Below are 71,335 nucleotides of genomic sequence, written 5' to 3'. Positions count from 1 at the left end.
CGATACAGAGCGGAATCTTTGATTATGTGATAGGTATTTGAAAGAAACATACCTTGCAGCCAATTCTTATTAAATTACATGTCTACTGTTCATGAGGGTATTGGCTTGCTGTAAAGAATGGTGTTTTATTATGAAACTCAAGATAATGATCTTTTATTGCGTCGGTACAGAGACAGTCATTCACTTCTTGTGCATCTGAGCTTGAAACGCTCATGTAATGTAGAATACAAACTGAAGAACAGATCAGTTTCAAGCCTTGCACAACACTGGATTTTCCCACAGCTTCTGCTGCGCTGTGTACAGATGTTGGTTGACATCACACAGTCTGTGGATATAGGCTAATCCACGGTTTAGTGTGTTTCAGAAAGAGAAGGAGGCCTGTTGACCCCAATTTATGCTTGTAGGCTAATGTACCATGTGGACACATCCCTTGTCCAGTGTTTATCCAGGAAGAGACGTGGTGTGAGCTGCCTGCAGACAGGCAGGGGTTTTCGACTGGTGTGAGCGGGATCTCTTACATGGGGAAACCCAGACCGCGGGAGGCTTGCTGGCTGATTTAATCTGCAGTGGTCAAATAAAGAGCTTTAGAAGACAGACCACTAAAATGTCCATTCAAGCCATTCTGCCTCCCCTATAATCCACTGTAGAGACCGAACGCTCCAAATCCTGATCCGGAGACCAGGCCTCTCAGACAGACTGTGCTCCACAGAGTGCCGCATCTGCACAACTGACCAGAGTCCAGCATCTGGACAACTGACCAGAGTCCAGCATCTGGAAAACTGACCAGAGTCCAGCATCTGAAACATGGTTTTCCCACGTTTCCTTTTGGTATGAAAATGTTATGATACTGATACCACAGATCCAGTAGGAGGGAGGTTGAACCAGTATTTTCTAGTGAAATAACAATAGTAACCCCCCCCACCGTATTAATGTGAATGCTTTGAAGTATTTGTGGGACAAACTGGTTCTCCTTTCTCTGTGGGACAGGCAGAAATACAGTTGGGAAACACCAAGGTTTATTCTGTGTTCAGATCTCACTTTTACACGGACTAGGACTGCAGATGAAAATTAGCTTAGGTCTACTAGCTAACTCTGGTCCATTTACATTGATGTGAAAACTGATATGTTGATTAATGTGCATTGTCCCTTCTTTTAAATAAAATAAACAAACAAACCAACAAAGTGAAACGGCTGGACACGCGTTCCCTCTCCTCTCCTCCGTTTCTTCCCCCTCTCGCTCGCTCGTCAGGCTCATTCTGATGAGTGGAACCCCGTTATCAGTGCCTCTGGGATTGACCTGAAAATGGACCTAGCTGTCCCGTCACCCAAGCTCCCCTCTGCTGCTCCGGGCTAGCTGTGCTACTGAAACATTGATTCCACCGTCACACCTACGCCCAGAGAATGGAGTCAAATTGCACCGTGTAAATTGATGATTATTTGCTGTCTCGCTCAATTGAATGAATAATTGTCAGCCTATTATTGTCCTACCTCATTTAACACATTCTAAATTGAGTCAAAATGCGTAAAAGTGGCAATTGAGGTATTTAATCGAAAATCTATGTTGGTTATATTATACATGACTAGACTCTACAGCCTGGGAGTGGGGATGGTTTTGGGCCAGAGCTAGAGAAGGATATGTGTTGAGCTCTATCTATTAAACACCATCAGAACAGAGGAGTGTCTAGCTCCACCCTGCAGCCAAAGAGAAGAAGGGGCCTTTCTTTACCCTCCCATCAAGCTAGATCTCACTCCTATTCAAATACCACCTGATGTTGTGCCCCCATGCAAATACCTGTCATCACCAGTCCTTACCAGCCCCCCCCAGCCCTCCCCCCTCCACCTCCTGCAGCCATGCAAATCAGCCAGGTTCAGCATGTGGACGCTGCTGGGCCCCTGAGAGGGAGGCCTCTCTCTGCCTCCTGGGACTTCCAGCAGGGCTGTGGCCCGTTAGGCTCATGGTTAAAACATGGGGCGTCTTCAAAGGGGCCTTTCTGTCATCCGGGTGGGTTGACAGCCTTGGAGATGCTTGTGATTTGGTGGCTGAAGACACAAACACGCCCTGACATTTGGTCAGCTGCCTGCTGGTGTGATTTATACCTGGATCACCGCAGAGACGGTATCTGACCACCAGAACACGACCCCCCCCCCCCCTTATAGAAATGGTTTTGTCAGAGAATTGAAGGCTTTGTATTAATTCTGGGTAAAGTTAGTACAGTAGCTAACGATGACTCATGCGTGAGAGTGAGATGAGAGGGCGGAGAGTAGAAGGCAGTAGATTATTGGTCACATTAATCTGTGTAGACTGTACATTAAGACCAATATGCTCTTTATTTGTTTTCACTAATCACCATTCTCCTCCCTTGCAGAGGCTAAAAGAGAGACACTCTGGAACGACTGGTCAGCTGCCCTGCCCTGTTCCAACAGCACTAGATAGATAGATAGAACTTTATAAATCCCAAGTGGGGAAATTCATCTGTCTGTCTGTCTGTCTAGTACTGTCTAGTAGCTATCAGGCAGCCATCGTTACTGTATACTGTTACTGCTGGTGGCACTCGTTCTTATTGAAGCTTTTACCGATGATCACTGGGATGAATTCACTTATGCTAGACAAATGTACTTACTGAAAGTTCCTTTAGATAAAAGTGTCTGCTAACTGAATAAATGTAAAAAACGTCAAATGTACAAACGTCAAATGTACAATCAAGTTTCGATCGCAGTTGGAATATTCCGGCTGTCCCAGCAGAGTTTATCACCCAAACACGTTCTCTTTCAGATCAGTTAAGGAGCATTCGATAACAGCACGGTTCCTCTTCCGTAATAAGAAGGAGAACCCCTGTGTTCCCTGCAGTGAGGGGTGGCGTGTTCACACACAACGCAGGCTCTTCCCCAGACAGCTAAATATAGGCCTGGGTGGATGGGTGTGAGGACAGGCGTGAGCCCGAGGGTGGGGGCAGCAGGAGGGGGGGGCAGTAGAGGCTTCTGTCCTGTCCCCAACCCCACCTCCTCATCCACAGAGATGCTGGAGAGGGGCTGTCAGGCTGCCGCCGACATGGACATCACATCACATTACATTACATTTACATTACAGTCATTTAGCAGACGCTTTTATCCAAAGCGACTAACAATAATTGCAGTTAATGTAAGAAAAGCCAATGAACTACTACTTGCCAGAAACAGAGATCACAAGTGCATCTCCTTTCTAAAACAAGTGACTAAGAGCAGAATCTAGTGCTGATGGCAAAGTGCAAGAATAGCAATCTAAAATACAATAGGTGCTTAAGAGGGAGGATCGTTGTAGTACTTTGTGAAGAGATGAGTTTTGAGCCTGCAACGAAAGATGAGCAGTGACTCTGCTGTCCTGACATCAGTGGGCAGTTCGTTCCACCACTGCGGGGCCAGGACAGAGAAGAGCCGTGACCGTGTCGATCGACCGCAGGGGCCTCGGAGTGACGGGGCAACCAGTCGCCCCGAGGTAGCAGAGTGTAGCGGTTGGGAGGGGTGTAGGGTTTGACCATGTCCTGGAGGCTGTCATGTTGTCCGCGTGCTTTCCATTTCCATAGCCTTGCACTGTTGTTGTACGAATGTATGAACACAGGGATTCTAGTGGCAGTACAGGCCAGGCTATGGGGCTGTGAGCAGGAGAGCAGTGCCCTCAGCTTCTACCCCCTATCCTAACCCTAGTAAGTAAACATTAGTAGTAAAAACTGAATTTCTATAGCGCTCCTCACAGCGCGAGTACACAGAGTGCTTCACAGTGGAGATAAAAATACAAATCACACATCCAGAATACAGATATATAATACAAATACACATATAAAATACAGCAGCTCCTACTATAACAAAAATCATGACAACAGAGAAAAACAAAATCAGTAGTTGAGCTACAGATGGCCAAATGCCTGCCTGAACAGATGAGTCTTCAACTGTCTCTTAAAAGAGTTCTCAGACGTCGAGGGTTTCTGTGGAGGCTGTCCTAGCCCGGCGCTAGCAGGGACACGTCTCTCTGTGGAGGATGTCCTAGCCCAGCGCTAGCAGGGACACGTCTCTCTGTGGAGGCTGTCCTAGCCCGGCGCTAGCAGGGGCACGTTTCTCTCGGATTTAGCAGGGGCACTGCTCTCAACACCCCTCTCACCCCTGTCACAGCTCTCTTAGCAGGGGCACGTCTCTCTCGGTAGCACAGCTCTCTTAGCAGGGGCACGTCTCTCTCGGTAGCACAGCTCTCTTAGCAGGGGCATGTCTCTCTCGGTAGTACAGCTCTCTCCGCCTCCCTCAGCAGCTACCAACGATGCCAACATGGCCGCCCTGCCGGGCCCCGGAGCGGCGGTTGGGTGGCCATTACAACCTTCAGTGCATTCGTTGCAGTGTTTAGGGGGAGAGCAAGGCTGGTGGGCAGACGGAGCCTTGTCCAGTTTGAAGTCTGAGGTTTGGGTGGAGAGACAGAAAGAGAGAGAGAGAGGTTGAGGTTCTCCCTTCTGTCCTCCTCGTCCGTTGCTCCTCACATCCTCCTCCAGGTGTTCAGGTCAGCTAGTCCTGTGTTCAGGTCAGTTAGTCCTGTGGCATGAGATGCCCAGCCACCAGCAGGGTCCCATAGCCAGCAGAGCTAGCTGCTTGTGGTTAAGACGTGAAGTACTTGTGGCTGGTGTGCTTTAGCTGTGACTTTGGCTGTGATGGTAGTGGGGGTGGTGGTGGGGGGGGCGAGGGGGGAACTTGTGGCTGTTGTGTGCTCGCTGAGGCTTTGGCGGTGTTACCCAGGCTGTAGTTTAGGAGGCTGTGAGGGGGCTGGTGTTGCCTCGTGAGACCATCTGATCTCGTGAGCTCTTCTCTGCGCAGATCAGTCTGGACTTCCCCCATTCTCTGCCCCCCTGTAGAACATAACCCCTGGGCGGTTCCAGTGGCAAAACTGCCTCCCGAAGCAATGAGCAGTAACGTTAACGTTGGTAGAATAAACACAGCCGTAAGTGCAGTATTGCAGAAATAACCTCAATAATAACTATTAAACAATAACAAGAGTAGGCACTAGCAGAGTTTCTCAGAGGAAAATACGTCTTCGCCGTTTTTCCGACTGTATTTGTTTTTGTTACGTTGATTCGCTGAAGGTCTGTCAAGGCAAGTACTGGCGCCTACAATGATTGTTGGAGATAGGGGGATAAGGCCAGACTGATCTGCGGAGTGAAACAGAACGTGAGCTGGCTAGATCAGGATGATCTTACGAGGCTAGGGCTGGTGTCCGCTGACAGAGCATGCCCTCGTGGCTCGTACAGCACGCCAGCTCCAAACAGCCCCGACTACTGAACGTCACCACAGAGGGAGATGAACGTTGTCTCAGAGAGGATATTTATAGGATTCATTACATAAATGTGATGGCCGCCGCCGCCGCTAGCTTGTGGACACGATCAATCAGGAACCTCAGAAGCGCAGCTGCAGGACGTCCTGTCAGCTCCTCTCCACAGCTGACCCTCGACGGCCTGGGGGTCTCAGCTAGGACTACTGACCCTCATAAGCCTGGTGGTCTCAGCTAGGACTACTGACCCTCGACGGCCTGGGGGTCTCAGCTAGGACTACTGACCCTCGACGGCCTGGGGGTCTCAGCTAAGACTACTGACCCTCATAAGCCTGGTGGTCTCAGCTAGGACTACTGACCCTCGACGGCCTGGGGGTCTCAGCTAGGACTACTGACCCTCATAAGCCTGGTGGTCTCAGCTAGGACTACTGACCCTCGACGGCCTGGGGGTCTCAGCTAGGACTACTGACCCTCATAAGCCTGCTGGTCTCGGCTAGGACCACTGACCCTCATAAGCCTGGTGGTATCAGGTAGGACTACTGACCCTCATAAGCCTGGTGGTCTCAGCTAGGACTTCTCTGCTGGCGCCTGCTCCTCAGGTCTGAGGTGAACTCTCCAGGCCGACCTTCTGACCTCACGGGTACCGGTGTCAACATGATGGCACACCAGCAGGAGGGGGGCTGTGAGGGAAGCTCCTCTCTCCAGGAACGTCGTATTCGGGAGCGGGAGAGGGATACAGTGTAGCTGGAGTAGGCCTACAGTATACCATCCTGTAGCACATTGATGTGTGGAGAGACATCAGTCAGTCTCAAGGTCATATTTTTCACTTTTTATTCTGTCCACGCTTCTGAAGAGAGTAGTGTCATCTCACAGAGCCGAGGTGGACGTTGTCTGGTGACCAGCTTTCTCTCAAAGGTACAGTAAGGCCTGTTCCTTGATGTGTGGCTTCTATTACCATAGACTGTAAAAAAAAAAAAATATATATATATATATAGGACCTGGGGGGGGGTCTTTATTCAACCACACAGTGACACACACGTTGCACACATTGTGAGAGGCGACACGGCACACACATACACACACACACACACACGCAATTTTCAGGTGTCGCCGGTGGAAATTGTTCCCTGTATTCCTCCCATCCAAGCTGTCCTCCTCCAGGGGGCCAAGTCCAAGTGCTCAGTCCAGGTCCTGGTCAGGGACCAGACTGAAGTGCATCTGTTCTTCTGCATGTTTTTTGGGTTATAGCATATTGGGTTTTTTGGGAGGAAACCCTTGTGAACATGGGGAGAACATGCAAAGTCGGCACAGAAAGGCCCGGAGACAGTAGTAGGTACAGCGCACGGTGGGGTTCAGTGCCTTGCTCAAGGACACTCAGGCACGACGCCAGGAGCTGTCATTGAACCGGGGATCTTGCAATCCCCAGCTGGCCGCTCTACCTCCAGAGCTACGTGTCCGGCTTTAATCTGGGGTCTGTGTGAGACAGACTAAAGCCCTCTCATCTCTAGGCCTCGGTGCCTCTAAATACGTGTCCGCATGGTGCTGCAGTTAAATGTTAATTCGTACCATTTTTAAATAATAGATGTGGTCTTTCCTAGCTTTTGAAATTCAACCTGTAACCGGTTCTAATTACTTTCTAGTGAATCTAGGTGATGATGGAGAGGGGTACAGTGTAGCTGGAGCATGTGGTGTGTAGGGCTGGGTATCGAGTCGAATTTCAAGAATCGATTTGATTCCAATTCACAAGGTTTGGAATCGATTATTACGATTCGATTCAATATCGATTCGGTTAGTGTTACTAAAACTTTTTTTTTTGCTGTAACCTTAATTACATGACTGCCAAGTTATGCAACACATCAATACTAGGGCTGGGTATCGATACTGATTTCCAAAAATGGATGAATGAATGAATCAGAGAATGAATGAATGAACTATTCATTCCTTCATTTATTCATTCATTCATTAAATAAAAGATCGATTTTGGGATTCATGAATTGATTCTGAATCATTTGATTCAGAATCGATGAATCGATTTTTTAAACCCAGCCCTAGTTTGTGTGTGTGTGTGGTAACACACTGATGTATGAGATGTCATCAGTCAGTCTGAAGGTCAGCGAGGCTCCTAGCGCCACACCCAGTCATATATCAGGTACGGGGGAGGACACTGCCTGGTCCAGCCTCTCTGTGACAGGAATGCATGGAGAATGGGTGTGTACACTACGTATACAATACATTATATATGTTTAAATAGTATCACTTTTTATTCCGTGCCGCCTTCTGAAGAGAGTAGTGTCATCTCATGGAGCCAAGGTTGACTAGCTATCTCTCAAAGGTACGCACTTGGTCCTGTTCGTTGGTGTGTGGTTCCTATTACCATAGACTAGTGCCCAACTTTCATCTGGGAGCTATGGAGACCGAGCCCCCTCATCTCTAGGCCTCAATGCCTCAAAATAAGCGTCGGCATGGCTCTGTTGTTAAATATAAGCTAAACATAGACACTCGTGGCAGCTTTTTAATTTTCACATTTGTGCCGTGAAAACCTGGAGACCTAGTAGCACACACTTTGGTTTATTTATAATAGTGCATTAACATGCACAGCATATCAGAACAGTAATGTTTATAATAGTGCACATGCACAGCATATCAGAACAGTAATGCCACTTGCATTTTCTGTGTCTCGTGATGATGTCGGCTTAAAGAGAAATCATCTGTCGCACCAGGTCTCAGAATAGAAGACACACTTACAGGCTATTTATTCCTGTTTGCAAGAGCCACATTTAGACTACTGTGCTTTTCCATTAGTCATGGATATGGATTATTGCTGTATGTGACGTCACATCAGATATATTTGATGCATGTGAATGAATTGTAAACAAACACCTTAATTCCCCTTTAATGGTACTGTTTCATAGAATATTACTTTGTATTACTGTTGAATTTAGCCATTTATCAAGACATCCATAACAATATAAAAACAACGTGACCATCACTCAAGTAGCCTATTCTGTATTATGTCACAGTGTAACGTTAAGTATTTCCATAGGTTTGTGGTGGAGGAGAGGCTCCTTATATAGTCCTCCATTTGAGTAAATACTCTCACAGGACAGCCATATTCCTCTCCAACCAGGAATCGACATTACACGGGTTGTCACGACAACCAACCGTGATTCAGAGTGCCTTGGATAGGCCTCCACCTCAGGCAAGAAGCACTAGCCTTGAGATCTGAGCAGATGCTGAGCCAGTCAGCCAATCATAGGTGAGCTTGGCTAAAAAGATGACATCATAGGTAAATTAGGGCAAGTGGTCCGAGCGTTTGGTTTGTCATCTCCGCCCGCCCAGGAAACGGAGGATAGCACAGAGGATGGCATCCATTACTGGTTGATGAGTCTGCAGTGTGTTCTGGAAAACATCTTGGTCCACCATGGCAGCGGTTCACAACCGGATTGGTAGGCTTCTACCCTCTCTGGATACAAGCTGCTCATTAAAACTAATAACAGATGTGGTCTTTTCTAGCTTTTGAAATTCAACCCGTTATTGGTTCTAATTACTTTCTAGTGAGCCTAGGTGATGATGTACACATGGCTTTCTCTGTAGCCTTGTTTGCCTGTTTTGATAATGACAGAACATCCATGTTTTGTAGGTATAAATGCAAGTGTACCTAGCTATATTCCTTTTTCTTTCATCTGTCCTTTATCTCTGAAAGTTTGTCCTGAAACTCAGAAGACGGAAGGAATAAACAACAAAATAACCAAATGAGAGAGATGCCAGTGAGACTAGACTGGTAGAAATGTCAAGAGAGTGGAGTCGGTATAAATATAATCCACCCTCCCTCCTCTGCTTGTAGCTCAGCAGGTTTGGTCTGTCAAACAAAAGACCAACCCTGTCTGTCTCTCTGCCTTCTCCTCCCCCAGAGCTGCTGGCTTCATTAACATGCAGCCTCTCCACCAATGGGCTGCGCAGGGTGGATGACATCATGGGCTAGGGAACAGTGAGCAGCATCCAGCCTGCCGAGCGAGCCCGAGTTTGGGGTCAGGAACCGGTCTGACAAGGGAATGGCAATCCTGCCCGCAAACTGTCAGTAGGTCTGCACATTTGAGGATGAACCTACCACAACGCTGGATCCAAAGGCGACACACCGAGAAAGAGAATGTCAGGACATATTTCAGGTAATCCCCTTTCTGTGTTTGTAATCGGGGAGGTGGATGGGAGAGGGAGAGGGAGAGAGAGATGGAGGGAGGGAGGGAGGGAGGCGGGGTGGGGGTTGTGTATGGGGAGGGGGGGGGGTGCTTTGTAGCCTTTTTTTTTCCTTCCCCTCTGCATTCTACCCTTCTGAAGGGAGGAGGAGGAGGAGGCAGCAGCTGTTTTGATCGGCGTTCTCTGGGAAATGGATGCCCGTATCAGTGGATGATGGGCTGAAGATGCAGTAGTAGCTGGCCAGCTTAACACCCCCCTCACCCTCCCCTAGATCTGACGGACCCCTCGCATGTTTCAAAGAAAGCATCTTTGTTGATGCTCGGCTGGAATCGCCGGGGTCTGTGAGAGCCACCTCGATGTGTGTGTGTGTGTGTGTGTGTGTGTGTGGCAGCTCTGTAGGATAGCAGCAGCTGCAGTGGCCGCGCGATAACAAAAAGAGGCAACTCTATATTTGGGTTGGCGTAGAGGCGGCCGGCGGATGGGTCTGAGCTGTAGAGGCTCTGGATGGGTCTGAGCTGTAAAGGCTCTGGATGGGTCTGAGAGGTAGATGCTCTGGATGGGGAGTGACGGATGGTTTCGTGCGCAGGGACGGCCCTTTGTTACCTTGCCGCTGTCTCCCCATAGAAGATTTTTTAGGGAGGGTTTAGATCAGGCGATTGATTCCACTCCCCCCACCACCCTCTCCCTGAGCACACACACAAACACACGCACGCGCGCGCGCACACACACACACACACACGGAGCAGAGACGTGGGGTCTGTCTCCTGGCTTCAGCGTGGATCTGTTTAGCCTAGCTCTCCGATGGCGGCTAGCCGGCTGTAGCCACGGAGATCTACAGCCTCTGGTCACCTGACTGCGATGGGGGCGGGAGTGAGGGGGAGGGGGGGGGGGGCTGCAGCGTAGAGTCTCTCGGCCCCGGCCTCCGTCCATCCTGGGAACGGGGGGGAGGGGGGGGGTCGGCCAGCGGAGGTGGCGTCCCATTCTTTACGCAGCGGCGTCAGGGTCAGCTAGGAGCAGGGTGACCTCCTCCTTGAAGCACAGCCGCCTGCGTGTTCCGTGTGTGAAGCAGGGCCTCATGGGAAGGCTGCCGTCCAGGCTGGCGTGTCGGGGAGGGGGACGCTGGGGAGTCGCGGAGGGGGGACGAGGGGGAGGGCGGGTTGGGGGAGGGGGTAGGTACGGGGCCCGGGGAGGGGGGTTGGGGGAGGGGGTAGGTATGGGCTGTTGTGTTGCAGACATACAGGAGGAGTACGTTTGTTCAGTGTCCATCCATCTATCCCCCAACACCTGCTCAGGCTGCCTCTGCTATCAGCCTAGGCCTGTGGTTGGTTCTCTGTCTCTCTGCATTCAGCAGACCTTAACAACACACCAACCATTTATGATGTAAAGAAGAGCCCTTATCCTTGTGTGTGTGTGTGTGTGTGTGTGTGTGTGTGTGTGTGTGTGTGTGTGTGTGTGTGTGTGTGTGTGTGTGTGTATGACTTGATAATGTAAGTATGTGATCACAATTCATCGGTCCTAAGGTTGATGCTGTGTGGTAGACAGACAGACAGACAGACAGGCAGACAGACAGACAGACAGACAGACAGACAGACAGACACGGACAGACAGTTTTGGTGGGTAGCAGAGGGTAGACAGGAAGTGATAGGTCTTCGGAGGGGAAATGTTTGTGTGTAGTGTTTGGTGAGACAGGGGCCGATCAAAGCAGAGAGGCAGCGTCTGACTGATGGGTCTGTGTTGGTAGTCTGGACGAGCGGCCAGTCACATGATCTCCCCTCAGATCGTTTCTTTCTGCTACTCACCCACAGCCCAACTCAAGGTGTGGGTTCCCTCACAAACAGCCCAACTCAAGGTGTGGGTTCCCTCACACACAGCCCACACATTACCATCTGCCTACCATCAACAGCAGAGCTAATTTAGAGAACTCAAAAAAGAGCTTTCCTGAACCCCTTCATTACAACAATTGACTGCATTTATTTAAGTTAAAGTTACATCAAAAACCACAGGAAAAATTCCAGAAATTCCAGAAATGCAGTATATACACATAAAACAATCGAGGATAAATAAAATCAACTACTTATTTCTATTGTTGTCCTCTTATGTGTGGGCAGCGTGGGCAGAAAATGGCTACAGTAGTTTACAACACATCTACACACACATTTCAGTAATAAAATCACTTGAATACAATCACAGTACTCATCAAATCAAGGAACTCTCAACTTTATTTTCCATAATTATCTGACTTCCATCTATGCCCCAAAACCCTATACCTATAAATATCCAAATCAGCTGCACTGGCTCTGGTGCATATTGAATGAATATCATTGTGTTTGTGAAGTAACTGGCCAGATACTGTAGCTTTGGGGCTTCATTGTTGATGGATTTGTGTACTAGTTACTGTGTAATTTGCTCCATTCTTTTTTTCCACTGTTAGCCAGCCAAGATCTTTGAAGTGCTGGGTCTCTAGATGGGGGTGTGGGGGGAGTTTTAGCACAGTTCTCACAAGCTTATTTTGGAGCTGGTCAGGAGAGCTTTTGGGGTACTACTGAACCACGAGGTACAAGCATAGTCAAAATGACACTGTCATCATTATATCGACCTGTGCTACATCATCATTTTATCACTATCTAAAGTGAAGTAAAGCCAGGAATTTGATCCTTTGGTTATTTATTTTTTCTATTGTAGTAAGAGCCATGCATACCTGCCCAAAACACACCCCAGATATCTGACAGACTTTGTTGCTGTTACTATTGAGCCATTTACTCCAATTGTAAAGCCTGGTGAGTTCTTGAGCTTCAGTCTAGAACCAAACAAAATTGATTCAGCATTCCTTAGGTGTAGAGACAATTTGTTGTTAGCAAGCCACTTACTAATATTGGCAATCTCTGTGCTAAGCATGTCTTTGACCACGGACTTGTTATGGGACACAAGTAACGCTGAATTGCCCACATAGAGGGCAATTAATATACTGCAAAAATGGAGGAGGCGCAAAACACTTCCTTGGGGGACTCCACAACTGATTATAATGGCTTTGGACAGTACCATTTACAGTACATCCACCATTTGGTGTCTTCCTGGTAAATGGTAAATGGATGGATGGTAAATGCTGTCTTCCTGTCAAATAGTATCTAATGCATGCTAAGAACTTGCAAGGAACAAATTTATAGATGTCTTAGTAGTCTGGTTAAGGTCAATGGGTTCTGTTTCTAGACATTTTATCACAACAAAACCATAACCACAACAAAATAATTTAAACATGGGTGTCATTCAACATGTCTTTCCTTAGTGTGTGTGCATGCGCGCATTCATGTGCGTTTACGTGTGTTTGTGTGCACACGTCAGTGTGTGTGTGTGTGTCTGAGGGGCGAATTCACTAAAGGATTGCGCAGCTTTTCCTGACGCAAAGCCTGTGCAAATAGGTCAAAAATTATGTTTGCTATTCACAAAGCCCTCGCAAAGGGTGAAATACGGTGTTAACTGCGTTGCGTTCGTCATTGCGTTGCTCTGCGCCGGTGTTATTAGCTCATATTTAAATTAGGTAATATGGGCGGAGAATGTTCCCCTTTCTATGCAAATGAACATTATTGCAAAACCCGCCCAATTCACAAAGATCGGCGCAAATTGCCTCACGCAGTTAAAGTGAAATTAATACCGTTTTCAGAAACGTGGTGGTATTTAAGCGCAAGGGGTGTGTCGCGGCCAGCCTTTCCACTGATCATGGCAGCAGTGATTGTTGCGAGGCGAATTCGGCATCGCAATGCCAGGCATGTTGTTCGTGAGAGAATATTTAGAAGAAGGTCACTTTTTGATTTAACACTAGAACCACCGCGGTAGCTGTTTGGACACCAGAGCGCGCAGCTCTTCAGCCAACTGGAGGATGAAGTCGCGTCTGGGGAGGCTCAGTTGACTATGCGTCTCTCCACCCGTCCCCAGCGAGTCCAAGCTCCCCCAATGAATAATACTTATAATAGCCTACATAGCACGAAACTGTGCGTATAATAGTCTATACGCGAAACTGCGCATTCCCTATAGCTGTTCATTGAACGGCTGGGGGCCGATATAGGTATAAATAAATAAAAACATAGCCTACACAATATTTTTTTATTTGAATGGTCTTGAAAATATTTTGCTTTTGTATCATAGGTGACGGCAGGTATCATCTTCAGCCATGGATGATGACTCCCGTGCGTAATCCTTCCAACGTTGGAGAGGCGGCACTGGGCTCACATCAGGACGCGCGGTGTGATTGAGTGCACATTTGGAATCCTGAAAAGCCGTTTAGATGCCTAGATCGTACCGGTGGGGCAATGTTATAGGCCTACACTCCCCCAAAAGTATGCCAGATCATCGTGCTGCAACTTGCATAACATAAAATGACAATTTTTCCTTTGTTCGTCTTTTCAAATCATTCCACCTCCGTTTGCAGTCTTCCGCGTTTACACACACAAATGGCACTGACTGATTGGGAAATTAAACCCCAAATATGATTTTTTGCTGCAGTCGTGATATTTTTTGCGGAAAGCTGACATGTTTTTGAACCTCGTCCGTGAGGCCTTCAAGTTCGCTGTCTGAAAATCGTATCTTTCTTTTTATGTCTGCCATCGTCCAATGATATGCATACGAGTTGTATGCGCTGCATGCGCTGTATTCATAGTCATTTCCTATATCAGCAGCAAATTGCACTCAGCCGCAAACACCGAATGGGCGTGTTTGCGCTGGGATATTATTAGCGCAATGTCTTTAGTGAATAGGTTTTTAAAACGGAGCACATAGCGGGCGCAACTGACGCGCAATATTATGGTGCAATTAGCGGGCGCAATTTGCTTTAGTGAATTCGCCCCTGAGAGTTTGTGCATGTGTGTGTGTTGAAGGTGGGGGCTGTCATTATTGAGGGGGTAGCAGCGTGGTGCTGTGGAGACTTATCCCCACAGGAGGCTATGAGCGAGGGGGCAGAGAGGAGATGGATTGAAGGCCGGACTGAGGAGCAGCACACTGCCTGTCTCTGTTACGACCTGGACCAGGACTCACTGGACATCAGCGCCCCCCCCCCCTGCCCCACTAAACACCAGGGCCAGTGTGGCGGCTGGACAGAGGCCTCCTCTCTCTCCCAGCTCCATGTGTTGATGGGTCTCCTCAGACCTCCAGGCTTGACTGACCAAATCTACCACATGCTCCTCATGTGATCTGGGACAGCACTAATTCAGTCCCCCCGTCCGGTGAACACAGAGAGGACATGATTTGGATTAACCGATCAACAGAGGGGGTCGGGATAGAAGGGTCAGCTAAAATGACTGTAATGTCAGTATTACTACTAATGTCTGTCTTTCCACTTCAGTGTGATACAAGTACATGGACCAGGGAGGTGTTGGCGTGCCTAGACAGCGAGCGCTCCGGCGCTGCTTGCCTACGTTTACGGTGGTCCGGCCGGCCGGGTCCGTTTGTGTTCAGCGGAGCTGTGTTTCCCTCCCTCTGGTCGTGCTCTGTAACCCAACACACAGGAGTTCTCTTACCTCACCTCAGCCAACGGCTAACAAAAGCTCCCGGAGACACAACACCTAGTCTGCAGCCTGTCAGCTGGGCCGAAACATGATAGCACATACAAATAGGCCTCCGTCTGTTCAGGGCGAACACACGGACTAACGGGGTGTATTCTGGTACTGGCTGGGTACTAGTATGAAGAGACTGTGGCGCTGGCGGGGTTCTGGTAGGCTATGTGCTGTCAGGACTAAGGTACAGTGTGCAGTGTTGGGTGGTGTTGGGGCTATGGTCTACAGTGTTAGGTGCTCTCAGGACTCCAGTCTGCAGTGTTAGGTGGTGTTGGAGCTATGGTCTACAGTGTTAGGTGACGTTGGGGCTGCAGTCTACAGTGTTAGGTGCTCTCAGGACTCCAGTCTGCAGTGTTAGGTGGTGTTGGGGCTATGGTCTACAGTGTTAGGTGGTGTTGGGGCTACAGTGTACAGTTTTAGGTGCTCTCAGGACTCCAGTCTGCAGTGTTAGGTGGTGTTGGGGCTATGGTCTGTGTACAGTGGATTAGCATTGGAGGATTGGGAGCCATCTGGCTATTGTGCCTCCGTGAGGGGAGGGGAGGGGAGAAGAGGGAGGGAGGGAGAGAGAGAGAGAGAGAGAGAGAGTAACACATTCACACACTGACACATTGACACAACTCCCCCTTAATCGTTCAGCCCACTGTCTGTTGCTGTTGGTGGGGGGTGTTGGGGGGGGGTCTTGTGAAGTTGTAACGCATGCACGTGTGTGTCGACTATGTGTTGTCACATTTGGGCGCCATGCTAAATTGTACCGTATATACAGGTACTTCTGGTTTAGGACTGGTTTAAGACTGGTTGAGCTAGGGTCAGCCACCAGTCACCAGTATCAAACCACAGCACTGCCCTCACCTCCACAGGAAGAACGTAGCTAGGCTGGTCCAGGGCAATGGAAGGCTTGGCTCCATTAGGACCTGCAACTCCAAGGCTTTGTTTTCATCTTTAAAACCTACCAAGCTTTCCCCACTACGGCATTATGGGTAGGACTTATGACATTGAGATGTTTACAGAGAAGACGCAGAGCTGGCCAATGACAGTAAGGGGTTAATGAAGGATCGGCCTCCATCTGTTCCAGCCCTGGTGTCTGGGTCTGCCCACCATGGTGGACTGCCGTGGCTTATAGAGGGTTGAGTCCCGTTAGCCTCAGGCCCACTATGAAAGACCTACTTTCATCCATGGTCATGTGATTATAATACTAACATTACCACTAATAGTAGAAAAGCAGGAAACGAGCTTCATACAGTTACACACAACGACATGTATGTGAGCACACATGCACATGCACACACACACACACACACACACACACACACACACACACACACACACACACACATTCACTCTGTGTTGATTGTAGACCCTAAAAAAGGGCAGCTGTACTACCAGGATAGATGCTTCAGGGCCGTTGGGGACAGACAAAGCCCTCCTCTGAGTTGAGTCTATTCCTGGACGAGCAGGGAGCGCTCCAGCTTTCTTACTTAATCATCCCCTCCAAATGAAGCAGGGATCGTGGATATGGAGATGACACTCCCTACAGTAACAGCTGTGTGTGTTGGAATACCACTATCACGAGTGTACTTGTGCTCAGTATTGCTCATTGCAAAAGCTTACAGGCCTACTGCACATCTACACCAACATCTTACCAGCTGAGATAAAAGTACTCATATCCACTGTACTCTACTTGCTGATTTTAAATCAAATCCAATCAAACTTTATTTGTATAGCGAATTTTCGTACACAGATGCAACACAATGCGCTTTACAGAGAGCAATGGGGGGGGGGGGGGGGCATAGGTCCTTCCTTCCACCCCTACTGTACATATTCCAGAGGGAAGGAAAAAAAACAACAAATTTTACATCAGTGATATGATTGGAGAATTTTGATTGATTTTGTTGATCAGCTAAGATCAACAAGGCGGTTGCTTGAGATTCGTAGTAAATCACCTTGGGCTTCAGTGGCATTCGAGAGCACTCAGAGCAAGAGTTGACCCCCACCTCCACCCCCCCCCCCCCCCCCCCCCCCCCTCTCACACACACTCATGTCAAACCTGTCAACTGTTCTGAGGCACCGTTCTGCTGTGGGTTCTCTCACTCATGAACTTCTCAAAGGCTGTATGCAAACTGGACCAGCTCCACTGTAGAGGAGGGACTTGGGTCACGGGGAGGACGGGTTTGACCAGAGAGGTGGTTCTTCTGAGAACAAAGACATGCTAATAGATACTAGATGGTACCGAATCAAAAGTGAAGGATCCGTTACACTATCTTTCATCTTATTTAATATCTTGGGAAATTCCAGGCAGCGCGAGTTCGTCATGGGAACTCCACTGTTCCAAGAACATACTAAACTAGAAATGGTGGTCAGAGAGCACAGACCTCCGCCCCTGGATGCATTTCGTGGCTCTGTGCCACGGCCTGGCCGTGTTTGAGCAGCTTGTGACCCGCCTCGTGATTCGGATCTGCTCCAAAATTGAATGACCTCTAAGTTGGCCCATGCTACACCCCTCCACCAAGTTTCATGAAAATCAGTGTGGTAGTTTTTGCGTAAACCTAGTCTAAAAAAGGAATGGAGGTGAATGGCCAGCTGTGTTTGGGTGACTCGTGGACCTGCCTCACGTGATTCAGATACTCTCCAAAATGTAATGACCTCTAAGTTGGTCCATGCTACACCCCTCCACCGAGTTTCATGAAAATTGTTTGGTCGGGTACTTTTTGCATAATCCTGCTAACAAGCAAACAAACAAACCAAGAAATGGCTCGTGGACCCGCCCCGTGATTCAGATCCGCTCCAAAATGTAATAGGTTCTAAGATGGTCCAGGCTACACCCTTCCACAGAGTTTCATGAAAATCGGTGCAGTAGTTTTTGCGTAATCCTGTTAACAGATCGATAACATTACCTCTTGCCCTGCTCTGTCGCTAGGGAGGATGTAACAACCTCCAAGAACGCCAACAACAGTTTACGCTTGTGAAGTTCACTGAAGTACGATGCTACATGGTCACAGTCCACTCAAGATCCTTAGTTAACCAGTCTGAGAAACATTTACCCAGAAGAGATTAAACTAGTCCAAATGAATGAGTGGCAGTACGTATGTCAAACGCTGAACCCTACATACACTTCTGAAAATAACTATCTTGTGACCTGTTGTCTATTAGCTGTGTGGCTGTCAATGGGAGCCCTTGTTGGTGGCTCTACCAAGGACTCTCTCTTCTTTCTTCCCTCTCTCTCTCTCTCTGTCTCTGTTGAGGTAAAAAGAAGATATAATAATCTTTTCATTCCTTCCATGACATCTGCTGTTCGCCTCAGAGGAGGCCTTGTTCCTTGTTGACCTTGAAAGGGAAATCACATGAGAGGTGAGCGTTTGGGCTGTATAGAGATGACATCTGCTGTGATCAGGGCCTATGTGGGGGAAGGGGGTAGATTCTGCTCTCAGTTGGGTAGGGTGGTCTGCTGTGCGTGTGTGTGTGTGTGTGTGTGTGTGTGTGGGGGGGGGGGGGGGGGGGTCCAAAGCTTTCTGGCGTGAGTCAGTGTGTGTGTGAAGGTCTGCCATCCTCTTCTGTGCTTTAACAGTCGAGAGAGAGAGAGGTATCCATTTGGATTTCTCCATAGAGTACAACTGGATAAATCCAGCTAAGAAGCTACTTATGAGGAAAATCCAGGACTGAGGCCAGACCCAGAGGCCAGACCCAGACCCAGACCTAGACCAGACCAGACCAAACCAGGCCAGACCAGACCCAGACCCAGACCCAGACCCAGACCTAGACCAGACCAGACCAGACCAGACCAGACCAGACCAGACCTAGACCTAGACCAAACCAGACCAGACCAGACCTAGACCAGACCTAGACCAGACCAGACCAGACCAGACCAAACCAGACCAGACCAGACCAGACCAGACCAGACCAGACCTAGACCTAGACCAAACCAGACTAGACCAGACCCAGACCAGACGCAGACCCAGACCAGACCCAGATCAGGTCAGATCAGACCAGACCCAGAACAGACCAGACCAGGCCCAGTCGTGATCAGGGAAGGAAGGCCCTCCCCCATCACAGCACCACAGGCTCCAGATCACTTCCCTCTCACAGCCATTTCAATCCAGCATTAATGTTTGATCAGTGCCAAAGAGCAGAGAAAACGGCTGCTCTTCATGGATATATTAATAGTTTATGGAATGTGAAAGCATCTCCAGTATTATTCATGTTGGTTGGGCGATGCTCTGGCATGAGGCTGGGGTCTTTGGGCAGGCTGACAGGGGTCTTTGGGCAGGATGCTGGGGTCTTTGGGCAGGCTGACGGGGGTCTTTGACAAGTGTTCATTCCTCTGTCAAGACGTCATGTCGTAGCCCAGCCAAGCAAGCTGAGGAGGGGCAATTTCTGATATCTTAGCGTGCTATGCTATAGGTATCTCAATTCCTCATCCCGCATCTACTTTTCTGCCTGTTTTCACAGCTTGTGGTCTTACTGTAAATGGGTGACATGGTATCGTTTTAGAGGCGTTGCTGCATATTCAGAGCAGCGTTCAAAAGAACAAAGTGCTATTTCTTGATGAATGGAGGAGAGAAGCTGTCTGACTGATGCTGTTTTCCTTCCCTGCTGAAATACTTCACTACCATGAGACCTTTCTGTCTCTTATCTAACCTCTCCAATGAGGAAATAGAAAAAAGCAGAGTTGTTTGAAGCTGCTTTTTATGTTGTTGTCTTCGAAAGTTAACAGGACATGCTCATCATTCGGCCTGGCTGTCTGTCGGTCTACCAAGTAAATAGGGCAGCGTTTTACGCTACGGTAAAGGATGAGAGATGTCTAGGCGCCCCTGGATCGGGTATCTTTAGCGGCCGCTATGGAGACCTACCAGTCAGGTGACAAGCAGAGAGACCACACCCATGGTACAAGGAGACAGACTTCCTGTTGGCACGGAGCAGACGACCTGACGGAAGCCTCAAATCAAATCAAACAAAAAAAAAATTGTATAGCGCATTTCATACACAGAAGCAACACAATGCGCTTTACAGAGAGCAATGGGGGGGGGGGGATCAAAAAAACAAGTTTTACCCAGGGGCCAGAAAAGTGAGCTGTAAAAATTCTTCCCTGACCTCTCTCAACGAGACAATCGAGCAAGCGCCTGTGAGGCTTTTACCCATGATGCTTTTCTGTCTGTCTCTACTACACTCACGGGAACAATCACAGTCAGTCTGGAGTGAGGTTGTTCATTGGGGTACATTAATCACTATATTCATGACTGTGCTCTGTGCTCTGTGTTCAGGGCTTGCTGCAGGGCTAGTCTGGGTTGTGTAGACCTTGAAGAGGACCGTGAGTCATGAGCTGTTGTTCTGATAAAGGACATGGTCCCGCTGCAGACGTGTGACTCATCCATGCCAGGCGCACTCAGCAATCAGAGTTCCATCATCAAGACCTGCCAACCCAAACATCAACAATGGTGCCAAATCACAACCAACAGCTCTTGATTTAGCCCAGTCTAGTCTAGTTGCAAATATTAAGATGAACAATAGGTCCACACACAAAAATACAGATATATTTAAGCATTAGCTCACGACAGGCCATGGTATATGGTCACTATATCACAGCTAAGGGGTGTTGTTTGGCCCAACGTGAAGCGTGATACATAAGTGATGATGTATTAGCGGTCATGTATTAGCTCTGATATAATAACCATACTCCACAGGCCTGAAGTGAGCTCTTTTATAAAACGGTCAAGTATGGCAATATGAAAGTAATAGACACAGGCCTGCTCCTAATTTAAATTGTTTTTTTTATTAATGGATAATAATGTTCAAAATAAAATAGGCCCTCCTGGCGGACTGCATATAGTGTGAGGTGGTTGTTATGCAACGTACACACTAGCAGCTAGCTTTTTTTTTTTTCATCACGTGCTAGCTTTATGTCGATTTCATTATTTGGCTATTTATTTACATGTATTTGTATGATGCCATTTACTACGCAACCAGTGAAAAACTGTCCAGCGTCAGAAGGATAACTTAGGAAACTGCTTTTACTAGACTTGCATTATTATTATTATTTAGCTTACTAACTATCTAGCTTGTTAAGCTAACAATCTTTTCTCAGACGGCAAGTGATACTGAATTATGCAAAGGAATCAGACATCATAGCCGTGATATATGGTTCATATACACTAAATTCAGTACCTCAATACATATTATGCCTGCATTCAGTGCTCTACTGACATATTCTAGACTGTAACTTTACATACCTTGTCACACAGTTGTGTGAGCTACAGTATCTAAGGTATCTACTGTAACTTGTTAGGAAAGCACAGTCCATCACATTTTACAAAGAATTGACTGATTTTGAAACCTTTCTCTTCAAGGTTCAATAGTGTACTGTGTTCTTGGGCTTCTCTTTCAAGTTCTACAAACACGACTGAAACTATGTGAAAGACAAACATCTACCACAGCTGTCCGTGATAGTGTTGACCAGGCAGCAGAGGGTAGCCTGTCAACTGGTCTGTGTGGGTTGATTTAACTCTCAATAGAACAACAGCCCACATGTGTGAGCAGGTATATCCAGAAAAACAGCTTCAGTTGTGGCTAATGTAGTGGGACTTACCACACCCAAACAAGGGCAGGAACAAGCTTTGTGTGGGAGGGAGGTTCGGAGGGACTATTTCAGACTATATCAGTTCAAGGGACACAACCTCTCATGTGTTTTATCATTAAAGACACACACAGTCTCTCCTCTCAGAGTCTCCCTTTAAGAGACGCGGTCCGGGATTGGTCTTTGCTCTCCAATGTAGGTCTCTCCACTCAGAGTCTCCCTGTAAGAGAGGGGCGGTCCGGGAGGGGTCTTTCTTCTGTAATGTAGGTCTCTCCGCTCAGAGTCTCCCTGTGAGAGAGAGGAGGTCCGGGATTGGTCTTTGTTCTGTAATGTAGGTCTCTCCACTTAGAGTCTCCCTGTGAGAGAGAGGCAGTCCGGGAGTGGTCTTTGCTCTGTAATGTAGGTCTCTCCACTCAGAGTCTCTCTGTGAGAGAGAGGCGGTCCGGGAGTGGTCTTTGCTCTGTAATGTAGGTCTCTCCACTCAGTCTCTCTGTGAGAGAGAGGCGGTCCGGGAGTGGTCTTTGCTCTCCAATGTAGGTCTCTCCTCTCAGAGTCTCCCTGGGAGAGAGAGGTGGTCCGGGAGTGGTCTTTGTTCTGTAATGTAGGTCTCTCCACTCAGTCTCCCTGGCTGGCCTGGATATCTCATGATGAGTCTGGCCTGGGGGCGGAGCTGTGAAAGGTGGTGGATATGGTGGAGGAGGGCTTCTATGGGGGGGTGAGAGGATGAGGTGAGAGGAAAGGATGAGAGGAGGGGATGAGAGGTGGGGATGAGCGATACCAATACAGTATGTAGCCCACAACAATTTCAGGCTGGCTGTGCTTCTGGTCACTGTTTCACAGAGCAAAGTCAAAGGACATCCATATACTGTAGCTGCTCCCTCCCATCTCCTGAACAGCACGAGAGAAACGTCGCGTCATCCTGGGGGTCAGGGCTAGGGTCATCCTGGGGGTCAGGGCTAGGGTCACCCTGGGGGGGGGCGTGCCTCATTGCCATTCACTTGTTTACATGAGTGTGGCAATTACTGTAACTGAACTCAAACTGTAACTTTTCATCTCAATCCATCGTGCGGAAAGTCAAGATCGTTAGTACAGCGTCTTTAGAAAGAAACCTTGAAGTAAATGGATTCTGTCTTGGAAATCGTTCAGACGTGCGTCTCTTCTGGGTCTTAGTGCCCGGCCTCTCCCTGTTGACCAAACTAGGCCAGTGCTCCGGCTGGAGCACCTAACTAGGAGAGTAGTGCAGGCTGGGGGTCTGGCTCTGGAGGGACGCGGGGGCCCAGTGTTTGCTATGCAGGCCATTCTCCTGTCACTTCCATTCCGTCCCCCGCTGATGATGCTCCAGAAGCGCCTCTCAGACGCCTGCAGCTGCAATAACAACGCATCCCCCTCCTCTCCACTCCAACCTCTCTTCTCTGTTACAGCCCAGCCTAGCCTGGGTCCAAACCCAAGTTCTAGCCTGGGTCCAAACCCAAGTTCTAGCCTGGGTCCAAACCCGAGTTCTAGTCTGAGTCCAAACCCGAGTTCTAGTCTGAGTCCAAACCTGGACCCAAACTTGAATTCTAGTCTGTGCCCAAACTTGAGTTCTAGCCTGGGTCAAAATCCGAGTTCTAGGCTGGGTCAAAACCTGGGTCCAAACCTGAGTTCTAGTCTGTCTGATGCTGGGTCCTCACCTGATTCTTGGATTATACATAGCACGTGTTCTCAACCAGTGGCTGACACCTCTGACCCACACAGTCATGTTTGGGAACATGCCCATGCTCACTGCCCGTAGTTGTGAGATGAAACCATTTTCTTCATGTGTTACATAAGAATTGATTGATTACGCTGCTAGTGTCTCTGTGTGTCTGGGAGGGCTGGTAAACTGGGGCTCCATGTGTGTTGATCCTGGTCCGATCATCAGGTCACACAGCATGCAAACCAGGAGAGCCACTGGCTGAGCTTACTGCCAGAATGTCCAGTTGAACTACCTTCATCAATCCCCAGTGAAGGACATGATACGTCAGCTCCAAGAAGACTGACAAGGGCGTTACAAAAACAAACACAGCCTACTGAAGTCTCCTGGTAGGTGGCGGGAGAAGGTGCAGTAAGATTGTCCACATGTTGAAGTGTCCTTGTGCAAGCCACCAAACCCCAAATTGCTTCCAATGAGCAGGTTAGCACCTTGCATGGCAGCTGCCGCCATTGGTGGGTGAATGTGTGTGTGTGTATGGGTGAATGAGAGGCCATTGTAAAGCACTTTGGATAAAAACACTATATAAATGCAATCAATTTACCATTAGAGTGGTACAGCATGGGATAGGGTTAGTACAATATGGGTTAGGGATTGTACAGTATGGGTTAGCGCTAGTACAGTATGGATTAGGGTTAGTACAGTATGGGTTAGGGTTAGTACAGTATGGGTTAAGGCTATTACACTATGGGTTATAGTACAAAATGGGTTAGGCCTAGTATAGTATGGGTTAGGGTTACAGTATATTAACTCATATTGAGTTGTATTTTTATTTCTTCATCATTTTGGCAAATTATGGTTGAAACCGTAGTAAATATTTTAATATGATTTACTTAGAGTTTCCATTGGATGATTTGATTAAAATCTAAATTCTCAACAAACATACTGTAGTTTTTTGGACACAGTTTACTTTTTGCTTGAACATGGGTTAGGGTTAGGGCTAGGGTTAGATTGGATTGTTTCTTTGTTGACACACGTGGGATATCAAACACAGAGGCTCTCCTTTAGACACAGATCATGAAGCCGGGGACTAAAGACGTGACAGGAAATTGAAGGTTTGAGCAGAAGCAGATTATAGGATATTGTGCCTCCATGATGCCCAGAGAGGAGCCTCCTTGTGACCCATGGGGATTTCGAGACGCAGAAGGCTTCTCACGCTGGTCCTCGTGGCCAACAGACTCAGCCCCACACTGAGGGGAGAGGGTCAGCCTTCCCACTCTGGACTTGCACCCAGAGGAACGGCATCTGGGGTTGAACTTCTGACACTGTTCAATGCAACACATCTGTGTTACGTTTGTAACCAAGCTGGAATCCAAGAATGTAACTTAAATCCCAGTTTGTAAATTGCCTTGAAGAGCAATAACCTATTGGATGATACACATGCTTTGAATCTCCCTCTGTAGTGGGGGAGTAGATGTTGATGTAGAAGAGGCCTGTGGTGGGCAGGGGGATGGGCCTGTGGTGGGCAGGGGGAGGGGCCAGTAGGGGGCAGGGGGAGGAGCCTGTGGTGGGTAGGGGGAGGGGCAGACATCTGGATATTTTGATATCTCAGGGGAGAGCCTAGTTTGGCTTGGCTTGGCTGCTCTATCTCTCTCTGTGTCTCTGCCTATTGTTTGGTTCAGTATCCTAGTAAAGTCAAAGTAAAAGTCTATTTTATTTGTCACATACTCCATTCAAACAAGTAGGATGTGCAGTGAAATGTTTTTGCTAGCTCCCAAGTGTGCTTAATAAGTAAAAAGCAAAGTAAATAAAATGCTGAAGTAAAATACAAAATATACAAATATATATACTGTTAATAGAATTTAATGAGTTGAGGATATGCATGGTTTAATTTATAGTTAAATAACTACACGTCTATGATGTACAAAATGGTATATCATCCTAGACAATGCTTAACATACCTGTACCTCCCTGTTATCTCTCCGTTCCAGGACATTGTGAGTGTTACTAAAGATGTCCGATAGTGTGGATATTGAAGAGAAACCGCCAGCCCCCCCCTTGAGAATGAACAGTAGTTCCAGAGACTCTTCATCAGTGAACCTCGGCTCCAAACCTCTCCCAATGGCTCCTGAAGAGAAGAACAAGAAAGTCCGCCTGCGCTCCATCTTCCCAGGGGGAGACAAGAGTGAGTAGGCCCCCTAACCCTACCCCTAACCCTCTTAACCCTACCTCTGACCCCAACCCCTAAACCCTACCCCTAACCCTACCCCTAAACCTAACCCCCTTCACCCTACCCCTAAACCTTAGGTTCTAGAGAATCACAGAACGGCCGCCAGGTGGCCTTGTAAACCCCCCCCCCCCCCCCCCGTCGACAAATCGCTAGCAACCCCCTCACGGTTCAAATCCTGCCTCCTCCTGGACACATGTCAAAGTGTCCTTGGGCAAGACACTGAACCCCAAATTGCTCCCAATGAGCAGGCTAGCACCTTGCATGGCAGCTACCGCCATTGGTGTGTGAATGTGTGTGTGAATGGGTGAATGAGAGGCCATTGTAAAGCGCTTTGGATAAAAGTGCTATATAAGTGCAATCCATTTACCACTGGATACACCCCTGATGTAGCTAATATTGTGCCTCCTAATGACATGACGTATATGACGTCTGAAAAGTAAGGGCCCTAGAATAGATACTTGTGGGACCCCACATGTCATTCAAATGTTTTTTGAGTTGTCATCACCAAGGGCAACAAAAAACTCTCGGCCAATTAGATGGACCATAGAGGCCGACTCAGTTCTCAAGTCTTCCAATAAGGACATCATGATCTACAGTGTGGAAAGCTGCGCTGTAGAGAGACTGAACAACTGACCTCTTTATCAGTAACATGACTCAAGGCTCGATGCCCTTTGTTTTCCCCCATCAGCGAATAAGAAGAAAGAGAAGGAGCGTCCAGAGATCTCCCTGCCCTCCGATTTCGAGCACACCATCCATGTTGGCTTTGACGCAGTCACAGGAGAGTTCACCGTCAGTACACCCTTCAGTGACCTTTCCTACATTAACTCAGACCTCCAGTACACTTAGACTGGATCTGACCTATGGCCTTCAAACTTTGACCTCTCCTCCCAGGGCATCCCGGAGCAGTGGGCGCGGCTCCTCCAGACCTCCAACATCACCAAGCTGGAGCAGAAGAAGAACCCCCAGGCCGTCCTGGACGTCCTCAAGTTCTACGACTCCAAAGAGAAGGTCAACAACCAGAAGTACATGAGCTTCACTTCTGGAGGTACGGGATCCCAGCACACACACTCTCTCACGCACGCACGCACGCACGCAGTCTTATACTGTACATACAGCAATCAGATTTAGATATACACGTCTGAGCAACAGTGTTAATTGATATGTGATGCTTCACTCTGTTACTGTAAGAAATGGGACAAATTGTGATGCTTCCTCTGTTTCAGACAAATCAGCACATGGGTACATAGCAGCTAACACTCTGGTAAGTCCTCATTCACCTAAAACCCCTTATCTCACCCAGTTGTTCTTCCCATTCTGTGTTCAGGATTCAGCCTAGAGATGCAATAAAAGTGGAATACAAATATTTGAATATTAGGCATATACAGCTTTTTAAATGCCTCAAAAACAAATCACATTTAAATGACATGGCACATTGATAGCTTCTACTTCTACTTCTCTGTTAGGACCACAGGCTGACTCCTCTAGTATCTTCTACCCTGATCTCAGATGACAGTCTGAGAGAATGTCCAAACTTCCCTTCGGAAATCAGCCTAAAAGGACAATATGTAAGTTGTGCTGCAAGAGTAAACACAGTTAATGTCCAGCGCCTGGAGCCTGGTTGGAGCAGTCTGGGTTCACCTACTCCCAAATAAGACAATAGACCGATGTTCTGTGTTGCTGGTTGAGTCTTAGCATGTTCACATGTGCATTTTTTTAAAACTGTGGAGACCCAACACTGAATTTTAGAAATTGCTGTAGCAAAGCCAAAGAGCAGTCTACTATGTAAGATAGGAGGCTCTCTCTTGATTTATTATAGCAATATAGACATATTTTAATGTTTAAAATCTTACATTTTACTGACTTGTCTCCTGACTTATCCTCAGCCATGGATACTATTTTTATATTTCAGAATTATGAAAACCATGGTCTCACATTGACTCCCAACAGATTAGGGGTTTAGTAGCTATACTCTCTGCAGCAGTGGTGATATTTGAATGATAACTGGACAGGTTAGTTACTTATGGCACTAGAAAGTCTAATCTCAACCACTGTTATTGTATAATTTATTTTATACAGTACTCTCTTTTAGTGGCTTCTTCCTCAATGCTTTCTTTTTTCTCGGGTTGTGGACTGGATGGTCGAATTTTCTGGACTGGATGGAAAGTGTTTCCTTCAGAGTAAGAAGAGTTTCTGTGAGGGACTGAGAGAGAGGACTTTACCCTCATACCTCGTTCCATCGTTTTATTGGTTTGTCACATTTTTGTTGGCCTTCTCTGACGGTCTTCCATCTTCAGTATTATTGTCAGGGGGGTCACTGGCCCTTGGCAGGGCTTATGTTTGGTGGAGTCTGGACGCCGGACATTCTCTATAAATAATGCCGTTTTTTTATAGGCAGGCCTGTATCACACACACACACACACACACACACACACATACACACACACAAATGTACACAAGCACCACACCCTATTGTATCAAGGGATCAACCCTCTGCAATAAAGAACCCAGAGCAAGCAGAGCCTGAGTCACTGCAAACAACTCCCACTCAGAGAAACTCGGGTACGAGTTATAGTGCAGGTCTCTTAGGTCTCCTAGCAGAGACAACAGCAGGATCTCATATAGGAGCTTAGTTTCTGCATCGATCACCTTGGCATCCTCGTATATCGTAGGTCAACAGCAAGGTCTGGTCATCTGCAGTTTGTTCCCTCAACATGATCTGCCTTTTCTAAGAAGTAGGTCATCACCAGCGAGCATCTCCCCTAGACGACACTGCACATGAGGAGAGCTAATGCACAAAGAGAGATGATGGTGATGATGATGATGATGATGATGGTGATGATGCTAGGACAGCGTAGCCCCTATCCCTCCGTAGCCGCCCACTGCCCCTCTCCGTCCCCTTTGCTCTTCAATGTTGTGTGGGTTTATGTTGAGTAAATCCTCCCATTTTCGACCTTCACATTCAGAACCGACTGCTGTCGTCTGGGCCTCCTGTCAGCCTTAGAACCTGCAGCGCATTATTTGACAAGGTAATTCCTTCATGTTACTTTCCATGCACTGTATTGGCTGTGACTAAATTCAACCATTTGATCTCCTAATGTTGTTGATGCCAGATTAACTAAGATGTCCCTACGCTGCTGAATGCTGGATATACATTTCTTCCCATCCGCCAGATGTTTGATTTGAGACATTGTAGACACATCATCACTCTCTACATGTATGTTGTGTTGGGGGAATGGGATTAGATGTGATACTTTTCTAAATAGCAGAACATACTGTAGATGCAATAGATTCTTCTGTTATATCACTTGGCTGGAAGACATTCTCTATCCAGCCCATCCTTAGAGAGGCAGGGCAGGGGAATACCAATGAGGGTTGTGATTATTGTCAAATTCCTGCATGCTTGATCCCATGTTCCTCCCACCCTTCTCCACATGGCCAGTAAGTGCCTCTGCTAGAACTACACCAGCTCTGGATATTACCGCATGGCTCTGGGATAAACACTGCTAGCACTGCCGTTAGCTAGTTGCTACACTACTCACTGTTAGCTAGCTGTTAACACTGTTAACACCTTCATCTCTGCTCTGCTGTGGTCTTCAGCTCCGTCTGCCCTGTAGTTCTAGAGTCACAGAACAACCCTGTGTGTTTGAGGTTCACCTTCATCACCTCCACCGTGAGCATGTAATACTAAGGACAGGAGATAGGAAAGGAGGAGAGTAGATAGGTAGTGAGGAGATAGGTAAGGAGGAGAGGAGATAGGTAAGGAGGAGAAGAGATAGGTAGTGATAAGAGGAGATAGGGAATGAGGAGAGGAGATAGGAACTGAGGGGAGGAGATAGGGAATGAGGAGAGGAGATAGGAAATGAGGAGAGGAGATAGGTAGGGAGGAGAGGAGATAGGTAGGGAGGAGAGGAGATAGGGAATGAGGAAAGGAGATAGGGAATGAGGATAGGAGATAGGGACTGAGGAGAGGAGATGGGGACTGAGGAGAGGATATAGGAACTGAGGGGAAGAGATGGGGAATGAGGAGAGGATATAGGAACTGAGGGGAGGAGATAGGGAATGAGGAGATAGGGAGTGAGGAGAGGAGACAGGGAGTGAGGAGAGGAGATAGGGACTGAGAAGAGGAGATGGGGACTGAGGCGAAGAGATAGGTAGTGAGGAGATAGGTAGTGAGGAAAGGAGACAGGGAGTGAGGAGAGGAGGCATGGAGTGATGAGAGGAGATAGGGAGTGAGGAGAGGAGATAGGTAGTGAGGAGAGGAGGCAGGGAGTGAGGAGAGGAGATAGGGACTGAGAAGAGGAGATGGGGAGTGAGGAAAGGAAATAGGTAGTGAGGAGATAGATAGTGAAGAGAAGAGAAAGGCACTTTATTACTAGTTACTAGTCGAGGTAATTATATAATAGGTAATTATCAGGTAATTCAAGAGGTACTGAGTCCCTGCATGGCTGAATGGTGAGTTGGCCAGCCACCGCTCCAGACCTGGCCTTCGCTACGCTCTGCCGCTGCATTTATTCTCATCCAGCTTTATCTGCCATCATAGTCTGCATGCTGAGCCCTGGAACTGGATGAAATCCCTCCTGCGCTACAGTAGTGTGATGGATGAGTCAGTGTGATGGATGAGTCCCAGATGGCACCTCTGGCTCGGATCAACCCTGACCATGTGCTGCTCACTCAGCGGACCGGGATGGTCGTAAACTAGCCAGGCTCCCAGACCACACTGCTTCCTTCAGCTCAGCAGTGCTCTGAATCACTATGAGTCACCTGATGACTCCTCCCCTACAGGCCGGTGCTGTTTAATACCGTGTGTGCGAGAGGTAGAGTACAGGCAGGGTGATGTGTTTGTCACTGAACATTGAGGCTTGTGATTGGTTAGTGATCAGGATGTACAGTATCGCGGCACCCGATCTGACTGTTTGTCTACATGTTGTATCTGGGCAGCTCTAAGAGCCGACAGCCCCTGGACACCATTCAGACCCACAGAGGACATGGCGGGGATACTGCTCCATGTGCTCTCTCTCTCTCTCTCTCTCTCTCTCTCTCTCTCTCACACACACAGCAGATGTTTCTCTTGTGAAATTCCTCACCCTCCCATTCACGACACTCCCTTAATAATGTTGGCTGTCTCACCCCCCTGCCTCAGACTGCCACACACACTGCCAGGCCCTGGTGTATATCCTTGCACACATAGTCCCCTGTCATGCAACGATGTCCCACTGTCTTGTCTCACTCTTCTCAAGTACAGTACACTAGACAGTACCCTAATCTGTTTTCTATTAGTCATCTTTCTATCCAGTCAAGATTTAGTGAAACTCTTCCTGACTTCAACAGCACAGGCTTTGTACTATTATGGGCTACATAAAAGAAATTGGACTGTTCGTGCCTCTCATTTTTAAGCTCTTAGTAACTTCTGATGATTGGGATAGGAGACTATTTTCTTTACTGTTTCACTTCTGACCCTCTGGGAGTTGACGCCAGAGCATATCTGCTTACTGCACATCTCAGACTAGTTTACACTACTGGTTTATTGTAGGCCTTGATAGGTCAGTTGAGTATGTTGTAGGTTATTTTAGGTCAGTTTGTTGTAGCCCATGATAGGTCAACCTAGTTTGTTGTGTGCTATTTTAGGCCAGTTTAGTTTGTTGTAGGCCATGATAAATCAGTTAAGTTTGTTGTAGGCTAAGATTTACATATTATTTAGTCGTTTTAATTTGTTGTTGTCTCTGAAAGGTCAGTATAGTTTGTTGTAAGATAAGATAGCCCAGTTCAGTTGTTGAGTCGAACCCATACCTGACCTCGGAACCGGAGCTGAGGCTGGTGGATAAACTCTGGGTTCTCTGCGCTGCTGGACTTCCCGGCCTCACCGTGGCCTCTCCTCATTGTTGACCCGTATCCGACCCGTATCCGACCCGTGTCCCTCCGCCGTGGGGGCGGACCCAGCGGTGCTCCGCCATCCCAGGCCGCGCTCAGCAGACGTCTTTTATGACGCCATGTTTTTAACCCCCCCCAGGGCGCCAAGACCTCGTCGTCAGAGCCGCCGATAGCTCCACCCGTGTCTGAGGAGGAGGACGAGGAAGAGGAAGAGGAGGAGGAGGAGGAGGATGACGACGACGAGCTGCCGCCGGTCATCGCGCCTCGACCCGAGCACACTAAATCTGTGAGTGGGCGCTTCTGAACAATGACCTCATGCATCGATCCTCTGGTAGAAACCCCGACGCTGCTCAGCTGGCGGGCATATGCGTGTGTGTGTGTGTGTGTGTGTGTGTGTGTGTGTGTGTGTGTGTCCCTGCCAGACCGTGCTGACGGCGGTGTCCTGCTTCTCATCCTCACAGATCTACACACGCTCTGTCATGGAGCCCATCAAGCCCCCCGCCCCGGTGAAGGAGGTGACCACGCCCCCGGAGTCGCAGGTCCAGCCGGAGAACACGTCCAGCACGCTGTACCGCCATACTGACCGGCAGAGGAAGAAGTCCAAAATGACAGACGAGGAGATCCTAGAACGACTGAGTATGTCTCTTTATACACCCACAGAACCATATAGATTAGTGTGTGTGTGTGTGTGTGTGTGTGCGTGCGTGCGTGCGTGCGTGCGTGCGTGCGCGCGCGCGTGCGCGCATGATGTGCCTGCACCCGGCTCTGATCTAAAGGCATCCTACAGCAGTGATTGGTTTGGGCTGCTCATGAAGCCTGGGGTTAAAGGTTAAAGCCTAAGGATGGCCGGGTGGTCCTCATAGACAGAGTGCTCCTTGAGCCCTGTTGGCCTAACCCTAACCCTTTCCAAAAATATCAGCATGGCTCTGGGCAGGCCAAACTCCCAGCATGCACCAGGCAGTGGAGATGAGTGTATTTGGCTACAGTAGCCAGCACGCCCAGCAGGACACGCCCCTAAGTGACAGAGGTGTATTCATGCATGGGTGACCCTTTGCATGGCGATTCTTTTGTGTGTGTGTGTGTCTGTGTGTGTGTGTGTGTGTGTGTGTGTGTGTGTGTGTGTGTGTGTGTGTGTCTGTGTGTGTGTTTGACTGTATGTGAGTGCCTATGTGTGTTTGCCCGCTCAACCTAACCTGCCTATTGTTGACATTGGCACACTCTAATCAAAAAACATCTTTCTTCCAGGGAGCATTGTAAGTGTGGGGGACCCCAAAAAGAAGTACACTCGCTTTGAGAAAATAGGACAGGGGTAAGTCCGCCTTCAATCCCGATCCACTCGCCACCTCAATGGCTGGGAGCAGAGTAGCAGGCCTGTCCCGGAGACAGGGGGCCCAGTCAGCAGACGACAGAGACGGAGAGAGAGAATGAGGGAGGGAGAGAAGGAATTAGGGAGGTTGAAGGATCTGTGAGAGAGGAAAGAGTAGTGGAGAGGAAATGAGAACTTTATCCAGGCATGGCCAGGCGCCAGGTTTGCTCACTCTCCCGCTCTCTTGCTCTTTTGCTCTCTCTCTCTCTCTCTTTCTCTCTCTCTTTCTGAGAGCTGGAGTCTGGAGTGAGCTTAGCCCTGACATCACCACTTAGAACGACAGCATCAGTATCTCTGCAGTCTCTCTCTGTAGTCTCTCTCTGCAGTCTCTCTCTGCAGTCTCTCTCTGGAGTCTCTCTCTGTAGTCTCTCTCTGCAGTCTCTCTCTGGAGTCTCTCTCTGCAGTCTCTCTCTGGAGTCTCTCTGTAGTCTCTCTCTGCAGTCTCTCTCTGTAGTCTCTCTCTGCAGTCTCTCTCTGTAGTCTCTCTCTGTAGTCTCTCTCTGCAGTCTCTCTCTGCAGTCTCTCTCTGCAGTCTCTCTCTGCAGTCTCTCTCTGGAGTCTCTCTCTGTAGTCTCTCTCTGCAGTCTCTCTCTGGAGTCTCTGCCTCCCGCTCATCAAGACTTTCTGATCAAAGACGATCCTCAGACACACTGGGAAACACAAGCCACTGTGCAGCTTTTAGCTGGACTGGTTTGGCCTCCAGAAGCTGTTCCTGCTACAATAGGTTTTGTTACTTGAGAGCTCCCTGATATTACTACCCTTGCCCTGGCCAACACACGCCGTCACCTCTGGAGAGCAGACCAGAAGCTTCCATGTGTCCCGTTTTACACCAGTATGGACCAGTATAGTTCCACATGTCCCCTACAGATCATCATAGACCAGTATAGATCCACATGTCCCCTATAGACCAGCATAGACCAGTATAGATCCACATGTCCCCTATAGACCAGTATAGATCCACATGTTTCCTGTAGACCAGCATAGACCAGTATAGATCCACATGTTCCCTGTAGACCAGTATAGATTAGTACAGACCTGTATAGACCAGTACAGACCAGTATAGATCCACATGTCCCCCTTTACACAAGTATAGACCAGTATAGATCCACATGTTCTCTGTAGACCAGTATAGATTAGTACAGACCTGTATAAACCAGTACAGACCAGTATAGTGCTTCTTGAAGAAGTGAGTTTTGAGCCTGCGGTGAAAGATGGGCAGCGACTCTGCTGTCCTGTCCAGTATTGACCAGTTTAGGTCTGACCTGTATAGACCAGTATAAACCAGTATAGTACGTTGCCTACCACTGATACCTGCCTGCCGGCCCCTGCAGCAGCTGACTACACTAAACACCAGCACTCCATTATTTATGGCTCTGACAAGCAGTGAAGCCTCACAGTCCAGGAGAGAGAGAGAGAGAGAGAGAGAGAGAGAGAGAGAGAGAGAGAGAGAGAGAGAGAGAGAGAGAGAGAGAGAGAGAGAGAGAGAGAGAGAGAGAGAGAGAGAGAGAGAGAGAGAGAGAGAGAGAGAGAGAGAGAGAGAGAGAGAGAGAGAGAGAGAGAGAGAGAGAGAGAGAGAGAGGAATAAGAAGAGAGATTAGTGATTCAAGCTACAGTAACATAGGATGTAAACCACGTCCCCCATTGTCATGTTAAATGGTTGTTATCTCTAGCGAGCTGGCCAGGTGTAACAGACTGGCAGCGTGGAAACGTGAGCGGGCAGGTTACAGTAGCTGGTGACAGAGGGAGGCACTAGGTGACTGTGTCTCTCTGTCAGCAGAAACTAGGCTGAGGTTCACCATGTGAAACCCAACACCAGCCTAGCCTGCAGGTAAAACACAGGCAGCAGCCATGTCTGCTCCCGGTTAAGACCTCTTTTGAGTGGATTCAGAAGTGGAAATGTTATGAAACAAAGAGGGCCTCAGTCAGGAAGAAATATGACACTGCTGCCCACTATCGCCCAGGCTGCACTGCACCCCCAGGACAGGGGCAACTGGGTCTTTCCCCCGGGGCAGAGAGCAGAGTGGGGTGTTACAGACATCAGACTGGGGGTGTTACAGACAGCAGAGTGGGGTGTTACAGACAGCAGAGTAGGGTGTTACAGACAGCAGAGTGGGATGTTACAGACTGCAGAGTGGGATGTTACAGACTGCAGAGTGGGGGTTTTACAGACTGCAGAGTGGGGGTGTTACAGACTGCAGAGTGGGGGTTTTACAGACTGCAGAGTGGGGGTGTTACAGACTGCAGAGTGGGGGTGTTACAGACTGCAGAGTGGGGGTGTTACAGACTGCAGAGTGGGGGTGTTACAGACTGCAGAGTGGGGGTGTTACAGACTGCAGAGTGGGGGTGTTACAGACTGCAGAGTGGGGGTGTTACAGACTGCAGAGTGGGGTGTTACAGATTGCAGATTGGGGTGTTACAGACAGCAGACTGGGGATGTTACGGACACCAGAGTGGGGTGTTACAGACACCAGAGTGGGGGTGTTACAGACAGCAGAGTGGGGTGTTACAGACAGCAGATTGGTGGCTTACAGACAACAGAGAGGTTTTACAGGGGCACCAACGTGCCTGCCAAAACTCTTCTCTAAACAATAAGATCTTTCATGACATTTGTTTAATCTAACAGATTAAATAAAAAATTAAAAAAGCAGGCTACTTCAAAGTGCATAATCCCGAGCTGCCAGCTCCTGGAACCTGCTTTCAGACGCCACATAAACAACTCAGACTGCTGTTGACAGAGAGAGGCGGTCGGGCCCTCAGTTAGAGGCGGGTGTTATTTCCTCACAAGACTTTTTATAGAAATCAGAGGAAGGTCAATTCACTGACTGTTTTACAGCCCCCATTATTGTACACAGCATAGCCATAACCCAGAGACAAACAGCACTACCTCTCCTGTGGCTAATGGCCAATACTGCCCTCTAGTGGCGTAATTAAGGGATGTCTGAATACACTAAGGAATGTCCTGTGCATTGTCATACAGTAAGTCATACAGTAGTAGTCATACAATAGACCTACTGTATATAGAAAAGTTAGACCTACAGTATTCTACTGTGTGAGCAGGTGTCCAGCATAAAAGAGTTGGAAGGACTGGTTTTGTGCATCTCTCATCTGTCAGCCTCTTCGATGTTGAACTAGTGTGTTTACCCGTGTCTCCACAGGGCCTCTGGGACTGTGTACACAGCCATTGATATTGCGACTGGCCAGGAGGTAAGCTTCTCTCCACTCCCCCGAAGTCACCTCAGGAAACCACCTCAGTGTCTCCACCCACTGCATCCTCATCTGTATTTCCTGTTCCTAGGTATTCCAGGCATCCCCACCTGACTTCCTTCCTTGTGCTGTCTGACGCTGCTGTCTCTGGCTCTCTCTCCCCTAGGTGGCCATCAAACAGATGAACCTGCAGCAGCAGCCCAAGAAGGAGCTCATCATCAACGAGATACTGGTCATGAGGGAAAACAAGAACCAGAACATAGTCAACTACCTGGACAGGTCTGCCTCACGCCGTGCATTCATTTAAACAACATGTGGCCAACTGCTGGAGCTGGACACACACTCCTCAGACAAATACACCTCAATAGCCTTAAGTAGCTGCTGTGATTGACAACCATAATACAAACATGGCTCCTTCCCTCTCCCAACTGTCTCTCTTTCTCTCTCTCTCACACACACACACACACAAACACACACACACACACACACACACACACACACACATACAGCAAGTATTCTAGGCATGCATAAAGGAACAAACTCACTTCAGCACTGATAGGCCTATCTTTCTCATTTGTTGCACTCTACTTCTTCTTCTTCGTGCGGGTTAGGTGTTGTGTTCTCCTCTCCTCCCCAGGCTCGGGGCCGAGGGGCTATCCTCTTACCACCCCGAGCCTGGGTGAGAGGTCACCCGGGAATATATCCGGGCACACCTCCAGGAGCCATGTCATCATTTTGTAATCCAAAACCATCAGGCCATGCATTCCGTTGGGTGTCCGGTTTGTTCCTCAGCGCCACACTTGCACGCCGCACAGGATACCAAGCCCCACCTGTGCATCGATGAGCGGAAGTGTCCGATGCCGGTCCGGAGGCGATTAAGCCTCACCCACGCCGGTCTGGGTAAGTCCATCCCAGGAGGGGAAGGACCGGCGGCCGGGATGAAATCATGGATTCTGGAGGTGTTTGCCTCCCACTCCGCACGCCAGATGTAGTCCGCCCATCCTGCCTCACTGATGTTAAGATCTCTGCATTGCTGCAGGAGATCCCGTGCCACAGGCACAAAAGTGTGTCTCGATGCCGGGGAGGCTCCGCTGTTGCAGTGAGCCTGTCATGGAGCAGGTGGTTAGGCTCCACGGCCCAGCAGGCAAGACGTGCTGTGGTTCCTGTGCAGAACCACAAACCGGTGCCCAATATTCACTGGTGGAGTAGACCAGGGCTAGGGCTGCCGTGCGCAGTGTTTTTGCGCCGGCACCCCAGCCTGATCGGACCAGTCGCCTCATCAACACCACACGAGCTGTTAACTTCTTGCGCAGTGACTCGAGGTCTTGGTGGAACGTGAGCGACCTGTCCAATGTCACGCTGAGATAGGTTGGTTCGGCGCTGCATGGCAGGAGCGTTCCATCCATGTGCACTTGGAGCTCACGTTTGGCTTCCTTGTTGTTAAGGTGGAAGGCTGCCGACACCGTCTTTGCCTTGCTGAGCTTCAATCTCCATTTCCGGAGTAACATTGGACAGGTCGCTCAGTATGCCGCTAGTGTCTGCATGTCCTGGCTCAGTGTCTCCTCCACGGCCTGCCAGTCTCCAGCTGAGTACACCAGCGCAAGGTGTGTAGATGTTATAAAGGAAGGGCCAGGACAGATCCCTGGGAGACGCCGTTCTTAAGGCGTTGCAACCTGCTTCGCTGTCCGCTACCGGTGGTGAGGGTGAAGCTGCGGTTTCAGACAAGCTCCATGATCATGCTGACCATGTGTCTGTCCGGCAGCAGGCGGAGCAGCTTGCAAGTGAGGCCGCGGTGCCATACGGTGTCGTAGGCAGCCGTCAGGTCTATAAAGACGGCTCCGGCTTTCTTTTTAGCTGAAAAGCTGTTCTCGATGTCTTGAGTCATCAAAGTGACTTGATCTATGGTCGATCTCCCGCATCAGAACCTGGCCTGCTCCTGTGGGAGCAGTGGGTTGATGATTGGTTCGACGCGGGCGTAGATGAGGTGCTCGAGGATATTGAAGGGGATACAGATTTTGGGGATCTTGAGTTGGCGCAAGCAGGAAGAGAGGAACACTCTTGACCAGGACTTCAAGGTAGGCGTGGCATGGAGTATAAGCTCTGGGAAGATAGAATCAGGCCCCGGAGCTTTCCCTGGCTTTACATGCTGGAGGGCAGCAGCGAACTCCTCCGGTGTGAATTCACCGGAGATGTTACCGCCCCAAGGGTTGTGGCCTTCCAGAGGTCAGACACTTCTTTTGCCACGAGACGTGATGATTCACGGTCTTTCGACGCGCTTTCCCGAGGCCATTCCGTTGCGCAAGATAACTGCTCCCACGGTGGTACAAGCTTTGGTTAAAGGAGTAGTAAAGGGAAAATGCATGTTTAGCCCTGTTTTAAGGTTACTTATGATCATATACAATGGTTCAGATCAAAACTTTGACAAAACTAGCACTTTTGAGAAAGTCTGATAATTGCTCTATCACCGTTTTGGTCATACAATGGATGCGGAGGGGCACCTTGAAACATAATTCCAAAAACATGTTAAACTCTCAATTTCAAAGACAAGAAGCTCACTGAGGGGGTGATTGGTGTCCGTTGGTGTTCTGACATCAAATTCGCCACAAAGTATGAATCCTGTAGGGTTTTATTGATCATTTTATGAAATCCATTGACTTGTATTGACGCGACCGTTGTAGATGTGTAGATCAATCCGCAGAGGGGATTCAGGAAGCGGAACTACTTACGGTAGTTATTGTTATTGTTTATGTTGCTAGGCTACCTAGTTTGCGTAAGTTTACACACGTATGTGCTGCGACTAAATAGTTCTATGCTAAATATTTAAAAAAGCGTTTCCAGATGAACTAGAATCTTAGTTTATGGCGAATTATATGTCAGAACGCCAACTAACACCTCTGTGAGTATCTTGTCTTTGAAATCGAGAGTTTAACTTAAAAAGATTTTTTGAGATGCCCACCCACATCCATTGTATGACCAAAACGGTGGTAGAGCAATTATCAGACTTTCTCAAAAGTGCTAGTTTTGTCAACGTTTTGATCTGAACCATTGTATATGATCATAAGTAACCTTAAAACAGTGCTAAACATGCATTTTCCCTTTACTACTTCTTTAAGTTCTTCTCTGTGTTTGGGTTGCCTAAGGTAGTTCAAACCGATCAGGGCTCGAATTTCTTTACTCAGGTTCTCAAGCAGCTCGCACATTGCCGTTCAAGTGCATTCCATCCGGAGTCACAGGGGGCGCTAGAGCGTTTCCATGCCGCACTCAAGTCCATGCTGCGTGCCTACTGCTTGGAGTTTGAGAAAGACTGGAACAATGGCGTTCATTTGATGTTGTTTGCTGTAAGAGAAGTTGTGCAGGAGTCCTTGGGTTTCAGCCCCTCTGAGCTGGTCTTTGCTCACTCGGTAAGTGGCCCTTTGAAAATGATGAAGGAGATGTGATGTGAGTTCAACCTTTGATGGACCCTTTCGGAGTTCAGCTGCAGAAATCGCCCCTAGTGATGTCTCATCTCACACACTCTAGTAATGTCTCATCTCTTTCTCTCTCTCTCTCTGTCTCTCCCCTCCTCTCTCCCTCTTAATCTCTCTCTCTCGCCCACCTCTCTCTCCCCCACCTCTGTCTCTCTCTCTCCCTCCATCTCTCTCTCCCCCACCTCTCTCTCTCCCCCACCTCTCTCTCTCTCCCCCACCTCTCTCTCTCTCCCTCCATCTCTCTCTCTCCCCCACCTCTCTCTCTCTCCCTCACCTCTGTCTCTCTCTCTCCATCCATCTCGCTCTCTCCCCCACCTCTCTCTCTCCCTCCATCTCTCTCTCTCCCCCACCTCTCTCTCTTTCTCTCTCTCTCTCCCCTCCTCTGTCCCCCTTAATCTCTCTCTCTCCCCCACCTCTCTCTCTCCCTCACCTCTCTCTCTCCGTCCATCTCTCTCTTTCCCCCACCTCTCTCTCTCCCTCCATCTCTCTCTCTCCCCTCCTCTCTTCCTTAATCTCTCTCTCTCCCCCACCTCTCTCTCTCCCCCTCACCTCTGTCTCTCTCTCTCTCCGTCCATCTCTCTCTCTCCCCCACCTCTCTCTCTCTCTCTCTCTCCACAGTTACCTGGTTGGGGATGAGCTGTGGGTGGTGATGGAGTACTTGGCTGGGGGCTCCCTGACAGACGTGGTGACTGAGACCTGCATGGACGAGGGCCAGATCGCTGCGGTCTGCAGAGAGGTCAGAGGTCACACCAGAACCCTCCTAGTCGTCTACGGTTAACCTCACCGAGGTTGGCTCTAGCACTCAGTCATACCCTCAGAGGGTATGGGTCTCAGAGACCAGAGGTCGTGCTTGTCGTTGTTGTTGTTGTTGTTGTTGTTTGTTGTTGTTTGAGAGGCATGTCCCTCTTACTCTGATGACGTGTCTCCACAGTGTCTGCAGGCCCTAGACTTCCTGCACTCCAACCAGGTGATCCACAGAGACATCAAGAGCGATAACATCCTGCTGGGCATGGATGGCTCCGTCAAGCTCAGTGAGTGGCCAGTAGGGGGCAGTGAGGAGCCGGCCGGACCACAGTGTGCTGGGTTAGATGGGGTTGAATGTAGTGGCTTGAAACGGAGAAGCTGACATCTGCTGCGTCTCGGTCTCCTCCACAGCGGACTTTGGCTTCTGCGCCCAGATCACCCCGGAGCAGAACAAACGCAGCACCATGGTGGGCACGCCCTACTGGATGGCGCCAGAGGTGGTGACCCGCAAGGCCTACGGGCCCAAAGTGGACATCTGGTCCCTGGGCATCATGGCCATAGAGATGGTGGAGGGAGAGCCGCCCTACCTGAACGAGAACCCACTCAGGGTAAGACTGAGACCCACACCTATTGTACTACATGTGTGTATCCACTAGCTCCACTGTCATGAGACATGAGTAAGCCTTGTTCTCCTCGCGATATTAGTTATCTCCTGCTCCTCCCCTTACCTGACTCCTCCCACCTAACTGCTCCTCCCCCTACCTGACTCCTCCCACCTAACTGCCCCTCCCCATACCTGACTCCTCCCACCTAACTGTTCCTCCCCTTACCTGACTCCTCCCACCTAACTGCTCCTCCCTCTACCTGACTCCTCCCATCTAACTGCTCCTCCCCCTACCTTACTCCTCCCACCTAACTGCTCCTCCCCCTACCTAACTCCTCCCATCTAACTGCTCCTCCCCCTACCTGACTCCTCCCACCTAACTGCTCCTCCCCCTACCTGACTCCTCCCATCTAACTGCTCCTCCCCCTACCTAACTCCTCCCACCTAACTGCCCCTCCCCCTACCTGACTCCTCCCACCTAACTGCCCCTCCCCCTACCTGACTCTTCCCACCTAACTGACCCTCCCCCCCCCGCCCGCCAGGCCCTGTACCTGATTGCCACCAACGGCACGCCGGAGCTGCAGAACCCAGAGAGGCTGTCGTCCGTGTTCCGAGACTTCCTCAACCGCTGCCTGGAGATGGACGTGGACCGCAGAGGCTCGGCGAAGGAGCTCCTCCAGGTACGCGCTGCCACCCCGACCACCACCACAACTCAAAACACACCCATAACCCAGACGTCATGGGCGCACTGACCACCGCAACACTGTGACCTGACCTTAAAGTTGCACTGAAACGGACGTTTGAGATCATCTAACTTCCCTAGTTTGACGTATTTCTGACGCAAACAAGCTATGAGGGTGGGACATAATGTTTAGAGGAATTTGATTGGAACATTGACAAGTGGACGGGTTTTAAGAACTTTAGACAGATTCGATAGAAGGATAGCGTTGATTGACGGGTGGATGTTGTGAGATTATTGGCCTAAAATCTAAGGTACTTGTTTTACCTAATTGCACGTGACCTACCGTTTTCCAGGAAGTAAGAAATTATATACTTTGATATAAGATTACAACAAAAGTACAATTTTGATTTTTTTTTGGCATACATCGTTGAATAGGTGAACACTATGACCAATTATGTGAACCAAAATGGGACAGAATGCTTTTTTCATTTCAGTGCGACTTTAAACAGAAGTGAACCCTGATGTTCTGTTCCCTCTGTGTCCCCCCCCCCCCCCCTCCCCTCTGCAGCACTCCTTCCTGAAGCTGGCCAAGCCCCTCTCCAGCCTCACCCCTCTGATTGTAGCAGCGAAGGAAGCCATTAAGAACAGCAGCCGCTAGGGGGCCCCGTGCGTCCACACACACGCACACACACAGCCCTGCCTGCCGGAAGCCTGCTCCCGGGCGTGTGGGGGTTGTGTGACGGACCTCCTCTTGAGGAGGCTGGCCCAGCGGGGTCCTCCCTGTCTGCCTGCATCGCTGGCTGCAGAGCTGCCCTGCCTCCTCCTCTAGCCCCCCCCCCCTCCCCTCCCCGAACTCTGGACACATGGAGCAGTCCATCAGAAGCACGTGAGCCCGCTCATGGCATGTGTGTGTGTGGGTGTGTGTGGGTGCGTGTGTGTGGCTCCAAAACAAAACTAAAAAAAACGATAGAAAAAAGACTGAAAAAAAAATCACTTGTGCTCCTTTTCAAGACTGGTAGAACTATGGAGGGAAGCCGAGAGAACAGCAGCGTGGAGAGCCTGTGATTCCTTCCCTGTCCTGCCTTGCTCTCTTCTGCTCCAGCTCTTCTACGACGCTCCTTTAGGCCAGGCCCCCCCAGGCCACGCCCCCCCCCCCCCACAGGGAACACGAGACAGACTCCGGTCTTCTGAAACCAACATAAACCTGCATGACTATGGCTCTGTATAAACAACCTGCTCATCCCCTGCAGATGCTCCTATACAGTGTGTGTGTGTGTGTGTGTGTGTGTGTGCGTGTGTGCGTGCGTGCGTGCTTTTTTGGCGTCGGAGTGAGAGAGTCAGTAGGAATGTAAAGAGGTGGAGAATGTCCATCCTCGCCATCTGGCTTGGAACGGACGCCCCAACTCTGACACTGCTTAACACTGAGAGGCCTGACATAGAGACCCCCGGCTGCCCCCCGGCTGACCCCTGGCTGACCCCCGGCTGCCCCCTGGCTGACCTCCGGCTGCCCTGGGCTAACTCAGTCACCACCGGCTCACCGAAGGGCGCTGTGTCCTCAGATCAAAGCTAGGAAAGTAATTTTCATAACTCAAGTTCAACGTCATGATTTTGGAATGATAGACAATGTCCAGGTGTTGAGGTGAGGTAGCGAGGTGTGTCTTGACCCTTGTGTCTTGGCCCTTGTGTCTTGGCCCTTGTGTGCATGCAGTCAGACAGAGAGCACCTCCAGGTCATGTAGAGAGACCGCTGGGGCCGCTGTCTTTTGAATAAGGCTGCGTTGCCGTACTGAGTGGATTCTATGGGATTGTCTGCCAACAAAAATGTTCCTTAAAAATACAGTTTGTTTTGCTCTGTCAGTGTTTGCCAATGCCACCATTTTGTTTCACTTCACTGAGCCTTACCTTCGCATGCTTTATCTGTGAGCCATGGTTATCATTTTGACCTGTATGTATCTAACGCAGGTTCCTTCTGTAGCGTCATCCTAAAATTAGGCCCTGGGTTCCTCGGTTTCTCTCTCTGAATCCGTGCAGTGGGAACATAGAGCTTCTTAAAGGGGTGCTACTACTTCAGTCCCACCCCGCCCAGCAGAGGCTGCTGCTCACATTTATGCTCCAGTGTCTTGTTGTGGCTAAAAACGTTGTCTTATGTGCTGTGTGAGTTTGGTTGTATATGTTCTTTGTGTGTGCTGTGTGAGTTTGGTTGTATATGTTCTTTGTGTGTGCTGCTGTGAATTGTTAGGGTGTTTGGCAGGTTCAGGGAGCTGGTTGCTGAATCATTTGCCCATGGTTAGGTTATTGAATTGCTGAGTGCCATTTTATGTCTTAAAAAAAAACATTTAAAAAGTTGGTATTTAATAGAACACATTCCCCTTCACTCTGCCATTACTGGCAGCCAATAGGTGGTCAGAAACCCTCTAAAATCTCTCTCTCCCTCTCTCGTTCTCTCCCTCCCTCTCTCTCCCTCTCTCTCTCTGTATATAACTGCCTCTCGATGAGTCTGTATTTGGTAGCTTAGCCATGCGTATCCCTGTGTCATCCTCTGCCTGGTCCATGCAGCCTCAGCCTTCCTCAGGTCAGAGAGATGTGGCCACAGGAGAGACGTCGGTCCCTGTGCTGGCGTGGAGGGCCTGAGCTGTAGTAATACCAGCCCCTGGTCTCTGAGCCGGCCTCCCCTGGTACCATCCACTCACCCACTGTCCCTGGAATTCACGCTGGATCCCTGGTAGATGGTGTGTGTGCGTGTGCGTGTGTGTGTGTGTGTGACTTCCCTGTATGTGTTGCGGCATGCGAGAGCATCTCAGAGCATGTGAGTGAGGGAGCTGGACCTCAGCCTGCGCTAGATGCCTGGGCCCTGTGGTCCAGTGGGACTGAGAGAGCTGGGTTATGGCCAGCAGCTCGGCCTCCAGGCCCCATCCTCCGTAGACGCAGCCAAGCTGGAGGGAGGCCAAACAGGGACTGTCCATTGCATAGAGGATGTGACAGATTTCATGCATGGGAAACAATACATGTTATTTCATCTCCAAATAGGCTAACATTGTTAGGATACGTGTGTATGTTTGTAAATAGGATGGAAGATTTTCAGGACTACGTAACTTAAATGAATGGAGAATATTCAGGTTGCTCCATGGTATGTATTTGTAAATGTTTTGCACCCTGGAAAAGAAAATGATCACTGTCCCTCCTGGGTGGAACTGTCCTGCTTGGGCTTCGTCTGCCCGTCCACAAGGACAGAGAGCCAGGGACCGCAGACCCACCCAGTCTCTCTGTGGCCCCCCTGCTACGTGACCCACCCCCCCCCTGGATCTGGCCCTCGGACAGGGCCCCTCCTCCATGGACAGGCCTCAACTGAACTATGAGCACAAAGATGAACTCTGGGACAGCGCCCCCTGCTGGCCTGCTCCCCGCCTGCGGCTGCGCCTGTACATCCCTCTCTTCTGAATGTGTAAACCTGTACAAGTGGTGTGAAAATTCCTCTATTAATGTGTATCAAGAGAACGGAACAAAGACAAAAAAATGTTTCTTTTTAAATTATTATTATTATTATTATTATTATTATCTGGGTTTGTAAACTGCTGATCAGTCTGGTGAATGTCAGCAGGCCTTTCCCCATCTCTGAACATGGACAGAGCAGAAAATGCTACGGGGAAATCCATGGTTTTGGATAAGCTATTTTTAATTGTGGTTGAAGCAATAGACTTTTTGAACTATGAATTGTGCATGGCTGTCTTGAGTGTAAAACAACAAAATACTGCAGTTTGGAAACTGGACTGAAATAAAATAAAAAAAATTGAGTTTGTGTAACAGGGGGGCAGGTGAATGACCGATCTTCCACATGGGAACCCAGAATCATTAGTCCAAAGAGGAATGCGCTTGAAATCTGGGGGCGATACCTGGGCTTTTTATTTGTAGACAAATTACAATCAACCTCAGCTACTTCGTTCATTTAGTAGGGTGTCGACATGGAGTTTCTATTAGATGTTGTCGATTCTGATCCAGATATTTTGCTGAAAATACTTTATTTTCTGATCATCTGTATAAATCATGTGTGTGACAGTAATATCAAAGGATGCAAGGGTAACGTTACTAGTGTTGTGTGTTTAAATTCAAAGTGAATATAGCTGTTATAGACTTTCTAGTAGGCCTATGTAGTGAAAACAGGAAAATGCACGAAAAAATGTTTTGACACAGATTTTCAGAGATATCACAGGAGCTCAGACATCATTAAAAACATGTCCTTGTCTTTTACAGAGCAAAACAAATGCAAAACTAGTAGCAAACATATAAAGTGTAGATCCAGAAGGCAAGAGACAGCTCCTCGGTCCCCAGCAAACCCTTTAATCCTTTCCATTCCGCGCTCCTGTTGATGGTCATGCCAGCCTACTATACAGTAGTGATGACCTCCTGATGACCTCCTGTCTTGCTGGCCGATTTCCTGGTCTGTATTGTCATTGGTTCAGAGAGGACTGACCCCAGGGGGGTTCACATGTCTGTGAGCTGGGTGGAGGTGACCACCCGCAGGCTGATGGTGCCGGGCATCTCGTCGGCCATCTGTCGGCCGCGCTTCCTCAGCTGGAGCTTCTGAGGGTCGGCGGGGTCCTTCACGGAGCCCGCCAGCACCACCTGGCCCATGAACTGGTCCTTCACCACGTTGCTGTTCCACACCTGGAGATGGAGGCGCAAGGTTATTATAGTTAACGAATACGAACTAGAAAACGAAAACTAGATATGAAAAATTTTTTTACTTAACTGAAATAAAAATAAAAACTAGACATTACAAAAATGATAACTAAAACTGTATTGTGTGTTTACAAAACTAACTAAAATAAAGTAAAATTATAGAGAAAGTCTTTAGTTTAGTTAGTTTAGTTAGTCATTAACTAGTTTAGTTAGTCATTTTCATTTCATACATAAGTATAGTATTTTGGGTGGATATGAAATCTATCCTCCAATTTATTTTTTAGCTGTGCCCGTGCGCAGAAGTAACCTGACCTGCGCCAGATGGTTTGTGAAACAACATGAACTAGGGAGATCAGGATGGTCTCATGAGGCTAGCGCAGAACAAATATTACTGAAAATACTCATACTGAAACTAATAAAAACTAAACTAGCAAACCTGCTTTAAAAAATGAATTCAAACTAAACTGAAATTGAAAACAAAAAGTTTAAATGATATAAATATAAAAATGAATGAAAAAAACAAAACTATTATAACTTTGTGGAGCAGAGCAGAAGAAGGCCATGACATGACAACAGCTGTGGACTACTATCTGACTGAATGAGGGACAGCGTATGAACTGGACTACTATCTGAATGAGGGACAGAGTATGAACTGGACTACTACCTGACTGAATGAGGGACAGAGTATGAACTGGACTACTATCTGACTGAATGAGGGACAGCGTATGAACTGGACTACTATCTGACTGAATGAGGGACAGAGTATGAACTGGACTACTATCTGACTGTATGAGGGACAGCGTATGAACTGGACTACTATCTGACTGAATGAGGGACAGAGTATGAACTGGACTACTATCTGACTGTATGAGGGACAGCGTATGAACTGGACTACTATCTGACTGTATGAGGGAGAGCGTATGAACTGGACTACTATCTGACTGTATGAGGGACAGCGTATGAACTGGACTACTATCTGACTGTATGAGGGACAGCGTATGAACTGGACTACTATCTGACTGTATGAGGGACAGCGTATGAACTGGACTACTATCTGACTGTATGAGGGACAGCGTATGAACTGGGGCCAAGAACAGTCATCCATCCATTTGTGCCATTGTTGCCATTCCTTCTAACAGAGTCGGCCATCTTACCACCACAGTGACAGAGTCGGCCATCTTACCTCCACAGTGACAGAGTCGGCCATCTTACCTCCACAGTGACAGGCTTCCTGGGCTTTTTCCTGTAGAAGATGGCTCTGGTGCCGAACTCTGGCTCCAGGGTGTCCACCTGGATTTTAGACTTCACTGAGGAGCCCTCACAGGAGATTATCACATAGGGGTCTGCACCTGCACCAACAAATGGCATTGGCAAGGTGAATGAACATCTGTAATGTTTAGTTGTTAGGATTTTATGTAATGGCTTGAAGACTTGGCTGAATGAGATCCTATTTGGACAGACAGACAGACAGACAGAATAGAATAGAATAGAATAGAATAGAATAGAATAGAATAGAATAGAATAGAATAGAATAGAATAGAAAGTTTATTTGCCATGTGTAACAAGTACGAGTACATTGGAAATTTTGTAATTGCTTGTCCTTCCAGTATCTTATCAGTACTAATCAGTGCTTCCTCATTCCAGTCCTAGGTACTCAGCTAGACACTGAAAGGTTCCCAAGCTGGCAATTTACTACACTATCCATCGTCTAGCAGTCTATCAGTATTATCCTCATCTACCTATCCCATCCGATCATGGATGACTATGTCTGTGTCCATGATATAGGCAGGGCTATTAAGTATACAGTTGTGCATAGTGTTCAATTCTGAGTGTTGAGTGTTGTCAGATGTTGGTTCAAGTGTTCAAGTGTACAGTAGTGCAGAGTCCATTGTTGTCTATTGTATAGACAAGATGGTCAAAGTGTCAAGAGATCAATTATTGTTCCGGGGGATGGGGGGGTGGTAGGCCAACGGGGTTTGGAGAGGGGGGGGGTCAGCCAAGGCAGGGGAGTGGGATTGAGAGACTGGTCCGTCAGAACAGACCAGTCACAGGGGGTTAATGGTGTGTTCAAGACAACTCGGGACTCCCCAAACTCCAACTTGTGAACCAGGCCAGGTCCAGCCTGGCTTATGTGCGTGGCTGGCTTGTTTCTGTTCAGGACTGGTAGGACGGAAGCTAGTCATGTCACTGAAATAGCTGTGAATTGAAATGACATGAAAGAATGTCTGATAAATTAAGATAGGTCTTGTCGCCTGGACACATCAGTTCCAATGCTTCCAATGTTAATCCAGCATAATAAGAGCGGGAAAGCCAGTTAGCTCATGGGCTCACAACAACTAACAGCAGCTTCCATAACATTAATGGTAGCGGTCAGTTGCTAAAGCAGTTACACTGATGATTCCTGTAATGCTAGCTATTTTGCTGCAATTGGTTAAACTTCTGTTTCTGGACAAAGGTAAGGGATAAACCCAGATAACACAAGGCTAGCGGACCTACAGCGGGTCCCCGATGGATGAGCTGGCGAACCTCCGCTGGTGGGTTTCTGGCCATTTGCACATCGAATGGCAAGCGGACCTCTGGCGGATTATTAGCGTCAGGGACAGCGGTCCGCTAGTAATCCGAAATGCTCCCGCTATTGCTCCACCACCATTCCACCGGTAGTTTATTGTCTATATCCGAGGCCCATTGGCCCTACGCTTATGGATTTCTATTGATAAATTAACTTATTCTGATGATTTTGGATAACCCTTCCTTTCATAGTCCCCCAATTACTAAACATGTACCTGGTAAATACATGTAAAGGATAGCCTAATATATAATGGGCAATGGCATCAGTGTCAGTCTACTGCAATTGTTGGCTGTTGAGCTTGCGGACCGCGTCAGGAAAGAAGCTGTTGTGGAACCTCTCCTTCGCGGTCCAGATGCTCAACCATCTTCCATCTCTCCAGCAAGGCCGACAGACAGGCGGGCGGATGGACAGACAGACAGACAGACAGACAGACAGACAGAGTTCTCTCACCTCCAGAGCTGTCTTGGTTCTCTAGCCCCTCTGCTCCATGGACGTAGATCTGGGTCACAGCCTGTGGGTAGCCCAGGAACGCACTCCAGCACTTGACCATGGGCTTGTCCTCCGTCAGCTCTCTGAGATACAGAGATACACACAGAGAGAGTCATGTCAGCATATTCAATACATCACTGTGTGTGTTACAGTAGATGGAATGACTCGGGTGTAGACAGCTGTGTCCCAGCTCTTGTAAGCTACCTGCATCCGGAGTCCACGTCAGTGAAGACCCGGATCATGTACTCTCCCAGGATCCCTGGCTTGAAGGTGGAGGGGATGATGACGTAGCGGCCCTTGGACAGGATGCAGCGCTTGAACACCGTACGAGCGTTGATGAACGTTGACGTGACCACGTTGTGCTGGGTTATGATGTCATGCATGCGATACTTCCTGTTGAGTTCCACCTTTGAAAAACACAGATAAAAAAAATATATATATTTATTAGTATTATCAGTTATATACATTACAGATGTTAAAATCCCCCTTGACCAACATAGTCTTGAAAATCCGGGAATATGGATTTACAAATTCAGAGTGATTCATTGTTTTGTACCAAATGCAGTTTGTTTTTATAGCCTGTTCACATCAAGCATAACAATGTATGATTAGTGTTTTTGTTGAAAGACTTTCTTGTCCTTGATATGAACTGTAGAGTAATGTCTGCGCCTTTGGTGTAAACACTGACTAGCTCTCACTGTTTGTTCAACAGATGAGGAGAAAAGTGAGATTCCAGTGATCTGGCAACATTTTTTAACACACGGGAAAAGCCAAACATGTGGCTTTGATACGTTTCTCCCCAAAATAAATGGACAACAACGCCTCGCGTCCCAGACAAACACCCTGACCTTGGAGCGATGCCCTGAGACCCAGACGAACGCCCTGTCTCCGTAGAAGAAGCATTTCTGGCCCCAGCATCACACCCTAACTCACTGCTGTCTCGGTAGACTGTAGTCCTTCCTGCCCCCCCTGCTGTCTCAAGAAGCCTTATTTCCACTGTTGTGCCGAACCGATACCGTGCTCAATCCGCGCCGTTCCGGACCCGTGGCAACGGTTACAGTGTCTGTTTCCACCTCTCAGGCTGTTGTGTTCCACGGAATGTTGTTTGCGGAACTAACTTTCACATTTCTACTAAAGAACGGTTCTGTTTCATTCAGTACGGTTAGACAACCGTGACATGGGAACGGTTCTCTGAACGGTTCTGGGCCCAACCGGTCCCATGTGGAAACACCGTCGGAACGGTTACCCTGCGTGCTCAGAACGGTTCGGCACGACAGTAGAAAAAAGGCAATAGATTGTGGTCCCTCCGAGCCCGCTGGCCTACCTTGAAGACCGAAAAGCCGACGGTGAGGTTCTCTCCCTGGCCGAGGCGCCTGTGGATCTTCATGTCCCTCTGTTGCAGGGAGATCAGGACCTCGTCCTGCTCCTTGGTCACGTCAAACAGATACTGCAACAAGAGAGCAGAGACATGGCTGAGGGTAAAGCACTGTGGAGAGAGGAACCGGGGTTATGCCAACACGAGAACTGCTATGCTAACAGAGCCTGATATCAGACAGAACTGTCAAGTCGTTACGCTCCGTTGAGATCTTCGGTGGAGCGGGCGGATTCGAAAGTCTGGATCCAGGCTAATGCTAACAACCAACAATTTTGACAAAGACTGTTCTTCAAAAAAGGAATCTGGTAAGTCAGGAGCAAGAAAGGCCTGTCTGGCAGATCTCACATATACAGTAAGAATGCCAGCTGAGAACAGTGGAGGTGCTAGCTGGGTCAGTAGTACCAGTGGGTTCTGTAGGAAGGTGCTAGCTGGGTCAGTAGTACCAGTGGGTTCTGTAGGAAGGTGCTAGCTGGGTTGGCACCTGTGGGTTCTGTAGGAAGGTGCGGGCTGGGTCGGTACCTGTGGGTTCTTAGGAAGGAGCGGTCTAGGTCGGTACCTGTGGGTTCTGTAGGAAGGTCTGTTTGTGGTTTAGGCAGCCGCCAGAGCGGTTGTGCAGGGGCTCAGCGTGCTTGGTCCAGCTCCCAGAATGCACCGCTTCGTTCCACGTCTTGTGAACGCTGATCAGGGAGGTGTTGATGAGACGACACACGTCTGCGTCTGTGAAGTACTTGCACCAGTCTGCAAACGACATCCTACAGAAACACACACACACACACACGCAAACACATAACATACAATTGCACACACACACACACACACACACACACACACACACACACACAGCAAACCATCACTCATTAATGAGAGAATTAGAGTTTCCTCAAGCATTACAGAGCTAGAGGATAGTTGTGATGATGTTCTGTTCACACTCACCAGAACTCCCCGTTATCCTCCACCGTGATGCCCAGATTCTCTCTCTCCATGCTGCCAACCTGCTCCCATTCTGCAGAACTGAACAGAGAAGAGAACAGGAGAGAAGAGGAGAAGAGGAGAGAAGAGAGGAGAAAAGAGAGGAGAGAAGAGAAGAGAAGAGAAGAGAAGAGAAGAGAAGAGAAGAGAAGAGAAGAAAAGAAAAGAAAAGAAAAGAAAAGAAAAGAAAAGAAAAGAAAAGAAAAGAAAAGAAAAGAAAAGAAAAGAAAAGAAAAGAAAAGAAAAGAAAAGAAAAGAAAAGAAAAGAAAAGAAAAGAAAAGAGAAGAGAAGAGAAGAGAAGAGAAGAGAACAGAACAGAACAGAACAGAACAGAACAGAACAGAACAGAAGAGAAGAGAGAAAAGAGAAGAGAAGAGAAGAGAAGAGAAGAGAAGAGAAGAGAAGAGAAGAGAAGAGAAGAGAAGAGAAGAGAAGAGAAGAGAAGAGAAGAGAAGAGAAGAGAAGAGTTAGATGTGGAGTGGAAGGAGATGAAGACATTTACTGTGCATATTTAGAAAGATGAAGATTTTGATAGAGAGATCTTGGCTCGCTCATAGGCTGATGCTCAGCTGCTTAGAACACAGCAGAGAGGATGAAGGCCTCTCCTCCTCCTCCTACTCCTCCTTCTCCTCCTCCTCCTCCTCCTCCTCACCTGTCGCTCCAGGTTCCATTCCACTCCGTCTTTCCCCAGGGGTTTCTCATGCGGATCAGGGGGATGGTCTCGTTCTGGAAGTAAGCGATCAGCCCGTGGCCCAAACGCACTTTCTTCACCGCAGTCACGGAGTAGGCGTGACCCTTCACCAGCCCGCACGCCATCTGCTGCTCGATTTCAGTCGGCGATGCCTGAGATGCAGAGAGGCGAACACAGCCGGTCAGTCGATCAGACAGTCAATTAGTCGGCCGGTCAGTCAGTGAACCAGCCATACCGCTATGCCCCTCAATACACAACCCGGAGAACATCGAAGGCCAACTTGAGGAGAACTCTGGGATGCAATACGTCATACAGTACCTTAATGGAGCTGCTGATGATCCCTCCCCTGTCGTAGACCTTGAGAAGGTCCTCAAACAGCTTGTCCTGTTTCTCCTGGTCGCTGTGGTAGGCCTCCACCTGCAGGTCGATGGCCTCGGCCACGGCTCCGCTGAAGTCCACCACCGCGTCCCCGGTGTTGCCTCCATCCAGAGACTCGTAGCAGCCAGACAGCCTGGAGCCACACAGGGATGTTCAGAGAGGTGAGACAGGGATGTTCAGAGAGGTGAGACAGGGATGTTCAGAGAGGTGAGACAGGGATGTTCAGAGAGGTGAGACAGGGATGTTCAGAGAGGTGAGACAGGGATGTTCAGAGAGGTGAGACACAGGGATGTTCAGAGAGGTGAGACACAGGGATGTTCAGAGAGGTGAGACACAGGGATGTTCAGAGAGGAGACACAGGTATGTTCAGACAGCTGAGACAGGGATTTTTAGATAGGTGAGACACAGGGATGTTGAGTGAGGTGAGACACAGGGATGTTCAGAGAGGTGAGACAGGGATGTTCAGAGAGGTGAGACAGGGATGTTCAGAGAGGTGAGACAGGGATGTTCAGAGAGTTGAGACAGAGGGATGTTTAGAGAGGTGAGACATGATGTTCAGAGAGGTGAGACACAGGGATGTTCAGAGAGGTGAGACACGATGTTCAGAGAGGTAAGACACAGGGATGTTCAGAGAGGTGAGACACAGGGATGTTGAGAGGTGAGAAACAGGGATGTTCAGAGAGGTGAGACACGCAGACATCCAGGGAGGCGAGGAGTCATGGAATGAGATGGGACGTTGACAGTTAAGATGGTCACACCGCCACTGTTACACTGACTTGGCATAGGCCTTCTCCAGCAGCGCGCTCCAGAACTCATTGTTGAGCTTGGAGTGGCAGTAGATGAGCTCTCCGTTGATGGTGGGCAGGCGGTCATCCACCACCACGTCCAACCACTCTCCGAAAACCCAGAACTGGAAGTGGAAGATGCCAGCATAGTGCTCTGTGTGCTTGGGATCCCACTCCTGCTCCTTCCAGTCAGGGATAACCTGCCGGGGACAGCAACAGAAAACACAGCAGACGATCCACTGAGGCGATGAGATGAGAGGAAAGGCTACAGTGACGGATTGTGTTGTCTTCTGTTCTCAAAACCTGCCGACCAGAGAATACTACTTCTGAAATGTGATAGGGTCATCTTAGAGAGAAAGATAGCGCTGCTTTCCTTTGACCCGGGGTGAGTAGGAGAGGAATCCCCTCAGGTGAATTCCCCAGGTAACCTCTGTAAGCTAAGTCGGGGGGTGTGGAAGGATATCTTTGTGTTTGGACTGAATTCCTTATCCGAAGGCCTACAGGTCTCAGCTGTAGTCCAGACTGTGTGGAGAGACGGAGAAAGGTAGACTCACCTTCTGCCAGAGGTCTGGCTTCAGAGCCAGGCAAGAGCAGGCCGCCACGAACCAGCAGTTACCCACAATCCCCTGGTTCAGGTCATGGGAGCTAATACCCTCCACAAACAGATGTGGCTCACTGCTGATCTCCTGTGAAAGAGAATGAGATAATTATTCCTGGTCAGATTCTCCTTAGTTAGCTCTACTCTAACGAAATGTCGAGAAGAACCTATGAACCTATGGAAAGAAAGGTACCATCTCCTGGGATGTGCTACAACACACCAGCAGTGAGTGACAAATGCTTAAAACAATAGTCAAAACGTTTTTGGCACAGAACTTGTTTTCTTCCTAAATGAGTTGAAACTTTCTGGAAAAGCTGCCATGTCATCGGTCTGGCTCTTGAGCAACGTGTCACCAGAGCACTGCCACAGAACATTAACCCTCCCGACTGAGCCAAACAGAACACTAACCCTCCCGACTGAGACAAACAGAACACTAACCCTCCCGACTGAGCCAAACAGAACACTAACCCTCCCGACTGAGCCAAACAGAACACTAACCCTCCCGACTGAGCCAAACAGAACACTAACCCTCCCGACTGAGCCAAACAGAACACTAACCCTCCCGACTGAGCCAAACAGAACACTAACCCTCCCGACTGAGCCAAACAGAACACTAACCCTCCCGACTGAGCCAAACAGAACACTAACCCTCCCGACTGAGCCAAACAGAACACTAACCCTCCCGACTGAGCCAAACAGAACACTAACCCTCCCGACTGAGCCAAACAGACCACTAACCCTCCCGACTGAGCCAAACAGAACACTAACCCTCCTGACTGAGCCAAACAGAACACTAACCCTCCTGACTGAGCCAAACAGAACACTAACCCTCCTGACTGAGCCAAACAGAACACTAACCCTCCTGACTGAGCCAAACAGAACACTAACCCTCCTGACTGAGCCAAACAGAACACTAACCCTCCTGACTGAGCCAAACAGAACACTAACCCTCCCGACTGAGCCAAACAGAACACTACCCTCCCGACTGAGCCAAACAGAACACTAACCCTCCCGACTGAGCCAAACAGAACACTAACCCTCCCGACTGAGCCAAACAGAACACTAACCCTCCCGACTGAGCCAAACAGAACACTAACCCTCCCGACTGAGCCAAACAGAACACTAACCCTCCCGACTGAGCCAAACAGGAATATGCTCCCGATAAAATGTCTAAGCGTTTAAAAGTTTACAAATCTTTTTCTAACAACCACCTCATAAATCATCGTAGCGTGGTGCAAACGGCAAACCTCTGACATTAACCTTTATAACACGGTCATAACACCCAACCCAGCACACCCAGCAAACAGGCCAAATAAAAACCCAGTCATAGCCGTGTCACTGGATGGGATCGGACAGTTCCTACTCATCTAAAACCCATAAAAAAGACCTGTCCTCTTCCTTCCTCCAGCACTGTGACTGCTGGTGTTACTTATTCTTATTCAAGGCTTACCAACGATGACTGGGGTGTACAGTCAGTTTAGTTACTCTAGACAAATGTACTTATTGTAAGTCACTTTGGACAAAAGTGTCTGTTAAATGACTAAATTGTATTGTTAACGTACAAATCTAGAATGTGTGATACTGTAGATCAAGGGATGTCCAGGTTTAGTTCTATGAAAGCAGTTGCTTTCCTAAAACAATGTGGAGAAACAAGAGTAACGACCCAGGCAGCCATCTTGAGAGCAGCTCGTACCCTCTTGGTAAAAGCTGACAGAAATGAGCTGGACTTTCAGAGGTCAAAGAGGGAGTGAGTAAGGAGACGACTTGTTTGGTTTGGAGACTCACCGCAGGTCTCTTCCACTCCACAACACCAGGAGGTGGCTTGGAGTAAAACAGGGATGCGTTGGTGGGCGGGAACTCAGGGTCCTCAAACAGCTCCTTGGCTTCGAGACATCCCTTCTTCAGACTGGCGTAGTGCTGGTTTTTATACGCAGTGACCGTGGAGAACATTGCTCAGACAAGGAGATCTCCGAACTGCAAGCTGACCACAGAAAAGGACAGACAGCAGGTTACTTATGGACAGAGTGAGTTCAGGCCGGTGTCTGTCAGACAGACTACTTCAGATAACTCATCTAACCTCTGACCTAAACATATCACAAATACTCCCCATCAATCCTTGCATAAATGTTTGGGAGACATTGCAATGTTATTTTAGTTCTGATGAATACTCTTGAACACTCCCACAGGACAATAGACTAACATGATTACACGTAAGTATGATAATCAAAGTGCAACAAAAATTCAATTTCAATGGTTATCGTCCCCAATGGATTTACTTGAATTCAATCTGTGTAACATAAATAGAGGAGTCACCAGGAAAAAAGCCTCCCTAGGAGGGGGTATCCAGAGCCAAAATTGTGAAGAACAAAACAGATGTGTTCCCCTGGGAACCGATGATTTTCTAAGTCCATGACCACTGGGCCCTTAACCATCACCCCGACCCCGCTGGCTCTACACAAACAAGACGGGTCCTGGTAGGAAGCCTGTCTGTCCGCCTGCCAATGCACTGTCCTTTCGCTCTTGCCATGAATAACACACAGACAAAGAAGTTAATAACTAACTATGATAATGTAATAACTTTGCATCAGAGGGATTATGGAGAGTAATCAAGCTCTAAATTCACAATGTTTCCCAAACGAAATGAGCAGCTTGGAGCTGATGACGAGATTTTTCAGGAATCTGTTTATTCCTTATTATAATTATGGAACTTCTGTAGAACGTCCGACCCCTCGGGTGTTACAACATACAATAACATTTACAGGAAGGCTCAAGTGATTCTCCAGAATACCCGATGACTAGTATAGAATTCTTCCTCACGCTTTTCCTTCTTGTCACACCCTGGCTCTTTCACACACACACACACACACACACACACACACACACACACACACACACACACACACACACACACACACACACACCACTGAGCATTTTATGTCACTTCCTTCAGCTTATCAACACAAAGCAATGGACGTTACTGTAAATCTTTTAAACAACTTTAAGAAGAAGAGTGTATTCGGAAACCAACAAACGTCAACGACTGTACCTGACTGGTAATGTTGTGGCAGTCGCCTCCTTGGGAATGAATGAGAGAACTGGAGGGAGAAGGGTTTTCTCAGGTATTTGTACCTGTCTGACTCGCCCCTCCCCCAATCCCTGCGTGACCCAGTTTAGTCTGTGCATGTTCAGGGCCACTCCCATTGAAGTGTGCTAAGGCAAGTGTGTGTTTACTGTACCTGTGCTACTGTAGCTATTAACTGTGGAATTAATCATTATATTAGGACGTGTCACAGTACTGGTCAAGTCACTGTTGTGGGTGATGTGTATCATATCACTGTAGACTGGGTTAGGGTTAGGGTGAGGTGATATAGTGATGTAACAGATATCAGGAGGAGCATGTAATCATGTGAACAAATCTCACCAATGTTAGGGACTACCAGTTTGCCATATAGACTATATTGTCGTTTCCCTGATGAGGAAGCGCATGTGTGTGTGTGTGTGTGTGTGTGTGTGTGTGTGTGTGTGTGTGTGTGTGTGTGTGTGTGTATGTGCGTAACCAGAGATCCCTTTACATAGCTGACATGGTCTAACTGGTTATTTCTGTTTGTGCTTCTAGTTCTGGTTATTTAGGGTTCAACACAGCCCCCAACCACAACCATACAACCCACACCACTTTGACTAATGTTCTCACTGATATACTACAGTACAGTATCACTCCATTACGCCTTTATTTACATACTGTACAAATCATATGAATCGTGATGAGATAGTTTACAGCTCACTGTTGCGCATGTTGATGCAATGATGTTGGTGAGGATGGTGATGACGATGATGGTGGTTGGTGACATTGTGGTGTTGGTGATGGGCGTACATTTTAATGTTTTCTGTATGCTTGATGTGTGCTAAACAAATTCCCCTCTGGGGCAATAAAGGTTTCAATTCAATTCAATTCACTGTAATCTTGGTGGATTAGATTAAGAATACTGTGTGGTTTGTTTCAGTTTGTCAGATCTGCCCCAGGGTAGCGTTAGGGTTTGGAATGCATGTTGGTACATGTTGTCTGTGACAGATTCCATTCTCTCTCTTCCACTATGGAAGAGAGAGGATGATTCCATTCCCTCTCCGGCACCTGCTTTGGTTCTGTTTTGATTTTGTTTTAATGTTCTTGTTTTTATTTTTTTTATGGTGCGAATAAATAAATGAAGAAAATTAAATTTATGGAAAAAAAATGAGATGAGACTCTCTACAGGCATCACACCCATAAAGAATAACAAAACAAACTACATTCCTCAGCATGCCACTGTTTTATAATAATAATGTCCCATGTTATTTACACAATATTATGGGTCTTACCTGTTTTTAGGTCTTAGTCCACCTAAGACCTCAGAGGAAGTCCGAGTGTTCCACCACGTTGAGGGGTTGAGAAGATGAGAAGACGACAGGGACATCCCAGCATCAGCTAGCCCGTCCTCGTGTCCCTCCCTAAAAGAAAACAACTGTCTAACCACTTGTCTCTCCACCAACAAAGTGATTTTCCGCTCCCAAAGAGAAAGTACCCCAAAAACGCTCCTTCGTTTAGACTCACACCCACTGAAAATTAGTCTAACGAGTGCCTGTTTTGGGGCAGGAGGCGATTTATAAGAAGCCTGGGCTCCCAGGCTCATTCCATTTGAGATGAGAGATTTGTTGTCCAACACATGCTTGGGGCTATCAGGCTCTGCTAGGTGCAGCCAAGCCAGGGGGAGAGGGGGGGGGGGACACTGGGGTGGCCAGGGGAGAGAAGAGGGGGCAAAAGGAGACAGCAAGCTTCACTCCCACACACCACTGATGCAATCAGGACAGGATGAGAAAGAGCTGTCCTGTGATGCTGCCAGCTGACCCCTCCCCCGGTTGCAGTAGGTGCTACAGCCCCAGTCCCAGCACACATGGTTATGACCCCCTCTCCTTATGGGGCTGTTGCAGAGAGGTGGTATATATCTCTGTCTCTACAGACTAAGATAAGTCTGTAGAGATGGACGCCACATTCAACTTCCACTCACCTTAACGCATGCGTAGTTCATTTATTGCAGAGTGCATGTACTGTACTAGGATCTGCACGTACATTTTATGATACATACTGTACAGGAATCCTTGTTTTCCATAACATGACAAGCTCTGGGCAGAGATTATACATTGGACTCCAAAATCTCCCAGACAGACAGTCCTTCTGTCCAGCTGGAGGGTTTCTGGAGGCTCGGGGTCGAGTGCTCAGCCAAGAGACAGACCGAGTTCTGAGGGAGGAAGGAGTCAATCGGGTGAAATCCATGCTGGAGTTAAAGACACTGCCTAAGTGCCTTAGAAAAGAAGAGCTGCCTGGACAGGCTAAGAGGTTGAAGTTCGAAGGTCACAGACGCAACCGTTTCCAAGAAGCCTCTGAGAGTATTTGCGCAATTGGAAGTTCTGTGTGAGGAACAGCATCGTATGGTCTCAGAACTACTGCTGTATGGGTTTTGTAGTGAACTTACTGTTCTAGATGGCACCGCCGGGCCCCGCTCCTTGCAATGCACACTGGGATGGGTTTCCATGTTACCGATAAAGACTCCTGGGAAGTGATGCCACCAGAGACTGACTAACTCCACTGGTTTCCTAAGAAGAGATGATAACCAGCCTGGCTCGTTTACAAAACCTCTTACAAACGGACAGCGACATATAAATACTTCCTGTCCACCCAACATTAAGTCCTACCTGACACATATCGCACCATCACAGACTGACGGTTAGGGCAGAGCTGGACATCCTTGTAAAGAGTGATCTCTTCATATGATTCTTATATCGTTGCTCTAGTGGAATCCCAGGCATGTGCACTTGTAGTGCGCACTGAAGGTCTCTCTCTCGGGCTGAAGTTCTGTGGGCCTTTGTGTGTGGAAAGGCAGACAAAGCACAGCCCTTCACTGGTGTAGCTTACTGCTAGACAGTAGTCCCACAGAAATGTTATCAGCCTGGGGCCGTATCATGCGTCTGAACTCTGGATAAGCCCCTCAGTGTATTTCTGTCTCAGAAATACTCAATGACATAGGCGTTTATACCCGGTCAGAGCTGAAGTGGACCAGGAAAAGACCTCTTTCAAGGGAAGGGACAGTGGGCATCTTTCTGTTGGGTTCACTTAAAGGGAACCGAGGTCAGAACCATGCTGTCGAAGCTTAAGTTGAAGTATTAATTAAGTTAAGTATGCTTAAGTATTCAAACTCCCTTCCTGTCATCTTCCATATAAACCCACTAGGCCTACCCTTCCAAGCCTACATTTCCAACTGCCATCTAGGGTAAGCACTGATGGATCTCTCTTTTGCCATCCTCACACACACACACACACACACACACACACACACACACACACACACACACACACACACACACACACACACACACACACACACACACACACACACACACACAGCTGCACCCTGCAATGTTGCAACGTCTCCGTTTCCCAGTAATAGTGGTAAGGATTTCAAAGCCAGAGGCAAATGTAGTGACCTTGTCATCATGGCTAATGTCAATGTCTCCCGATGAGGAGAGCTGTTTATAAAGGCATTCTGCTGGAGATCAGGCTTCGGGAGCCAGACCTCAGACGGAAGATTTCCTGTTTAATTGCCAGGCTGAGTGATAACAGCGTACTCTGGTGCTGATCACTCTCACCCACGGTCCTCCCCCTCTTGTGAGTCGGCAGATATAAAGCCAAAGCTCGACCGCTGTAGGTCACATTCTTGGGGAAAGGTGCCAAACCAGCCCAGTGTACCCCGCCATAACCTGAGGAGCCACCAGAGGGCAGGCAAGCTTTACCAGGGTGCATGAAATCAAAACACACAGCTGTCAAAGTGCATGCCCTACTGTCAAATTCTACAGATGTGTTTGATGCAACTTCTGCACCCAGTGCAATGAAACTAAATGCATCAGTCTCATAAGTACAGTACCAGTGAGCAGCTAGGAGAACAGGCCTTAATCCCAGGTGAGGAATGGGCTCTATTATGAGGTGAATTGAATTGAATTGAATTGAATTGAATTGGATTGAATTGCATTGCATTGCATTGCATTGCATTGCATTTATTTTATTTTATTTTATTTTATTTTATTTTATTTTATTTTATTTTATTTTATTTTATTTATTTTATTATTTTATTTTATTTTATTTTATTTTATTTTATTTTATTTTATTTTATTTTATTTTATTTTATTTTATTTTATTTTATTTTATTTTATTTTATTTTATTTTATTTTATTTTATTTTATTTTATTTTATTTTATTTTATTTTATTTTATTTTATTTTATTTTATTTTATTTTATTTTATTTTATTTTATTTTATTTTATTTTATTTTATTTTATTTTATTTTATTTTATTTTATTTTATTTTATTTTATTTTATTTTATTTTATTTTATTTTATTTTATTTTATTTTATTTTATTTTATTTTATTTTATTTTATTTTATTTTATTTTATTTTATTTTATTTTATTTTATTTTATTTTATTTTATTTTATTTTATTTTATTTTATTTTATTTTATTTTATTTTATTTTATTTTATTTTATTTTATTTTATTTTATTTTATTTTATTTTATTTTATTTTATTTTATTTTATTTTATTTTATTTTATTTTATTTTATTTTATTTTATTTTATTTTATTTTATTTTATTTTATTTTATTTTATTTTATTTTATTTCGTGTGGGTCAGGAAAGCCATCCAACCAAATCTCAGCCAGCCACCTAGCCAGCCAGCCAGCCAGCCAATCAGTCAGTCAGTCAGTCAGTCAGTCAGTCAGTCAGTCAGTCAGTCAGTCAATCAGTCAGTCAGTCAGTCAGTCAGTCCGTCACTCCTTCCTCCAGGAGGTGTCAGACCAAGTAAAATAGTGTCAAGACAACAACCTGAGTGTGAACACTAAGCAAAGAGATGATTGTGGACAGGAGAGGAGGAAAAATGCCCCTCCCCCCGCATCATCAACAGGGAGGAAGTGGAGAGGGTGAGACACCTCTAATTCCTAGGGATTCAGATCTCTGATGACCTGACCTGGACACACAACACAGAGGCCATCCTAAAGAAGGCACAACAAAGCCTCTACTTTCTGAGGTGCCTCCAGAGATGGGGCATGAGCACACAGACACTTGTGAACTTCTATTACAGCATCATTGAGAGTGTCCTGACTGGAGGCATCACAGCCTGGTACGGCAACACCACCGCCCAGGCACGCCATCCAGAGGGTGGTGAAGATGGTGCAGAAGATCATCGGTGTGGAGCTCCCAGCCATCGAGGATCACTACAACCAACGCTGCTGCAGGAAGGACATCTCCATCACAAAAGACACCAACCACCCCAGCTGCTACCTGTTAGTACCATCTCGCTAGAGAGACGGAAGATGGCTGAGCATCATGACCACGAAGGAGACGTTCCACAACAGCTCTTTTGCTGATGCGGTCCGCAAGCTCAACAGCCAACAGCTACAGCAGACTGACCCTGAAGACAGACTCTGAACAACTCTATACTTGTATCTAATTGCACTGGACACAGACACAGTCACCCGTGATCGGATGGGACAAGTACATGTGAATGATACTGCTAGACTATACGGATAGTAAATACCCAATTTGGGAACCTTTGGCTGGCTGATAAGATACTTTAGGGACAAGCGATGACAAGCATTCCAATGTACCTGTACCTGTGCTTGTTATATATGGCAAATAAACTTTCTATTCTATCTAGTCTATTCTGTTCAGTCCAGAATTGAGTGACAATAGCAGTTGTCCAACTCTGCAGCAGAGGGCGCCAGAGCCTCATATCCACTGCGCATGTCCACTGGAGCAGACGCACTACAGCAGCACTTGTGTGTTCCTGTACAGTATGTTCCCGTAATATGTAATATGTGCAGTATGTTGTTATGTATGTGAATGGAAAAAAGAAACATACAAGATGATATTTATTGTTGTTTTTATTTTTTATTTTTTAGAGTTTAGTCAACAAACCCGCTTGATCTATGTTCTAACTATCCATGCATATCAGATCATTTATTCTGTGTTACAGTTCTAGATTAATATCTAGAATATCATTTTTTCTCCAATATTGGATATAGAATTTAACTAACAAGTGCAATATTTCGTACCATTTTGAAACTAGAAAACCTTAAACTTGACATCTACCAGGGCCATTTTGCATATTTGTCCGCCTCATTGTGACAGATACTCTGCATGGATCTACTACTGCATAGACGTGTAGCGGGCTGTTTCACTGCATAGACGTGTAGCGGGCTGTTTCACTGCATAGACGTGTAGCGGGCTGTTTCACTGCATAGACGTGTAGCGGGCTGTTTCACTGCAGTTTCAGCTGCAGTGTGGAGCCTCCAGTGTTCGTGACAGTTCTGGTATCATAGGACTGAGTTGCACATTCAAAGCCCGCTGCAAATGTGGAGGTGAGATCTCACAGCGGCGTGCAGTGCAATTAATCCTCAAGACAACCCTGTTTATTCTGGGGATCAATGTTGACTATTGAGAGACTCCCCGTTGCCATGGCGACGTAGAAAGCGCAATAGTGATGTGATCCTGAACAGAATAGTAATACTGGAGCTGCGCTTTTGTGCCTCCTAACCTCTTTCAACCAGAGAGCTGTGCATGACATTCAACCTCAGCCCCACCATGTGCACACACATGAATACACGCTCAAACAAACACACAGGCACGCGTGTGTGGCAAACACACACACGCACACATACTCACACACATGCACACCCAGATGAAAAAAACACACAAATGAACATGTAAATCACACACACACACACACACACACACACACACACACATAAAAAGCACTCTCTTTCTCTGTCTCTGTCCCCCCCCCCACACACACACATACACACACACACACACATTTTGATGAATGGTACCAGGGAACATACTGTAGATAGATGTGGGCTAGTAATGTGTTTCCACGGTAACCATTATATCAGGGTTTCACCCTTGTGTTTTTTAAAAGGGTAAATCTATTTTAGAGACACCCAAGGTCACCTGTCTAAAGAACAGAGCTTGGAATAGGAATGATAAGTGTTCCTCTCCAAAATACACAGAGACCACGCCTCTTATAGCTGGTCACAATGCCTTTGTAAGAGGGGCTATGTGATGTCACAATGACAGGATATGTGAATATGGAAATAGGTATGAATCAGTGCCGTGCTGTTTGAACTGAACAATGAGACTGTTACAGGAGGTGTGAGTCTGGCAGAGGAATGCAGACAGAAGGAGAGGTGGAATACAACTCTTTTAATTGCAAAAGAGAATCAGTAAATACACAGAATGAAGCACTGGAACAAGCCACTGTGACATTGCAAAACACCAATAAAGAGGACATTGTAAATTTCCCAGCAACCCAAGTGAATCCACCTGAAATGCATTCAAAGAGAACAGAAAGAGAGAACATTTGCACCAAGTATCCTGTTTCTACAAAACAATGTATGAGAGTTCACACTGCTCTGACCGCAGCTCTACGATTCAAGACATTTAGAAATGCTTTACAAACAGGTTGTTAACAAAGACATGTCTTAGTTTTCCTGTTTCTTTTCAATCTTCTTTTTTTTTTTATTATCAAAAGACGTCAATCAAAAAAAAAAAGGCACCACAAGAGGTGAGAGGTTCACACCTTCCATCGTACATGGTGGCGGTAGCTTCACACAAACAACTGACATTTACTGTTAATGTTAAGTTGTAGAAAATCTGCGAGACAAGATATTGGACAGCTGGTTGGTGAAAACGAAACTGATATCCAGGCAAACTGTTTTTTTTGTTTTGTTTGTTTTTTTAATAAAGTGTTGATTCCCAAAAGGTGTAAAAGTGGACCTGCTGTTGGACTAGCTGTTGTGCTGATATCACAGTGCCCCCTGCAGGTGTGCGGTGAAGTCCAGGGACTCTAACTGGATTGTTACTCACTACAGTTGAACTGTGCATATGGCTTTCACATAGTCACACATACAGCATCCAGAGAGAGAGAACCTTCTGGATCATCTTCCAAACATAATGCCCCACAGTCCATCACACTGTCAACTACAACTGCCATGAAGCATGTCCCTCTGTCTGGGCTTATTCAGTCCACCTCCAGCCTCACAATAATGTCTAAATTCTCAGGACAACCTCCTCAAACACATAACATTGTTATAACTGATCATGTTTTATTCTCCAAGTACATGAAACATCTGCTCTTGTTTTAAACAGAGATGTTACATTAACAACATTTTAAGGATTTTACCAAACCCCATGTTTAAGAAAAACAAATATTAAAAAACTCTTACTCACTCATATTTCTGTTTCCTCCTATCTGAAAATTGCAATCAATCAGTAAACACTAGGAAAAAATCATGCAAAATGTGAGAAGCTCCTCTATTGTTAAGGGTGCAATCTAATTTCCCTAAATGAGCATGTTCTAGTCAGACATGGTATGTTGATGGGAGCTCACAGTAACATACAGCACATGGCCATGTAGATCTCCGCTGGGGGGGATCTTTATGTACATTCAACATTTCCCCTTTGCTCAGTCAAGCACACACTTTGGCTTTGACATCTTCATAAGGGGCACGTTTCAGAAATGTGTTTTTTACTTGCATGGTTACATGCTGTTACAAGACTGCTAGAGAGGTGGCGATGGGCGTGTCATGGCGCCCTACTGTCACCCGGAAACATTTCTGTAGCGAGGCTACATTCAAAATCAAACGTTCCGGGACCAGACCGGTCTGTACATGCCGCTCTCCTTCTAGGATCAGTCTGATGAAGGAAGAAAAGGAATCGCTTCATATAATAGAGCTCTAAACCCTTCAATAAAAAACGTGTCCTTGAATGTTTCAAAATAGAGCCTAATTGTTTGGCTTTGGTTATTTTCACACACCCCCTTCCACTACAGTATATCTGTACATGCCCATGGTATCAGAGCCTCTAAGACCTTATTGACAGGGAACCAGTAATGTTGTTGACTGAATGTTTGGTGTTGTGTTGACGTTGTGTTGACCTTGTATTGGCGTTATGGAAGTGCAGGTATGAAGGATATTAGCGGGGATGGAAGCGATGGCTGTACACAGTATTTACAGCAGATGAGAAAGACATTCACCTTTCTGGTTAAGCAGCCTTCCTCTAAAAGAGTTCTCATCACGTCTCACACCTTGAACCACAGGACAGAAAGGGAGGGGGGACAGAGGAGAGACCTCAGCAACACAAAAAAAGTGACTACTACAACCCAGGAAAAAATCAATTTGCTGCTTGGAATTGTGCACTTGAAACAAGCAATTATTTTACAATGTGTTTTCATGTACAATTGTGGTTTCGTTTAAACTTCGCAGGAACTTCCTGTCAATCGCAAGCTCTCTTTTGAGAGCAACATCTAAGATTCAGCCCTCGCACATTAGAATAGATGGGCAAATCGGTGCGAGGTGGTGATTCTTACATCATTGTCGTATACGCCCAGCATATACACTTTTAACAATAGAGGGTAGAAAAAAAGGACATTTGGTGGTGAATTCTCAAGCAGCAAAAGGTGGAACAGTCCTGATGACCAGGAGCAGGGAGACGGCACCAAGCACAGGTTCGGGTGGAGAATGGAGACGTCCTCCCCGACACTAGAGGGCGCTGTTAGTGAAGTCGGAGCGCACCAGAGATAGCTGTGTGTCAGGCCAGGGGAGACAGGCAGTAGCTCAGAGGACGGGCCTACATAGACTCTCCAAGAGAATCCTCATCATCCAGAGACAGGGGCAGGTAGAGGTCCTACAGGAAACAGGAAGCCACAGTGTGTCAGTCATGGACATGTTGGGTCTGGGACAGAACGAGACAGGGAAGGGAGTAGGTGTGGGGAGAGGGAACGGAGAGGGAGGAGGAGGTAGAGAGGAGCAGAGGAGAGGAGAGGGAGGAGGAGGTAGAGAGGAGGAGAGAGGAGAGGGAGGAGGAGGTAGAGAGGAGGAGAGGAGAGGGAAGAGGAGGTAGAGAGGAGGAGAGAGGAGAGGAGAGGGAGGAGGAGGTAGAGAGGAGGAGAGGAGGAGAGAGGAGAGGGAGGAGGAGGTAGAGAGGAGGAGAGAGGAGAGGGAGGAGGAGGTAGAGCGGAGGAGAGGAGAGGAGGAGAGAGGAGAGGAGAGGGAGGAGGAGGTAGAGAGGAGAGGAGAGAGGAGAAGGGAGGAGGAGGTAGAGAGGAGGAGAGAGGAGAGGAGAGGGAGGAGGAGGTAGAGAGGAGGAGGTAGAGAGGAGGAGAGAAGAGGAGAGGGTACCTTCTGCTTGCGGAGGCTGCCAGGGCTGGTGGGGGTGGAGGTGGGGGACTGCTTGGAAATGGGGGTGGACAGCTGGCTGCTGGAGCCCGTCCCATTGGCTGAGACGGAGTGGACAGAACAGAGAGGAGCAAAGTGAGAGATGAAAACACAGAAGGAGAGAGAGCGGCCTGTGGGTAAGAGCATGCAGGATTCCCTCCCTGGCCCAGAGTGGGGTCAGTCCTGGGCCTTGCCCTCCCTGGCCCAGAGTGGGGTCAGTCCTGGGCCTTGCCCTCCCTGGCCCAGAGTGGGGTCAGCCCTGGGCCTTGCCTGCTCTCATGGGTGGCTGACTGGCTCCAAGGTTTTACACTGCTGCAGTGTGGTTGGTTGTTACTCCACAGCCCTGGCAGGTTGCTAGGATACCCTGAGACTTTGTTTATGTTGAGAGTGGAGTGATGTGTCACAGTTTGCGTAGTAAAGACTTTTAAAAGGCTTTTGTCTCAGGGAGACAAACAGAACCCCCAGGGACAGAACCGGACAGATGGCGAGTCTCACTCTCTGCCAGTAGGGATTGTAAACACAGCGCAAAGCTCTCCGAAAGCTTTACAGCTGAAGCCAACTCTAGCGTCATCAAGTTCACCTTTTTATCCAGATGAAAGACCCATAAAAGTGCATGCACAGATAGACACTTTATAAACAGCAACGAATAAGTGTATTGATGTTGCCCCCCTGTTCAGGTGGTATAAAACCAACCACGTTCCAAAGGCTGTTGTTAATATGAGCGTCTGTTAATGAGAGCAGGCAGGCAGACACATGCACCACGAGTACATGAAAACATGGCTTTTATTTCAAAAGAATAGTGCAATGAAACTAAACAAAGCATGAACAACAAAAGATTGAGCGAGTAAAGGCTGAAGTATGGGCGATGGCAGCGGGGTTGGGAGGGGTCATATTCGGGACGGGGTGTTGAAAGGAGCAGTCAGGAGTTTACAGAGAAGGTAGAGCCCCATTTCACTAACCCAGCAGATAAACATACAGTTTCATACAAGACCCAACCAGGGAGCAGACCTAACCACGTCTGTCTGCCTCAGCAAACAACGAATGCTATCTAAAACATTACTCAATATAAAACAGTATTATCCTGTTCAAATGTATATTAATTTTTACATACGGTACCAAAAGATAAAAGCGATAAAAGCAAACCGACATAAAGAGTGATTAACAGAAATAAAGAGTGATTGTGTTGGTGCTACTCGTGCTGGATTGTAACTTGATGCTACTAGCGCTGTGCCACTTGTCCTAGGACCGTATCTCACTTGACCTGTGCATGGTCACACAGAGGGAGGGACCCTCTAAGCCTGGGACTTCCCTGAACTCACCCCCCTACACACACACACACACGCACACACACACACATGCACACACACACACACACACACACACACACACACACACACACACACACACACACACACACACACACACACACTGTCACGCCACCGTCTCCTGCTGTCCTGTCTAGCCCAGCGTCCTCAGCGGCCTCCTGTTAAGAGGCTGTTGAAGTGTTTAACACATGAGGGCACACCGGACACTTGGCTGTACCATCTGCTGCTGTGCAGGTCCAACAACCCACCCCTGCAGCGACCTCTCTGACCCCTGCAGCGACCTCTCTGACCCCTGCAGCGACCTCTCCGACCCTGACGAAAGAGGTTAACCAAGGGAAACTGAGACTGCTGTCTGTCCCTGAGAGTGTGTGCGTCCTGAAAGCTGTGGACTCAGACGTGAGACGCCGACGCCCTTCAGACCAGACAGCCAAGCTCCAGGACATCTTTCTTTTCTGTGTCGTCAGCAGACAGTATCAGGGTTAGTAATATGTTGTAATTCATAATCTGCACTGATTATCCTGATCAAACAAAGGCTGGATTTTGTGTCCCAATTTTTCATGTATTATTTGGGGTGGAGGGGTGGGGGTGCAGAATGTGTTGTGTTGAGATTAGGGGGTCTGTTCTACGAGGTCCAGACTCCCAGGACAGACGGACGACAGCGAGGAGCAGCAGGATTTCAACACCCTGCCTGGCAACAACATGGTGAAAACGTACAGAATTCAAAAGAAAAAAGAAAAAAAAGAAACAAAAATCCAATTCTAAACAACAACAACAACAACAACAACAAAAGTCACATCATGTAAATGACGTGTAAAAACAATAAACCCATGCATCCGAATCAGTTGGATAGATCTAGCTGTGTTAAGAGTGAGGGCGGAGGCTGGTGTTAGAAGGCGAGTGGAGGTGAATCCGGCTCATGCTGATGACCAGCATGCAGTCACAGTTCTACATGAACACATCGGACTTTGAGTTAAGAGTGGGCTCACTGGATTCAGCAGGAGACTTGCTGCGCCGGACCGCACCAGGACTCTTGGAGCTCCGCCCGGCTTTGGGTGCCTTCATCACCCTGCATTCTGCGGACACACACACACACACACACACACACGCGCGCATGCAGACACGCACAAACACACGCACACACACACAAAGAGAAAAAAGCATTAGCACGAAAAACAGGGGTCATTGTAGCTACAGTATTTTTCACTGACAGTACAAAAGAAAGGCAAAACTGAGGAAAAATAGCAGACGTTGATACTGTACCAATACACAATGGGAACATGGGAACATGGAGACTGTATTATGTTAATTCATGACCACAGATGTGTCTATAATGAAGTTCATTGTTTTCCGGGAAGCTGGTACCATCAGCTGTACTAGGTGCAGCTTTGTGCTGGTATTCAGGCTAATGTATGTAGCTGGTACATTCTTACTCTATGTAGTTCTAAAAGATAGCATCTATAGTATGCAGTTTCCAATTTGTGTTGTGTAAGCTGGCCAGGTTAATATTGTGTAGATAGTTGTGTAAAATAGCCAGGTTACTGTACATACATGTGTTGTGTAGGGTGGTTTGTAGTGTGTTGTGTAGGGTGGTTTGTAGTGTGTTGTGTAGGGTGGTTTGTAGTGTGTTGTGTAGGGTGGTTTGTTGTGTAGGGTGGTGTGTTGTGTAGGGTGGTGTGTTGTGTATGGTGGTTTGTAGTGTGTTGTGTAGGGTGGTTTGTAGTGTGTTGTGTAGGGTGGTTTGTAGTGTAGGGTGGTGTGTTGTGTAGGGTGGTTTGTAGTGTATTGTGTAGGGTGGTTTGTAGTGTGTTGTGTAGGGTGGTTTGTAGAGTGTACAGTAGATCGTTGTGTAAGCTGGTCATGTTACTGTATAGTGTTACAGTGGGAAGCTGTGTACAGTGCTGTATATATCTCTTTATTCCGGGTCATGGCTTAAATGAGGCTAAACAGTAGCATGAAACCAACCACATAACAGTCCCAGACATCTCCATCCCTCCCTATCCCCCTCTCCTCTCCTCTCCTCTCCCCTCCTCTCCTCTCCTTCCCTCTTCTCTCCTCTCCCCTCCCCTCCTCTCCTCTCTCTCAATGCCACACATTGGCTCTGTTTCTCCATCCTGCTCTCTCAATCCTTCTCTCTCTCCATCCTCTCTCTCTCCATCCTTCTCTCCATCCTTCTCTCTCAATCCTTCTCTCTCTCCATCCTCTCTCTCCATCCTGCTCTCTCCTTGTGTTTCTGCCTCTCTCTCCACCTTCCTCCTCTCCCTGTTCCCCTGTCTGCCTTTCCTCTCTGCTCAGAGCTGGTCCCTGTGTGTGTGTGTGTGTGTGTGTGTGTGTGTGTGTGTGTGTGTGTGTGTGTGCTTGTGTGAGTGTGTTTTATGTGTGTGTGTGTGTGTGTGTGTGTGTGTGCGTGCGTGTGTGTCTGTCTCAGTGCTGGTCCCTGTGTGTGTGTGTGTGTGTTTGTGTGCGTGTGTGCATGTGTGTGTGTGTGCTTGTGTGAGTGTGTTTATGTGTGTGTGTGTTTGTGTGTGTGTGCACATGTGTTTGTGTGTGTATGTGTGTGTGTGTGTGTGTGTGTCTCAGAGCTGGTCCCTGTGTGTGTGTGTATGTGTGTGTGCATGTGTGTGCGTGTGTATGTGTGTGTGTGTGCATGTGTGTGCATGTGTATGCGTGTGTGTGTGTGTGTGTGTGTGTGTGTGTGTGTGTGTGTGTCTCAGAGCTGGTCCCTGTGTGTGTGTGTGTGTGTGTATATGTGTGTGTGCATGTGTGTGCGTGTG

General features: G+C 47.8%; 3 protein-coding genes across 5 annotated transcripts in view; 1 reads left to right on the top strand and 2 right to left on the bottom strand.

Annotated features, from left to right (window-relative positions):
* Window positions 1–25,265: 25,265 nt before the first annotated feature.
* LOC311319066 (serine/threonine-protein kinase PAK 3) lies at window positions 25,266–42,075 on the top strand (the record flags this gene model as incomplete). Its single annotated transcript, XM_084450517.1, has 14 exons — window positions 25,266–25,437; window positions 26,171–26,271; window positions 26,374–26,527; window positions 26,706–26,743; window positions 31,490–31,636; window positions 31,812–31,986; window positions 32,596–32,659; window positions 35,872–35,920; window positions 36,087–36,199; window positions 40,006–40,123; window positions 40,319–40,418; window positions 40,543–40,739; window positions 41,278–41,415; window positions 41,986–42,075. 14 exons carry the CDS (start codon window positions 25,266–25,268, stop codon window positions 42,073–42,075), a joined length of 1,656 nt encoding a protein of 551 aa, XP_084306643.1.
* A 3,282-nt stretch (window positions 42,076–45,357) lies between these two features.
* LOC311318673 (calpain-5-like) lies at window positions 45,358–58,519 on the bottom strand. 2 transcript variants are annotated; one of them, XM_084450072.1, is made up of 13 exons: window positions 58,302–58,519; window positions 55,734–55,929; window positions 53,905–54,036; window positions 53,342–53,550; window positions 52,506–52,698; window positions 52,149–52,339; window positions 51,460–51,537; window positions 51,083–51,278; window positions 50,476–50,598; window positions 49,356–49,558; window positions 49,113–49,234; window positions 47,306–47,442; window positions 45,358–46,078 (listed from the first exon to the last, which is right to left on the bottom strand). In XM_084450072.1, exons 2-13 carry the CDS (start codon window positions 55,896–55,898, stop codon window positions 45,896–45,898), a joined length of 1,932 nt encoding a protein of 643 aa, XP_084306198.1. In that variant the 5' UTR covers window positions 55,899–55,929; window positions 58,302–58,519; the 3' UTR covers window positions 45,358–45,895. The 2 variants fall into 2 exon arrangements, with proteins under 2 accessions (XP_084306198.1, XP_084306199.1); XM_084450073.1 differs by having other exon boundaries at window positions 53,342–53,526.
* An 8,133-nt stretch (window positions 58,520–66,652) lies between these two features.
* LOC311318663 (neuronal migration protein doublecortin-like) overlaps window positions 66,653–71,335 on the bottom strand; it is a gene marked incomplete at both ends in the record, with an annotated part of 41,223 nt that continues 36,540 nt past the window's right edge. For both annotated transcript variants that reach the window (XM_084450056.1, XM_084450057.1), the window contains 3 exons: window positions 66,653–66,709; window positions 67,204–67,301; window positions 69,551–69,637. In XM_084450056.1, coding sequence (XP_084306182.1) covers window positions 66,653–66,709; window positions 67,204–67,301; window positions 69,551–69,637 — 242 coding nt within the window. The remainder of the gene's footprint in view (window positions 66,710–67,203; window positions 67,302–69,550; window positions 69,638–71,335) is intronic.

Source organism: Borostomias antarcticus (assembly GCF_949987555.1).
Source record: "Borostomias antarcticus genome assembly, chromosome: 15".
In the NCBI taxonomy this organism is placed as follows: Eukaryota; Metazoa; Chordata; class Actinopteri; order Stomiiformes; family Stomiidae; genus Borostomias; species Borostomias antarcticus.
Note: the sequence above shows the minus strand (reverse complement) of the source record. Positions and strands in the feature narration are given on the sequence as shown.

Bases quoted from the DNA above. Each gene is read 5' to 3' on its own strand.
- LOC311318673 (XM_084450072.1), bottom strand. From the start codon at position 55,898: ATGTTCTCCACGGTCACTGCGTATAAAAACCAGCACTACGCCAGTCTG. The intron at 52,699-53,341 runs GTCAGTGTAACA...GTGTGGCTCCAG, and splicing joins CTGGAGAAGGCCTATGCCAA to GCTGTCTGGCTGCTACGAGT. The intron at 50,599-51,082 runs GTACCGACCTAG...CTCTTGTTGCAG, and splicing joins CCTTCCTACAGAACCCACAG to TATCTGTTTGACGTGACCAA.